This window comes from Triturus cristatus, chromosome 3_2 (assembly GCF_964204655.1).
Source record: "Triturus cristatus chromosome 3_2, aTriCri1.1, whole genome shotgun sequence".
Taxonomy (NCBI): Eukaryota; Metazoa; Chordata; class Amphibia; order Caudata; family Salamandridae; genus Triturus; species Triturus cristatus.
Window position 1 is genome coordinate 910,207,792 of NC_140584.1, and position 72,089 is coordinate 910,279,880.

The following is a 72,089-nucleotide window of genomic DNA, read 5'->3' on the forward strand; positions in this document are numbered from 1 at the left end:
TAAAAGACAATGTAACACATTGCCACAGGCAAATAAAAGGTAGTGGTTGTTGGAGAGCACCGGTGTGGTTCGTGCATCAGGCAACAACTGTCTGTGTATGGGGTCTACGTGCTAACTGATTAAAGAGAAACCACACTGCCATTATGAAATGTTAGTGACGTAGGCGTACTGTCCACTGTGTGGTTAACATTTAGGAATGTCCACGTGGTTGCTGGTAATAACAATAAATGGTACTAAATTGTCCATAAAGAAGTTGTGATCACGTTGGTGGTAAGACAGTGTAAACAATGTGGGGGTGTATGAGTATTGTTGGGACAACGTACCGTGCAGTACAGTTTTGACAGAAACATCTGACAGCCTTAAAAAGTATCAGTGCGTAGTGACACTTTCAAATCTAAATAATTATGCTGGGAGTAAACATGCTGATGGTAGTAACTTGGATTAGTATCTCTGCCAGTGTGTATGTCCACTCTCAAGCGTGCATTGAAGTTAATTGAATGCGCCATGCAACATACAGTGCAGCACTTCTTTTTTTTCTGTTTGAAAAGCTTTATTAAGAATATTTAAATACAAGAGATATCAGCAAGTACATATGGGATAAACAAGATAGGAATTAAATAACATTGAACAAGCTAATATCCTATAGAGAAGAGCAAAAGCATTTTTTTTTGTGTAGAGATTTTAAGGGAAAGGGAGAGAAAAGGGAGTAAAGGCAAACAAAGAAATAAAAGGGGGAGGAAAGTTCTAACATTGCAATATGAAAAGATAACAATATGTAATAAAATGGGTGCTGCAGACAAAACGGTGATCAATAATCAAGTTAGAAAAGAGACGATAATAATAAAGAAATCCTGTAGTCTAATATAGGAGAAAAAGGAATAATCTCCTCAAGGCGGTTTAAAATTTTCGGAAGTGGTATGTAACATTTTCTTCCTGGCCAGCCGATCTAAGTACGAGGTAAGAGGTAACCAGAATAGATCCCTATTATGTATGGGGTTACAGGAGGAAGCGAAAGCAATGTCTAACCTGTGAAAGTGACATAGAGAGTTCCACCAACAGCGTATGGAAAGCTTTGTAAGGGATTTCCAATTAGAAGTAATATGTTGAAAAGCAAGGGCAAGCATAAGATCAAAGAGACCATGAGAGTGCAAAGGAAGATCTAAAGAATCAGATAGGCTGCCAAGAAAAAGAATAGGTATAGAATACGAAGAGGAGAGTGCGAAAACACGAGAGATATATAACCAGACAGTATTCCAAAATTGAGAAACATTAGGGCAGAGAAACAAGAGATGAAGAAGGTCAGCATTAGGAGAAGAACATGTCCAACAATTAGAATCAGAAGAGGAAGAGAAACGGGCTAGAGAAAGCGGAGTAAGATATAGTCTGTGATATAAATAGAATAAAGATTGAGTAAGAGAAGCAGAACGAGAAATTTTTAAAGATCTAGACCAAAGCGTATCCCACTGAGCAATGGACCAAACACATCCTAAGTCCGCCTCCCAAGATAATTCCACTTTAGATTTAAGGTGCTCTGGATTAGGAGATGAAAAGAATTTATAAATAAGAGAGGCCTTGGGAGAAATAAAAAGGATTTTGAGGAGAGGAGTTTGGGAAACAGAAGAGGGGGAAGAGGGAAGAGAATAAAAGAGGTCAAGAATAACTGTCATCAGAGTGACAAACTTTTGTAAAAAGGAGCGAGGACAATGAAAGGAAATCTGAAATTGAGGAAAGGAGCAGGGAGACATACCATCGAAAAGCTGATTAACCCATATGATGCCCTTGGACCTCCAGGATTTCCAGAAGATGGGTCTATTATTTATAAGGATAAGCAAATTATACCAGATAGTGGAATTCAAAAAGGATTCACGAGTAATAGGCAAAGGATTGAGAAGAGGTTTCAAAAGAGAAGAAGTATATTTAAATAAAGGGAGTGACGTATGGGAAGTCTTAGCAGAGAAGCGTGTAATTTCTTCAAAGGAAAAAGGCAACAACAATGTCTGTTCGATATGAAGCCAGAGAGGAGTGAAAGGAGAACTGACAGACGTAAGCCATCTAGACGCTTGGCGGAGAGAAAAGGATTTGTGATAAAGACGAAAGTCTGGGAAATTGACACCTCCATTAGATTTGGACTTATGAAGTGCTGTGAAGGAAATTCTAGATTTCTTGTTATTCCAAAGAAATTTTGACAAACAAGAGTCAATTTGTTTAAAATACATTGCGGGGATTTGAACGGGCAACATGGAGAAGAGGTATAATAAAATAGGAGCTATCATCATCTTGATTGAATCCATTCGCCCCCACTAAGAGAGAAACAAGGGGTTCCAAGAAGAGAATAATTGTTCAATTCGAGATAATACCACATACATGTTCAGATTAATTGAAGAGGAAATAGAATTGGAAAACCAGACACCTAAGTATTTAATTTTCGAGCTGTTCCAAGCAAACCCAGTAGATGAAAAGAAATGGGGGAGGCAACATTTAGTGAGAGGGAGAATTTCAGTTTTATCTGAATTAATTTTGTATCCTGAAACCTGTGAAAATGAGTCAATTTCAGACAATAAAGAAGGGATAGAAGTTTCTGGAGCAGAGATGAATAAAAGAATATCATCTGCATAGGCAGAGAGTTTCAATTGACTATCCCCATAAGGAAAACCCAAAATGGAATCATTGTTACGGACAGAGGACAAAAAGGACTCAAGGGCTAGAACAAAAAGAAGTGGAGATAAGGGACAACCTTGACGAACACCTCGTTGGAGAGGAAAATGCGAGGAGACCTGACCATTAACCAGAACCGAGGCTTTAGGAGCAGAATACAGCAAAGAGATAAGAGAAATGAAGTGGGGGCCAAAACCGTGCCAACGCAGTGAAGCAAATAAGAAAGACCAATCAACTCTGTCAAAGGCTTTCTCTGCGTCAACAGAGATAGCAGCTAAAGGTATAGAAAGAGAAGAGACCTTATTCAAAACATTAAGGAAGAGGCGAGAATTATCAGAGGTGAGTCGACCCTTAACAAATCCACACTGCTCTTTACCAATGAGGTGGGGCATAAGGGGGTCTAAACGCAAAGCCAGTACTTTAGCAAATAACTTATAATCTACATTAATTAAAGAGATCGGGCGATAATTTTTGCAGAATTTGGGGTCGCCACCATCCTTAGGAATAAGACAAATAGTGGCTTCGTGGAATGTACCCTCTGCCTTACCCAATAAATAAAACGATTGAAAGAGAGTTAGGAGTCTGGGAAGTAAGAGATCAGAAAAATGTAAATAAAATTCGACTGAAAAACCATCGGGCCTGGTGTCTTGCCTTTAGTGAGAATGTTCAAAGCAGCAGAGAGTTCATGCAATGAAAGGTCAACTTCAAGATCTGGAAAATTAAGATGAGAAGTCAAGGGTTGAGGAAGTTTGTCAAAATAAGCTTGAATAAGAGAAGGAGTGGGAGAAGTCTCTGGTGTATAAAGAGTGCGATAAAATAACTAAAATTGGTCAAGAATGTCCTGATCTTTATGCAATAAAACATTGTCGGAGGAATAAATAGAATCAATAAGGGAGCGTTCTTTGCGCGACTTAAGATAATTAGCTAAGAGCTTCCCTAACTTATTGCGTCCGCCATAATAACGAGCACTACTACGAAGAAGTATCGATGAAGCATTATCAGTAGTAGTTTTATTAAATTCTAACTTGGCTCGAATAAGTTCCGGAGAGACATTGTTATTAGGAGAAATATAGAACTCATGCTCCAAAGATTTAATGTGAGCTAGTATGATTTTCTGCTTCTGAAGAAAACGCCTTTTCTTCTTGGAAACAAAGTCAATAATAAACCCACGTGCTGTGGCTTTATAAGAATCCCAGAGAAGATGGGGAGAGATGCTATGACCCTCATTAAGCGAAAAGAAATTGGTAGCAAAAGAACGAAAAGAAGAGAAGAAAGAGGGATCGATAAGAAGAGAATTATTAAAGCGCCAACGAGAAGGCTTGGGATGCGTAGGAAGCAAGTCAAGGTCCGTTACAATTGGGGCATGGTCCGAAATGACTATGGGTTCAATAGAAGAAGATAATAGGTTTTGAGATAAGGAGGGAGAAAGAAAGATGTAATCAAGGCGAGAAAAAGATGCATGAGGAGGAGAGAAAAGGAATAGTCAAGGGTGTCAGGGTGAGAAAGTCTCCAAGAATCAGTGAGATGCACTTGAGAAATAGTGTCTAGAAATTGTTTGTGAGGTTTGTGAGGTATGAACCGGACAGTTGACTTACGATCAAGAAAGGGATCTACAATCTGGTTACAATCACCACCGAGAATGAAAGATTCGTTTCTATGCTGAATACATTTGTTCGTAATTGAGGGCCAGAAAAGTAAATCGGGTTGTGTAGGACCATAAACATTAAACACAGTAAGGGGTATAGAATTAATTAGTAACTTAACTAGTATCCATCTACCATCAGCATCTGTTTCTTGTAACAAAACTTTACATTTTAATTTCTTGTGACATAAAATAGCAACACCATTCTTCTTATTGGTAGAAGGAGAGAATAAGACCATACCTACCCATCCTCGTTTTAACTTAAGGGATTCAGCTTCAGAGAGATGAGTCTCTTGTGAAAGAACTATATCAGGGGAATACGAAGCTAAGTGGGAGAGAATCCTCTGACGTTTAATGGGGTTAATAAAACCTTTTACATTCCAGGAGATAACTCAAACAGTGAACGAAGAAAGAAGCAAGAAAAAAGGGATGTTCCAAGAGGAAAGGAAAGGAAAAATAAAAAATAAACAATTGAAAGAAGACAAGTAAAAAGATAGGATAATAGTACAAGCAGAGGAGAGACAAAAATGAATAACAAGTGAAACGAAAGGGAAAGGAGAAAAGGGGAAGGATGAGAAGAAAAAAGTACAAGAAGAGGCAGTACATATCCAAAAAGGAGGACTGAGAATAACATACCTGAGGGGGACATAAAGAGGATAATGGGGTTATGGAAGGATACAACAAGATTGACCTCCCAGAGCCAGGAGAGCAAGCTGCACCAGGACGGAAGATGAAGAAGACGAACCATATGGGATAAAGAGGAATACACCAGTCGATCTAGGTAAGTAAGAAAGGTAATAGAGACAATTATAATGAAGGAAACAACTTAAAAACAAAAATGCGTGAAAAAGGAAATACAATCCAGCAAACAATTGAGAATAGTAACAGGAATGGACTTAGAAACCAGTCAAAAAACAAACCAACACTATAACAGACAGAGGCTAATGCGAGAACAATATCTGGAAAGCCTGCAAGAAAAAAGGGAAATTAAGTAATCAGCCATTAGCAGAAGTGGAGGTATTCATGCCAGCACTAGTCTGAATATGAATAAAGTTTTTGAGTTCGGCAGGATCTTGAAAAGTCCAAGTTTGATTTTGGTGGGTAACTTTGAAGATGCAAGGGTGGAATAAACCATATATGGCACCGAGAGAGCGTAGAGGAGCCCGAAGATTCAAAAACTCTTTCCTTCTTGCAGCAGTAGCACTAGAAACATCCTGAGAGAGAAATACCCTCTGGCCCAACCAGGAGACTTGGCGTTTAGATCTAGCTGCAGAAAGGACTAGAAGGAGATCAGTGAATTTCAGAAAAAGAATGATGACTCCTCGTGGCTTAGTTGAAGATGATGAGCGGGGACAAAGTCTGTGAGCTCTTTGGATACTTAGAGAAGTGGTAGTAGGGATATCCAAAAGCTTCAGAAGAAAAGATGAGAAAAACGAGACAGGCTCATCTCCTTCCAAAGACTCCGGCAGACCATAAATACGTAGATTATTCCTCCTATTTCTATTTTCTAAGTCCTCAGTATGTTGTTGGAGGGCAAGAACAGATTTTTCTAGTGAGGAAATACGTTGAGAGTTAATGTGGATTTCTGTAACCTGCTGCTCCATGGAGGTCACACGATTTTCCATAGTTGACCACTTCACTTCAAAAAGCTGCACTTTAGTGTTGGTCTCCTCTACGAACGGACGTAAAGCGCGTATCTCCTCCAACAGTAACTCCATGGAAATAGGAGATGACGACTTATCTGGGGGGGGGGGGGTCCTGTTTCAAGCGTATAGATGATATGGTAGAGGGAGAGGCTTTGTTTAAAGTTGGCTGTGATGAAGAGGAACGGTTGGGGGCTGCTGCCGCCATTTGATCTGTGTAGAGGAAAAGTCTGCCATTGAGGAAGCAGAAGAAGAGGCCGTAGAAGAGCTCTTCGAGGGCACAAAGACGAATTTTGGGTTACGTAATTTGCCCATAGAGATCTGAGCGTGCAAATAGTGGAATAAACGAAGACCAAAGTACAGGTGCGCGTCGTGTTCCAAGCACAGGAATTACCGAGGTGTTCGACGAAGAAGCGCAGGAACCACCATGAACAATAAAAGTCTACTACGGAGCAACAGTGCTCCAGGCTCAAGTGGTCGTCCCAATCGGCGTCAAAGTCTCTCCTCTGATGGTGGGTTGAGAGACCGCTGTTCCACTAGGTACTTCACGCACAGAACCTCAGTTGTCCGGTGTCAAAATGACATTTGAAATTTACTTTAACATTTATAATGGCCTCTCGCTTAACCCATACACAACTGCTCAAAAAGTATCATTTGCCGCTATTGTGGACAGTGCAATGACTGACGCATAAGAATATACCCCTTGGACACAGTCGCAAAAACTGCAAAACCAAATTAGCTATACTGGGTACTGACACAACTTCGCCCTTTGATGTGAACCGGCAGGTGCAAATACATTAGACTTTAGTGTGTCAGATAGTGAACAATCTGAGGTCTCTTCCAGTGAGGGAGCGCTTTGTTGCAGTGTCGGACACCTTATGTATTATATTGGTTCAATGACCCTTCGTGGCGCACTTCTGAAGAGTTCTGAGAAACATACTCCTCTAACAGGCCAATTGTGATTTTATCTGCCTCTCAGTATTGACGACTGGACTGGTGCGCGCCTGTTCTGTGAAGAATGGAGAGGAGCAAAAGGTGTGGTAACACAGGAACATACTATATATGTGAGAAAGGCCATCAGGTTTTAGTAGTTCTTCACAGTGTAGAAAGAGATAGAGGACATGTATGCAGTTCAGCCTCACACGAGCGTCGCGCAGGTCTTAAAATGGCGGACGCGCTGAGGCGCATACACATCGCGTTGAAAATGAAGCATTTCAAGCAAAGTAGTCAGTCATTTTAGTCTCACCAGTTGCGCATCATGTTCCACTCACAGGAACTGCAAACAAACTCACTGGAAAGATAAGGAAATCACCGAGAATGAAAAGAAGTCCGTCTCGGCGCAGCGGAGCTCCGGGCTCAGGCGGCCATCTTAATCGGCGTCCAAGCCACGCCCCCCCAGTGCAGCACTTCTAAGTAGCTGCAATGAAGAGTCGGCGTGCAGTACTGTTTAAACTAGCAGTAGTGGGGTCAGGTGGATTATCATTAGGAAGCATGCCTGTCATTATCCACTGCACCCTTCTTGTCAATGTAAAGTAATATGACCCCAGCCCACCGAGGCCTTTTACCAGATCACTGATGAGCTTCTCCACTAGTCCCACTCCTCGGCTGGTTCTAATCTCGGGTACGGGCTCCTTGGGAGCCTCCGTCCTGCTGATGTTCCTGCTCCCCTCCAGGAGGTTCACAGCCAGCTCCAAGTAACCCGGCCAGGGACGCTCCGGTCGCCTCCGGTGAACCGCACGGGAAGATACCGCAGGGGCCCCACGTAGGGACACAGAGGTAGGAGCAGATCCGAGTAAGGATAAGAAGCACAGTGAAAGCGGCCCGCGTAGCCAATTAATAAAATAAACAAGCGTGGTACCTAAAGTGACGCGAAAAAATAACTAAATAAAATGTATTCCATTATAAAACAGGACTACAAGTTTCTGAATGCAAAGAAGAAAAAACAAGCACCAAAATCTATGAAGATCATAAATGTATGTGAGCATATCCACCATAAACCGGCAGACCCTGTTTATAAAGTTCAATGCATCATATCTTTTAGGTAAAGTAAGACTGTCAATTCATGGATGGTGAGCACAACGTAAAATGGCCACATGCTTTATCCACGCAAATCGTAGCTGTGAGTCAGCCCTCTGCAGTGCAAGGCATCATGTAAGACCCCGCAATCCCCACCCACTTCATTAACTCGACACAGGTTTGACAGGTTTCACTTTAGACAATGGCTGGATTAAAGAGATGAACGTTTGCTCTGTGGTGGTGGGAATACAGTGATGGAACACAGAACAGACACAGGATCCGAGATTCATCTTGGTGTAGTTAAGTTCAATCTGCATCGAGAAGCAGGTGATTGGGATAATAACATGGTAAGAATTGTACCATTTTCACACATTTTGCTTGGACATAAACCATAACATAAAAGGTGAAACTCATAAACATTTCCTATTCTTTTCCGAAACTCAAACTCCATTATTCAATCTGATTGGTCCAATATTCTGATTATGTAGGCATGGCTTGAATCATGAATGTGTAATAAACCTTTTGGCTGCTCCCCGCGCATCGCCAATGTTATTCCAAATTGCACAGAAATAGCATGTGAAACCCTGTGAAAACTTACTCAATCATAACACAATCTATTCAGGAGGGAAGAAATAAAATGAAGAGCTTTAATTAAACTCCAGATGCCTTCAAGCTCATGGCGGAGAGGGCCAATGCATTGAGATGAAGTAACACGACACACTGTCACAGCCTATTATTAGGTGCCAAAGGGCGCATATCCGAGCACGGACCTCATTCACAACAAGCACTGTCACCCACTTTAGGTCTTTCAAACCCATGTGAACAGCATAATACAACGATAGGACTGATCAGACTTCTGTTCGGATTTTGATTTAAGTAAAGGTATTTTTAAAAAACATTACTCTGGGAATCTCAGTGAGCTCAAAAACAACTGCCATAAATGCCATAAAGTTTAGCAACTTTGACTCCTTTCATTTAGCTACTAAAATTTTATAAGATGAGCGTATGGTTAATATTTCTTCTGTATCAACATGGGATATGCTGAATGAGGAATTATGCTACAGCCCCCCTGAACAAGATGAAATAAGTGTTGGTAAAATGGATCTCAGTTCAGGAAGCTCATAGGACATAGCAGCAAACTCTTGGCCTGAACTGGTCTCCTCTCAGAATGTACTTATGAGAAGTGTCAACCAACTCAATCTTGAGAAGAACTCGAAAAGAAGTCCATAATACCGATTTCGAAAGTTGTGCATTTGTGTGCCAGTCATGTACAACAAAAACAGAAGTACAGAGTCCTTGAAAACTGCACGGGAAATAAAGGATCAATATATGGCTATAATATGCGTGGCAAGTGTGGAGAAAGTCTCAATAGCCTCAGAAGTGGACAACATATTAAAACGTGAAATAAATGATACAATATTTTGAAAATGTAGAGCCACCCAAATAGCCTTGGAAAGACACTCTTGCAGGCTAGTCTCTTATCTGTTTTCTTAACCTATTTTTCTTATGGCTTTCCATCCTATTGTGTATTTTGAGATCATGATTGCTAAATTTAATTTCAGTACGTTTTTTTGATAAATGCACTAAACAGCTCAACGATCTCAGTATACACAATTAATTACGATTTGTATATTTTATTATATTAGTTCTTTAAACATAAAAAATAAACAGATTTAGAATTGAAAAAAGGAAAGTGTAGCACAATGCGTGCTCTGTTTTAGGAGGTCACTGCTACATCAAGACTGAAAATTGAACTGCGCAAAAGAATAAAGTTCTGTAGTCGGCATGTATGTGTTCATCTACACAACGACGGCAACTCACAACAGGTTAGCAGCTTACAAATAGTATTTTGTGCAGGTGGCGTCAATCACTTATAGGAAACTGCAGAGGAAGAAAATGGCATTCAAAGTCAGTGCATTTTTTTCAGACTGGCACCTTCTCCCGCAAGGCTGTTGTTGTGGTTAGGATACAAAGGAACACAGTAGTAATGGAAACGCTCCATGCTGCCTGTTGGTCGTGTTTCTGACAATACGCCTAGTAAATGCTTAAAATATTAAACAAAAATGACAGCTGTAAAAAGCTACAACAGAGGAGTCGTATTTCAAAAACGACTTTCTGGCTGGCCAAACAAATGTGGTGCAGATTTCCTGCTGCTGAAAGTTAGGACATTAGGGGTGCTTGACTAGTCCTTTCATGGCCACCTGCAGGCCTGCAAAGCAGAAAATCAGACAGACCACAGAATAAAACAAGCACACGAGTGCAAGCGCCATCTGTTTCCAATTAACGCGAACGAGATATTTGGAAACAGATGGCATTCATGCTCGCTCCCGAGCACCCTAGGCTAGGGAACAAAGAAGGCAGGACAATCACCCGCCATGGACCAATTGCGTGCTGTCTTTTTAAGAAACAGTAGAAATGCCGATACTGATATCTAATTGCTACTATTTACTTATAAGAACTCACATTGAAATTAAACAACATGTTTCACAGACCTCTTTTTCCGTCTGAATAAATCCAATCTTTCTTTATTTTTATTTTTCAAATCACATTTCTTTAAATGACACCATTACTCAAAAAATCCTTAAAAAATTCAACCACTTTCTTACCCATCAAATCATTCCCATCATTCAATACACATACATTTTCCTACCATTCCACAACACTTATAACCCATTACACTCTATTTATACAAAATCCATGCATTCCCATTCATCCACATTTTTCAATCACTACTTCATCCAACACACAAAACTCCCACCAGCACTACACACAATTGCTAGAAATTTTTAAACTAATTCTACATAAGCCACAGAAAAATGTGTTTTGCCAATATTTGTATACAGTCAAGCATTGATATGTAAACAATTCTCAATTCTTGTGGCACAACTCAGGTCTACGCGTTTCGAACCCCCTCAACTCTCGGGGTTCTCGTCAGGACCTCCTCGCTCCTTCGTAATCTAGATCAGCCGATCTAGCGAATTCAAAGAAGACGTATATTTTTTCGCAACTTCAATGCTCCTCTGAATACTGTGCTACCACTTTAGGCTTCGTGAGACGACCTAGAACATTTTGAAAGGTCGAATTCGTAGCCAGGATGTTTTCCGTATCCTTTTGTGCTTTTTTTGAAAAATGAATTAGCCTTGCAGGCAAGATTAAAAAGGGGTTTAGTATCTACTAAGGAGTCATTTTGCAATTGCAGATACTGTGATTTTGCAGGGTTTGCATGGGGACAATGGCTTTGTGCATCACGCCCAAGATGAAGAACTAACGTTTAGTTGATGGACAAAATTCTGTGAGGAAAGTGATGTCCTAAATTAAGATTAGAATAAGATGGTAAAATTCTATTCCTGTGCCTAGCAGAATCCCTATTATTATTTTTACAGTCTCAAAATAGATAACAGTGTAATCGTGCTTTAAATAATGGTTGATTTTGGTGGATTGTTTGGAAGAAGATGCTCAGCTGTAAAGGTAAATCGCCCAAGGAGCATTTATGGTATATTTGTTATGATAAAGTAGAGTTTAATACAAACAAGGGCCCTTTTTCAGGTGTAAACACTGAAATTTTGGTTCACAATTAAAGAATAGGTCTCACACAATAATTCACTGTGCAATCTTAATACTATGCTAGTGGTCTTACAAAGGTTATTACTACTAACGACATAGGTGCCGATTCCGATCCTGTAAAACCCGGGTAAGAATGGTCGTACGGAGCGTATTCTCCGTCCGACTCATACCCGGGAAAACCACCTTACAAACCGCAAGTACGATTCGTACAGAAATGCCATTTCCGTACGAGTCGTACAAACCACCGACCGGCTAAAAAATACCCACAATTCCGATCCGGGACATCGCGTACGTGACGTCCGGACGGAGTCAGGCAGCGTTTTACGGACCAGCAAGTACGATTCGTGGCTACGTCACTCCGCACGTAGCATTTTTTACGGGAGCCAAAAACTGCCAGGAAATTGAGGACGACGCGAACAAGGAGCACCGGTACGCGACGGACAGCCATGGACCCCATCCTATGTGCCATCCCGGCCCTCCTAGCCTACGACCTGGTGCACCGAAACCGACACAGATGCTGCAGAAGGTCAGAACAACACCCAGGGGCAAAGGGGTGGGGGGGGCGAGGGGCAGGAAACATAACCCCCCAAGTTAAAACATATATATCCTGCACATAACTTACCCCCATGGTCTGGTCACTTCGGGGGGCGTGTCCACCAATCCCACGTACTGCCACAACGGAAGTGGACGCATACCCGTCACCACTACAATGGTGGTACGGCCCGTACCCATGCTCTGGGGGGCGTGGGTACGGGCCGTACCACCATTGTAGTGGTGATGGAGGTCTACGCGCCGTACCCACGCTGTGGAGGCATGGGTACGGGCCGTACCACCAGTGGAGTGGTGATGGAGGAGTACGCGCCGTACCCACGGCCTCACAGCTTGGGTACGGCGCGTACACCTCCATCACCACCCCAATGGTGGTACGGCCCGTACCCACGCCCCCACAGCGTGGGTACGGCACGTACCCCTCCATCACCTCTACAATGATGGTACGGGCCGTACCCACACTCTGGAGGGCGTGGGTATGGCGCGTTCCCCTCCATCACCACTCCACTGGTGGCACGGCCCGTACCCACGCCCCCACAACGTGGGTACGGTGCGTACACCTCCATCACCACCCCAATGGTGGTACGGCCCGTACCCACGCCCCCACAGCGTGGGTACGGCACGTACCCCTCCATCACCTCTACAATGGTGGTACGGGCCGTACCCACACTCTGGAGGGCGTGGGTATGGCGCGTTCCCCTCCATCACCACTCCACTGGTGGCACGGCCCGTACCCACGCCCCCACAACGTGGGTACGGTGCGTACACCTCCATCACCACCCCAATGGTGGTACGGCCCGTACCCACGCCCCCACAGCGTGGGTACGGCACGTACACCCTATGAATGCGGGGTTAGGGTCCGTCCCACCTGTACCACTACGGCACCAGTACAGAATGGATACAAGGCGTACACACGCCACGAATGTTGGCATAGGGCCTGTTGTAGCATATAAGCAGTATATTGGTGTGTGTGTATGCACAGGACAGCAGTGTACTGCACCAAGGGGGCGGGTGGGTTGGTGGGTGGGTGGCTGCAGCATATAAGCAGTATATTGGTGTGTGTGTATGCACAGGACAGCAGTGTACTGCACCAAGGGGGCGGGTGGGTTGGTGGGTGGGTGGCTGCAGAGGACTCCCAGCAGTGGACAGAGACATGGGGGAGGGTGCATATCCCTCCCAGCAGTGCCCAGACATATGAGGGGTGGGTGCAGAGGCATCCCAGCAGTGCCCAGACATATGAGGGGTGGGTGCAGAGGACTCCCAGCAGTGCCCAGACATATGAAGGGGGGCATATCACTCCCAGCAGTGCCCAGACATATGAGGGGTGGGTGAAGAGGCATCCCAGCAGTGCCCAGACATATGAGGGGTGGGTGCAGAGGCATCCCAGCAGTGCCCAGACATATGAGGGGTGGGTGCAGAGGCCTCCCAGCAGTGCCCAGACATATGAGGGGTGGGTGCAGAGGCATCCCAGCAGTGCCCAGACATATGAGAGGTGGGTGCATATCACTCCCAGCAGTGCCCAGACATATGAGGGGTGGGTGCAGAGACATCCTAGCAGTGCCCAGACATATGATGGGTGGGTGCATATCACTCCCAGCAGTGCCCAGACATATGAGGGGTGGGTGCATGTCACTCCCAGCAGTGCCCAGACATATGAGGGGTGGGTGCATATCACTCCCAGCAGTGCCCAGACATATGAGGGGTGGGTGCAGAGGATTCCCAGCAGTGCCCAGACATATGTGGGGTGGGTGCATATCACTCCCAGCAGTGCCCAGACATATGAGGGGTGGGTGCAGAGGACTCCTAGCAGTGCCCAGACATATGAGGGGTGGGTGCAGAGGACTCCCAGCAGTGCCCAGACATATGAGGGGTGGGTGAATATCACTCCCAGCAGTGCCCAGACATATGAGGGGTGGGTGCATCATCCTCAGATGACCACAACTCCATGGGTCCATGAACGCATCCCCAATGTGCGACTATGTTGAGAGTGCCATATCAACACATCACTGACAGCAGTGTCCCACTCCCATGAGGATGGATGTCATTCCCCCACTGCATGACACACCACATGTGGGTGCGATGACAAATGACACATGCATACCCACCCCTTGCGGAGGCTGCACAATACACACACTGAGATCATGTCACAAGACTGTATAGTCATGTGAAACCCACTAAACTAAGAGAGCCAAAGGGAACACACACTGTCACGCACATTCCAGGACTGATAGGAATGTACAGGTGCTGGCACAGCCACCAAGTTGTTGTCTCCCATGGAAGGAATAGGGTGGACCACCCACAGATACAATGCCCACAATTGTCAGTCAGGTGACCAAATACCCTGCAGAACAAGTACCATATGTGTGCTAGGCTGGGAGTACACACATGCATAGTGCGGAAAAGGGACCATATCCCCATGGAGGCATGGCAACATACTCTATACACAAGTACAGTGACTACCAAGGATGGCACAGACGATGCAGGCATGGACATAGTTGAAGGGATCCATCAGCCACCAAGGGAATGTAGACACAGGTCAGCACAACAATGGTGCAACTCCCTGCAGGGAAGATGTCAGGTGCCACAGAGGAAGGAACACTCCTTGGGACAATGTCTCAAAACACAAAGAGCATACACGACCAAAGAATCATTGCAGAGACCTTGTGATGCCACGCAGATACCAGGGTCCACCCCATGAGCAGCAGACTACTACATTTCCCAGATACCCAACACATGATCCCCACCCCAACTCATGGAGCATCAGCACCAACATCAATACCTGAAAAGCAATTGTGTGCAAAGTAAAACAAAATGCTTTATTCAGCATGAAAACAAAAAGTAGAAAAGGACACTATTTACAAAGGCCATAGGCCAGTCCAGACACGAAGTCCTGGGGGGGACACATGGCCATGCGTCTCCCCTAGCTTGCCTGCACATCAGATACCTCTGGTTGATCGACTGGGGTGGGGGCATCATGTGGGGAAGGACCAGGCACCGCAGGGACAGGAGGGGATAGGGCAGGTGTTGGGGGTGCAGGGACGGACGACTCCACCACACGGGGTGGGGCAGCGCCAAAGGTGGAGGTCAGTACTGCGCTGCACACGTCCGCAAGATCTTGCAGCATCTCCCCTGCACCCGAAGGAACCACAGGCCCCAAGGAGGGGGGGGGTCGGAGGGATAGTGCTACTGGGGGAGGTGGTGGACAGGGGGGGGGACTCTACTCCCCTACCCGTGGAGTGCCTTGCCCGTTTGCGCGCAGGTGAAACAGTGGGGCAGAGGCCCAGCACAGCCAAGTAGGTCTCCTTCTCAGACTGTGGGGCAGGGGCAGGGGAGCCGAGGGGAGTGACATCGGAGGGACTGGGGAGTGAGGCATGCAGACTCCTACTGTGGCTGCATGTCCGCCTGTGTGCCCTAGGCCCAGTGGGTGTGCCTTCTTCCCCCTGAGTGTGCGTGACAGGAGGTGTGCGCTTGCCCTTCCCTGTTGGTGTGCTGCCTGTGTCTGGTGTGGTGCCTGCCTGGGAAGGTGTGTGTGTGCTTGGGACAGGAATGGGAGTGGGAAGTGTGGATGGTGCAGGGGTAGGTGGAGGGACGGAGCGCTGCAGGAGACTCACTGCTGCCGTCAGTGACGAGTCCATGGACCTCAGCAACATCCGTTGGTCAGACATCGCTGATGACATGCCCTCTATGTACGACACCATCTGTGTCAGCAGTCTGGTGTGGCCATGGAGGACAGTCAGGATCAATGTCTGCCCAACCTGCAACTGCCGCTGAATGTCCACAGACTCGGCAGTGAGGGCAGCAGGAGAGACAGGGGTAGGGGGTGCGGTGCCTGGCACGAAGGAGACGCGTTGTTGCCCTACATGGACAGAAGGGACCCGAGCAAGTGGGAGGGCGGTGATGGGAATGGAGGGGGCGGTGACAGTTGCAGTGCTGCTGCCAGCTGTTGGAGCAGCCTGCGCCCCCTCAGGGAGTTCAGCCTCGGACCCGTCTGCGTCGTAGTCGGTGGTGGTACTACCCAGGTCCTCCGCCGCACTCCCCTCGCCCTCCGTGCCACTTGATGCTGCCGACTCGCCAGGTGTGGTGGCACAGGTGCTGGATCCCTCCTCCACGTCCGTGCAGGTGTCTCCCTCGGTGTCCCCCGATGATGCTGTGGGCAAGGTGAAGAGACAGGAAATAATCAGTCACCTGTGTACATCTGACACATGAGTCCAAACTAAATAGGTCACAGTGCATATCATGAAAAGCATCATGAGGAACATCTAGAATACCCAGCACATATGTAAGCCCTGCACTCCCCAGTTGGTTCACCCAACATGCCCCCTGAAATAATGAAAATCAGGACACCACAGCAAATAACTGGAAATTCAATTATATAGAGAGAAGAGAGTGTCTGTGAACAGTGGAGCACAGACAGACCATGACGGCATGCCTCCTGCTGGTCACTGTGAACAATCAATCAATCAATCAATCATGGAATTTATATCGCGCACTACTCACCCGGAAGGGTCTCAAGGCGCTAGGGGGAGGGGGTCTGCTACTGCTCGAACAGCCAGGTCTTGAGCTGTTTCCTGAAGGCGAGGTGGTCCTGGGACAGCCGCAGGCGGACGGGCAGGGAGTTCCATGTCTTAGCCGCCAGGTAGGAGAAGGATCTTCCTCCGGCGGTGGCTCTCTGGATGCGAGGGACGACGGCGAGGGCGAGGTTCGCGGATCGTAGCTGGCGGGTGGGCGTGTAGAAGGTCAGGCGGTCGTTGAGGTACTTTGGGCCTAGGTCGTGGAGGGATTTGTGTGCGTGGGTGAGGAGTCTGAACGTGATCCTCTTGTTGACAGGGAGCCAGTGCAGGTCTCTCAGGTGGCTCGAGATGTGGCTGCGACGGGGGACGTCCAGGATGAGTCGGGCGGAGGCGTTCTGGATACGCTGAAGTCTTTTCTGTAGCTTGGCTGTTGTACCGGCGTAGAGGGTGTTTCCGTAGTCTAGTCTGCTGGTGACGAGGGCCTGGGTGACAGTCTTCCTGGTCTCGGTCGGGATCCATCGGAAGATCTTGCGGAGCATGCGGAGGTTGTGGAAGCAGGATGAGGAGACGGTGTTGACTTGTCTAGTCATCGAAAGGGAGGAGTCCAGGATGACACCCAAGTTGCGTGCGTGGTACGTTGGCTTGGGTGCGGTGCCTAGGGCCGGGGGCCACCAGGAGTCGTCCCATGCGGAGGGCGACGGTCCCAGGATGAGGACTTCTGTCTTGTCCGTGTTCAACTTCAGGCGGCTGATGTTCATCCACTCGGCGACGTCTTTCATCCCTTCGTGTAGGCTGGCTTTGGCGGTGTCGGGGTCTCTGGTGAGGGAGAGAATCAGCTGGGTGTCATCGGCGTAGGAAATGATGTTGAGGTTGTGTTGTCGTGCGATGGCAGCGAGGGGTTTCATGTAGATGTTGAAGAGAGTAGGGCTGAGCGACGATCCTTGCGGGACGCCGCAGATGACTTTGGTGGCCTCAGATCGGAACGGGGGGAGGCGTACTCTCTGTGTTCTGCCGGAAAGGTATGAGATGATCCATTCCAGAGCCTTCCCCTGGATGCCGGTGTCGTTGAGGCGTTGGACTAGGGTGCGGTGGCAGACAGTGTCAAATGCTGCGGAGAGGTCAAGGAGGATGAGTGCCGCAGTTTCACCGCTGTCGAGCAGGGCTCGGATGTCGTCGGTGGCTGCGATGAGGGCGGTCTCGGTGCTGTGGTTGGCTCTGAATCCGGACTGCGATGGGTCGAGGGATCCGTTCGTCTCGAGGAAGGCGGCCAGTTGCTTGTTGACGATCTTCTCGATTACTTTGGCAGGGAAGGGAAGGAGCGAGATGGGGCGGAAGTTCTTGAGGTCGGTCGGGTCCGCTGTTGGTTTCTTCAGTAGTGCGCTGAGCTCGGCGTGCTTCCAGCTCTCCGGGAAGGTGGCTGTGTCGAAGGAGGTGTTGATGATGTCTCGGAGGTGGGGGGCAATGGTAGACGCGGCCTTGTTGAAGACATGGTAGGGGCATGGGTCGGTCGGAGATCCGGAGTGGATGGTGTTCATCATGCGTGTCGTGTCTTCGGGGGTCACTTCGGTCCATGTCTGGAGGATGGCGGCGGGGTGCGTAGGTTCGGTCGATGGGTGTGGGGGTGGAACGCTGAAGCTGTTGTGGATGTCGGCGATCTTGCGGTGGAAGTACGAGGCGAGGGAGTCGCAGAGGTCCTGCGAGGGAGTGATGTCGTTGTTGCCGGTGCTGGGGTTGGAGAACTCCTTGACGATGTTGAAGAGCTCCTAGCTGTCATGGGCGTTCTTGTCCAGTCGTTCCTTCAGAGATTTCTTCTTGGTGGTGCGGATGAGCTGGTGATGTCTGCGGGTGGCGAGTTTGAGGGCGGTCATGTTGTCGGAGGAGCCAGGCCTTCTCGAGGGTGCGGCAGGCCTTCTTGGAGTCCTTGAGTTTGTTGGTGAACCAGGGGGCCTTCTTGCTTCTGGGCCTGGTGAGTGGGTTCTTCAGTGGGGCGAGGTCGTCGGCACAGGAGGTCAGCCATTGCGTGAGGTCGAGGGCTGCTGTGTTAGGGTCCGTTGTCCTGATAGGTGGGTTCTGGCTGAGGGAGGTGGTGAGCTGATCGACGGTGATCTTGCTCCAGTTTCTGTGGGGAACCTGCTTCGGGTGGTGGTGGACCGTGTTCTTTTTGAAGCTGAAGTGGACGCAGCTGTGGTCAGTCCAGTGGAGTCCGGTGCAGTGGCTGAAGGTGACGTGCTTGCTGGATGAGAAGAGAGGGTCGAGCGTGTGGCCGGCGTAGTGGGTGGGGGAGTAGACCAGTTGCTTGAGTCCGAGGTTGGCGAGGTTGTCCAGCAGGGCGGTGGTGTTGCGATCGTTGTTGTTCTCCAGGTGGAAGTTGAGGTCCCCGAGGAGGATGTAGTCGGCGGAGGGGAGGGCGTGAGGGCTGATGAAGTCTGTGATGTCTTCGCTGAACTGTGCACGTGGTCCCGGGGGTCTGTAGATGAGGGTGCCTCTGAGGGTAGTCTTGGGGTCGGTGTGGATCTGGAAGTGCAGGTATTCGGCGGCGTTGAATGCGTCGATGCAGTCAGTTGAGATGCGAATGGTGCTTTTGTGAACGTCTGGTTGATGCGATCCTTCCTGATGATCTTGTAGCCGTCCGGGATGGCTATGGTGATGTCGGGGGCTGAGGAGGCGTTCATCCAGGTTTCCGTGAGGAAGGCGACGTCTGGAGATGCGGTGTCGAGGAGGTTCCAGAGTTCCACGGCGTGTCTGTGGACGGAGCGGGTGTTGACCAGGATGCACTTGAGGTGGTTGCTGTTGTCCGTCTTGGTGGGCGTAGTGCCTGTTCGGAGGCAGGAGAAGTTGCAGGATCGGCAGACGAAGGGTCCATGGGTGCGTCGCGGGGACGCTCGGTAGCATCCAGGTGCTCGGGCGGTGTTGAGTGCGATGAGCGTGGCGAAGTCGTAGGTCCTGCGGGGGGGCGGGCGGGCGCGGGGACCAGGGGGTCTGGCGCTGGGCGCGGTCCAGGCGCGGACGGGCGCAGACGGGCTTACCTTTGGCGCACCTTCGGCGCTCAGTCAGCGCGCCCGCTGCGCGCGTCCGCTGCGCGGTTGCTGAGGGGGCGTCATAAGTAGGAGCCGGGAGGGAGGGTCAGCCGGGAGGCGGGAGGCGGGAGGACCAATGGGAGAGGAGGGGAGGCGGAGCTACGGGTCAGCGGCGGCGGGAAAGCGGCGGGAAGCACGGAGGTGACCGGGGCAGCGGGGCCAGTGAGGAGCGGGAGCAGAGGCGGCAGGCTGCGGGCAGAAGGCGAACCTGAGGAAGATGCGGAGGGCAGCGGCGTAGAAGAGGTGAGCGGAGGTCTTCAGCAATCAGGGAGCGGCCAGGCAGCAGGTAAGTCAGCAGGCAGGCAGGCGAGCGGCAGAGCAGCGTGGAGGGAGCGACCGCCTGCGAGGGCACAGGGGGTCACCACAAAATAGTATTGGTGCACCCAATGCCAAATAACAGACGCCAATGCTGAATGGGTCCCCACACTCATAGACCTGTGAGTACTGTAGAAAAGCAAATGTAATACTATCTGATCCATTGGGAAGCACAAAACTTTACACAATTGACATATTTGGAATGTGTGAATGTCCCACCTGTGGAACAGAACACACATATGCATGAATATCAGAAGTCACACAAGGAGGTGCACACAAAACTACATTTACACAGTCATAGTATGAGCTGCCCGCATAAGGGCAAGAAGCCAATGTTAAGAAGAAATGTGGTATCAGGAAGTACACATACATGGCACCACGGTGGTCGGATGACTTGACACCGGCAAGTTGCCTTCAGCAACAACCAAGGACTAACCCAAATGCTAACACACTGTGGGACCATGGATATGTATAAATCCTAAACAACTTTTGGCCTGAAATGTGCCCATGTTCAAATTGTGCCAGCGTGTACCACAAAAGTGTAAAAGTGGTACTTGTGCACTCCCTTGGGAGACCTCTGTCATGCAGGCACATCATTGTCCTTCACAAAAATCAAAGTGAAGCATATAAACTATTCGGACATGTTGATAAGTGTAGTGAGTGCCAGGGCACATGCCGTCTTGAATAACAACTTAAAACATGCCACCTGTCACATGGCCATCCGTACCATGATGACACAGTTGGCAACACATCTGACACACTACCTGTCATGTGGAGTGGCACACATGCCCAGACACAGGACAATGCATTAGCAAATGGCCCTGAAATTGTGTTGGAATAAGGAGCACCTGCACTGAGGAGACACCCTGATGTGAACGAAGAATGTCCACACAGTCAGCACACACAGACCAAACCACATAGCATCTGGAGCACACACCCGTGCAAATAATGGATGAGCAGGAAACTTGTTTTTTAACTTGTGACACATGCTGCAAAACACACATATGACACCCTGCACAACATGCCTGGGTCACTGCACGTTGAGTGCCTGTCCAGATAATCATCACACACTGGTCAGACCTGGCAAGGAGACATAAGGTATGGACATGTAGTCCTTGCCCACAAAAACAACCCATACCTGAGACAATGTGATTGAGACAGCTCAAAAAGTGACACCTCTCAATCTGGGTTTACTAAAAAGTGCATCAGGAAATCCTAAATGTACTCCACATCACCTCGTGAGGCTGCCGACAGATATTTGTGACACAAAACCTCAACAGATTGTTGGACATAGACACACTGGCACTGGCCAGTGTGAGGATGCAGAAGCAAAATGGGGTCAGCCTGTACAATGGGCACATGTAGTACACTTTAGATACATACAAATGAGGCCAGGGAACAATGCCACAGAGGCAAAACTATACTGAACACATTGAGAATGGGCACAGTGTTGGATGACACACATGATACCGAGGCAAGGGTGTCTTAGGGTACTGAAGTGGGCACACTGCTCCATGGGCCTGGAATTATCTGACTGTAACATGAGCTACCGTCCCGGCACTATGCATATCTCCCACTCATGCACATCATGTCTGAGGCAACAACATCGGTCATGCATGCTGCAAGTCTGTTCATTTGAACACTCACACTCCTATGTTGAGACTCAGCATCAGTGCCAACTGATATGGACCCCCACATGACTGAACAGGACAGGGCACAGGCAAGGTAACAACACATGTCTCCAACCCCACCTCCATATGATGCAGACAGCAATGTGCACTTGGATCAACCTCCAGCCTAGATGAGCATGTGCAATAGTGATTACACACAGACCAGGGAACACATGTCAAGGAGGGGAAAGGAGGAAGAACAGCAGCGGATGACTTTGGGGAATAGGAAATGCAATGCACATATTAACCCTGCCAGTGTATCGATGCGACTGGGCACTTCCCAAAGCTGGTGACAAAACAACAAACACACATGTACCTACCCCCTTGCTGCTGCTGCATCGCCTGTAACCGCCTATCCATGTCAGGGAAGACCACCGCCAGGACACGCTTCATTTGGTGGGTCAGGTGCCGGCGCCCGCGGTTCTTGCCTTCTGGTGAGTCCCCCAGCAGGAACCGGGCGATCCTCCTGGTCCAGCACCGGATGTCCTGCCAGCGTTTCCTCACCTGTGCCAGGCGCCGACTGCGACCCTCCACAGATTTCATGGCCATGACGGCCATATCTCCTCCTTCTCGTAGGCGGTTACCTGTGAGGATGACAAAGTGAGACAACATCACTACACCGGCTCCATGTCACAGAGACACACATTTGAACATCTTTGATATGTTGAACAGGGCATAGTATGCTGCCAACGAATAGCACCTTTGTCATAGGGACATTAGGCTCAGTGGAAGCCCCAATGCATTACATGGCATTGAAAGTACACAGGTGGCATGAGGGGTGCGACACACATTTCCTGATCACGGCACACACTGGACATCACAAGCAACACAAAGCTGATGGCCAGCACCTCCAAGCAGTCACATGCCCCAGGCCACTGACCCAACAACAGCAGACTACACAGACACACACAGGCACAGATCATTCACCTGCCAGTGGCAACAGCTGATACAAACCTCAATCTGCACATGTGCCACCTGCCTGGGGGGTGTCACAGGCGTGGGGCTAGCCAAGCAAGTCAGACACACAGCACGGATTACTTCTCACATCAGATGGGTCGAGCTGTTGCTTCCTCCATGCAGCTGCGGTGCAACACTCCACATAGACACTCACCCACATGACAAGGAACATTCACACACATCAATGTCCAGATCATTTGGACACTCTCACCACAGCTCCACTCAACTCACACACATCTGTGGGTACAGTCACCTGTCACACGGGGGGGAACACTGAATCACCTCAGGACTAAAGAACAAGAATGGCCAAGAGGATTAGCTATGCTGAATGTGCCATGCAGCATGCAGTGAATGTCACAGTAAGCACAATGCAAGTGAGGAGTGCACACATGAACCACATCATGCTCTGCATGACAGACATGAGCCATTCCCCCCCCCTGGGACCCACTCTAAACAACATTTCATGTCTGTCACACCTGGACACAATGCCAGAAGTGCCAGTCACAAAAAGAAGGGGCACAGTCAAAGGTAGCGGAGTCAGCACTCACCTGCACCCCTGGTTTACCATACAGGCTGGGGAACTGTGGGAGGCTGACATCCAGCAACGCCTCATTCTCCTCCTGGGTGAATGGCTGGGCCCTCTCCACAGACCGCGACAGGGTGCCAGAGGAATCACAAGCAGCAGCAGTGGTGTCGAATCAAAGGTTGTGCAGGCAAGTGCCCTCTCATGGGTTCTGCCTGACTTATATCTGCCTGGCTGGCCTATTTCAGTAACTGGAGTGCAGATTGATTGGTCAGACTCCTTTGCATCCTACGTTTCCTCCAATCCCTTTAAAAATACACCAGTGACAGCATTAGCATTTTTTCGAATTTGCAGCATCATGTCAAGTCAACAACCACTTTGCAACAATGTATATTGTGGCCAACTGCTTTTTCCAGGCCACATGATGGAAAAATTTGAACTTCAAACTGGGTATCCATGAGAAACAGCATGCATGTAGGCCCTAATACTTGTCCCTTATGTGTCCCCATTGTAAATTTCAAATCCCCACACAGGTACGGTGCGTTTCACACGTACCCCTAGGGCACCACTACTCTAGTGCTACGGGCCGTACACGCGTGTGTAGGGCCCGTAGCACTATGGTGGTGTTGCCGTACGCGTACGCCATAGTGCTACGGGCCGTACCCGCGTTTGTAGGGCCCGTAGCACTATGGTAGTGTTGCCGTAGGCATACGCCATAGTGCTACAGGCTGTACCCGCGTGTGTATGGCCCGTAGCACTATGGCGTACGCCTACACCAACACTACCATAGTGCTACGGGCCGTACCCGCGTGTTTAGGGCCTGTAGCACTATGGTGGTGTTGCCGTACGCGTACGCCATAGTGCTACGGGCCGTACCCACGTGTGTAGGGCCTGTAGCACTATGGTGGTATTGCCGTATGCGTACGCCATAGTGCTACGGGCCGTACCCGCGTGTGTAGGCCCCGTAGCACTATGGTGGTGTTGCCGTACGCGTACGCCATAGTGCTACGGGCCGTACCCGCGTGTGTAGGGCCCGTAGCACTATGGTGGTGTTGCCATAGACGTACGCCATAGTGCTATGGGCCATACCCACGTGTGTAGGGCCCGTAGCACTATGGCGTACGCCTACGGCAACACTGCCATAGTGCTATAGGCCCTACACACGCGTGTGTAGAGCCCGTAGCACTATGGTGGTGTTGCCGTACGTGTACGCCATAGTGCTACGGGCCGCACCCATGTGCGTACGGCCCGTAGCACTATGGCGTCCGCCTACGGCGACACTACCATAGTGCTATGGGCCCTACACACGCGTGTACGAGCCGTATCTCTATGGCGTACGCCTACGGCGACACTCCCATAGGGATAGGACCAGTGTGTACACGTACGTGTGTACGGTCCGTACACACACGCGTACTCCTACCCAAACCCCATATAGTGATACGACCGTACACACGCTCTCAGAGCGTGTGTACGGTGCGTTTCACAGCTCACACTGGTGATAGGAGGCGCACAGGAAAGGAATGGAGGTGTCAGACTCGCACAAGGATGGACATCAAGTCATTGTCAGTGCAGTGCTTCATGTGTAGGGCCTAGGTGTGTCAGGCAGTGAGCTGGCACATGTCTCCTCATGTTTTAACCCAATAGTTGTGTGATGACCTGTGTACACATGTCATGTGTGATGGGGCACTATGTGGCGCACTTCCCCTTCACACCTTTTACATGTGTGCATGTAGTTCAAACTTGTCAAGCACTGCATCACTGGCATGGCACTGTGCTAGTTTGTTTTAGACCTCGGGATGCTTAATGGCTAAATTTAACAGGGGTTTGTGCGGGCACGCTGACAGAAGGGGGGGTGGGGGTAGAGAGGGAGGAAGGGGGGGGGAGTTAGGGTAGTAAAAGTTGAAGAACTGGCTTCTCCTGATATGTGCATTGCTGATTGGGCCTCATATAAGATGCTACTGTATGTAACTGTGAGTGATTGATAAGACGGTTGGAAAACTCATAAAATACTTAAACAAAAAAAAACAAAAAAATCACTGGCATGGCACAGTCAACCAACACCCGCAACTGTCCCCTGATGCCAGGTACATGGATGATGACACCTGACATCTCACTACCAGCGTGCCCCGATGTGACTATGTCATGTGTGTGTCATGTGTTTCCATGATCTTGCTGTTGGTGTTCCGTCAACGGCATCTGCTGTAGCTGCATCCAACATGTGTCTGTGTGTAGATGCCCATGTCACACTATTACGCACACCAGGACACACGTGGAATAACACGTAACGTGTGTCTGTATGCATCGAACAGGGACTTGCGAGCTTAGGACATATCAGCGTAGTCTCAATGTCTGTGTGATCATTTTTGACATGTACCCCTTCATGGCAAGGTGTGTGGTCTGTCCTTTTTCCATGACATGTGACCTGTGCGTCTAGCTTGCCGGCAGTTCTCTGTATGAGATAACATCCTTCAAATGCACATATGTGGATGTATGTCACTCCTGTAATGTGTCTGGCTGTTCACTCACACTGACCCACAGCTACTTTCATGGCATGTCATGTAGACCTTGTGTCAGGTTGCAGAACTCCTCGGGATCCGGGTGATGATAAATAGGTCCACCTCCCGATCTCCCCGGACTCCAACCAAAGGTTACAGAGCCCAGAGGTGATCAGGTGAGGGATAGGGTGTGGGGAAGGGTCAGCAGGGACGGGATTCTGAAACGACAAAACATACATATAACCAATAATAACAGTCTACACTCATTAGGTCTCACTAGCCAATGGGGTTGCTGCTAGTACTGCGGGCACAGACCTCTCTTCCTGAGAGTCCTCCCACCTGGTTCACAACACCAGACACTCCCACAGTTATTTAGAGAGCCTCCATCAAGCGCGCTCTTAGACCCTTAGTGTAAGTTCCTCCCTGTGCGACAACAGTGTTGGTCTTACGTCAGACCTTATCTATGAATGAACTTCTCCCCTTCCCTAGGGTAATGGTGCAACATAAAGGACAACCTAAACAAAGAGGCTGCCACGGTGGAGACACCGCCGCCTGGGATCCCTACGATGTAGCGCTCCTTCACCTATGTGAATCTCAACACGCTAGGTCTCTGCTCAATCCTCCATAGCGTAGCGCCCCCCGTTGTCCAGCTCCAATATCTCGCTTTCCTCAACCTGTGGGCGCTTTTCCGAGGCAGTTGTGAAGGCTAGCTACACCGGTCATGGCTCCCCAAGACACGCTCCCCCAGCGCAGCTTAGAACCTGTCAGCTCCTTCGAGCTCGATAATATTCACGCGTTCCTGCACACGCTGTCTGTTCGGTAAGCTCCTCCGAGCTTGAATTACTAACGCCCTCCGTACATTAAAGTCCCCCCTGAGTTCAGAACGCTCATGCGCTACTTCCCGCGCTCTTCGATAAGGCTCATCCGAGCCTCGATCGGGGTCTGGCGGAAGGTGGGTAAGGACTGCCACAAATAGACAGAAAGGGGAAAGGAGGGTCAGCTCAGCCGAGCTCCGATGCTCTCACTCACCGGCGTCTTCACGGGTACCGCGTTGACTCCAACTAAGCTTCCCCGCCTGGTCGCCAAGCTCCGAGGGACGGGGAAAGTCGAGTCCTCCAATACTGCTCCCCTGCCTAGTCACCAAGCTCCAAGGGACGGGGAACGTCGAGTCCTTGATGCGCCTTCCGGAGTTCCTCCGCTCCGGCCGTAATATCCGTTCCTTCCTGGAACTCCTCACTCTAGCGTTGACAAACGAATCCGAAGGTTTCAAAATAACGCACGCCTTCTGCCGTGCGCGACGTCTTCTTATAGACGCCCCCTTCCTGGTTCTAGGGCTGCTGGGACATGTAGTTGTTTGACGCTAGGTAGGCGCCTAAGGTCTCGATTCCTCACACCTTGACAATCCACGTTTGTAGCTGGCTCTTGGTAGGAGTATCACCTGGCTGGCATACGTGTGCAGGATGTATTGCACAGACCAGACTCTGTATGTAGCATATGTGTATTAGCTGTTGAACATGTGCTCAGTTCTTTGACATTGGTGTAGTAATGTACTCAATCATCGTTATTCCTACCAAATTTCTGCAGGGCACCACCTCTCCCCCGACCAGTGCCAGACTTGGCTGCCATGAGGGAACGTGACTGCATACGCCGCTACAGATTCCCCCAACAGTTAATTGTGGACCTTACAAACAGGCTGGCCCCACACCTCCAACCGCAACACAGTTATCCGACTGCGCTGACCCCCAAGACGAAGGTGATGTCAGCCCTAAATTTTTTACCACCGGTACGTTTCAATTGACCATAGCTGATGTGGGTGGCATGTCCCAGACCATGTTCAGCCGTGTCCTGCATGATGTTTTAGAAGCCATGTTGGAGCACCTGGATGAATTCATCCATTTTCCAACTCCTGAGCAGTTGACAGGTATCAAGGGTGAGTTTTATGCCCTGGGAGAGATGCCCCATGTAATTGGGTCCATTGATGGGACACATGTGGCTTTGGTACCACCACAGGCACAGGAGGTAGCCTTTCGTAACCGTAAACATTACCACTCCATTAATGCCCTTGTGGTGTGTCTTGCTAACATGGTGATTTCCCATGTCTGTGCACGTTTTCCAGGGTCAGCACACGATGCCTACATCATGAGGCGTAGCAGGGTGCCAGAAATGATGCTGCAGCTGCACAACAAACGAGCATGTCTTGTTGGTGGGTAGACTCTGTTTGTTCAGTATTCAGCGGTATCTTAGTATGTGACGGCATCTCCTGACCCACTTCTTTACATGATGCTTCCATGTAGGGGACTCTGGCTATCCCAACATGCCATGGCTGGTGACGCCTCTCCGCAACCCGAGAACAGCTGCAGATCACCGTTACAACAACGCCCATGGGCAGACCAGGCGAGTGATTGAGAGGACGTTTGGCCTCCTGAAGAGCCGATTCCGTTGCCTCCACAAGACCGGCGGGTCCCTCCCATATGCATCGGTGGAGGTCTGATTAATCTTCCTCGTGTGCTGCATGCTGCACAACATGGCAGTGGAGAAAGCTGTGCCACTCATCCTGGATCCCGATGAGCAGGAACATCCACCCGTGGAGGATGACGGCCTTGGTCATGAGGCAAGTGAGGAGGAGGAGGAGGAGGACATCCGGAGTCAGCTCATACGCAACTTCTTCTCATAATGGTGAGTCCCTGGGTCTGAGTGTGTACGCTTGGAGCCTTGTGTGGCATGTGTTACAATGTGTGTGTCCAGCTGACTGTATGCGAAGTGACTTTGAGGTGTGTGCTGATGTGTCACTCGAGTGCTGATGTCATTCCACACATTTTAGCTGACACACTCAATTGACAACTAGCATGGTGTCAACCTTATTCATGTAGAGTACATGACCATGCATGCGGATAACTATGTGTTTCCTGACTTCTTGTGTGTCTCTCATCCCCAGGTATTTGCGCATGCTGTCTGCTCGTGGCATCGTTGTGCTCCTGCTATTCCTCATGAGTAATGCAACGTGTGCTGAATCAGCGTTACATGCACGGACATGGTGAGAAGTCTCCTTTGGGTAAGGATTGCAGTAAGGCTTTTTGGGTGTGGTAGTTGTTTGTAATGTGTGGGCACTGCTCCTGTGCAGGTATTGTTACTATGCATACATGTCGACTCACCATGGGGCACATAACATGTAGCATGACTCACATGAATTGATAGTCACACTTCGTGACAGTCATCTGTTATGGGATTGTGGAATTTGATGAAGGCATCTATGTGTGTACAACTTCCCTCGGAAACATACGGGAGGCTACGGCTGGACATATTGCGGGACATCCCCATGAGAGGCTCAATGGGGAATTGCAGCCTCTCCGTGTGCAGCAGGGCATGTTTGGCTCACCCCCTTCACTTGTGTGCCACTCCCATGGATTGACAGCATCTGTGGTGCAAAGGGGGTGTCCAGTGTAGGTCCCACATGTTAATCCAAAAGACCATGCGAGTCTGTTAATATTGATGCATTTCCATAGGTGTGAGCCTGAGTAATAAAGGTGTTCCTCAGCCTCCAAGGTGCCTCATCTCTGTCAATGCAGGTCTCTTGCCACTGTGCATGCGCCATCTCTGGCATGGTTGTCAAGGATTGTGCATATGAGTCTATATGTAGATTAGCAACCTGCATGCTGTTCTACATGTATTTGATTCTCTATTGGACATGACGTCCATGGCTGTGTATGTGTTTTGGTATGTTGGTCCCCACAACGGGTCGTCAACACCTTCTGGGGTGTGTTTCCTGTGCGCAGCTTGGCCTTTAGTTTCATGATCCAGTGTCGGTTATCTTTGGGGATTGTGCATCCTTTGTCTCTGGGTGTGCCATTGAAAACCTGTCACTCCTTCCTTGACATACACCTGTTGCAGTAGTCCTTTCTGACATCCTAGTCTTTGTGTGGAAATTGTGGCATAGTTCCCAGGACATGCCGCCTGCTGTTGCAGCCACTGCAGCAAGGGCAAACGAAGTTTCTTGATTTGGCAACACACACACATCAAAGATGCTCCTCCCTTCCCCCATCAACCCATTCATTTGGCTGTCATCAGCTTGTCTGTGCCACAGTTGCGGCCACGCCGTCCCAAAGGCTGGACCGTCTGCACATGCAACGTACAGTCTGATGTTGCAGCCACCCTCCAAGCAATGTCCATCCACACATCTGCCGCCAGCTCTCAGGCATAAACTAAGCGCACACACAACACCTTTGCATGATGAGTGTTCAACTCCGACTGCCTACACAGTGCTGCCACGCCTTCCAGGCCCTGTCACACCAACCAAGTCATGTCCTTCCTACTCCCCACCGGCTCTGTACCCCGGCAACGACATGGGAGTGGGACTCAAGGCTTCTGCATGTAGTATGCTGTCGTTGTGAGGCACATGGCACAGGTATCATCTGTCAGCGTGTCAAACTACAATGTGTCCAGGACCCCCCTCTCCACCATCACATGTGCACACAACCTCATCATCAACTCGTATGCCATTGACAGCCAGGTGCTCCTCACCCTCACCAAGGGCGCAGACATTGCCAGTTCCAATATTCTAGATTGCATGAGATCCATTGATGAATGGCAGAACAGCAGCCACCTGAGGCTGGACTTGTACAGGACTGAGGTCAACATCTGAGGATTGTCCCCTTACAGCTGGGTCAACTGCGTGTGTCCCACCCGCAGAAGCCCCGCACAAGCACCCAGTGTCCATGCACACAAGATGGTGTGCATCATGGATTGCTTGCTCACATTTGCCATGGTAATCACCAGCATCTGTGCCTCAGACTGCAACACCCTCTGCATTATGCACATGATCTCCAGATAGATCCCCTCCAAGGAAAGATGGACCATCCCCCAGGTCCACGACAACATCCGTGTCAAATACTGCCCTGCCCTCTACGGGGCAGCCACATCCAAACTCCCAGGACACTTGTCCACATCCAGGCTGCATCTGCACACCTCAGCTGCAACATCCCGCGCCCCAGCCACATCACCGTCCAGCAGAGATAGCTGCAATGGATCACTGTGTGCTGCAGGATGACCTTCAGACTCCCCACCCACACTCAGGAGCCAGGCCACAACCCCGAACCAACACCAACCTTGTACCACTGTCATCCGAGACCCCGTAGTGCCATCTCCGTGCATCCAACCTTGACCTGGCCACCATTCTTCAGATCCACCGTACTCCAGCATGCAGGACATAGTTCTCCCACCTGGGAACACATACCTGGGACTCCCTCCCCGGGAACCTCCGAATGAGGCATGACCTCTACGCCTTAATGGTACTCTTCCAAATAGGTCTGTCGGCACAGTATTGCATGCACCCCCTCAGCAGCTTGAGGCCATCACAGGTGAGTATTGTGCTCCATGTCTGCATTGAATGATACATTGTGACCCATGTGTGTCCTGTACCAGACTCCGATCCCAGGGTATAGATGTGTGGAGTTAGTTCAACACTCAGGCATAGTTTGACATTTACACACACATATGTTGGGGAATAATGCCAAATGACAGCAACATCTCATGACAAAATAAAGTATTTCTTTTTGGTGGGGTAAGTCTTTTGGTGGATGAAGTAAGATGCTCTACCGGGTGCATAGAATCCAAAGTTCACAGGGGGAGATGGCATCCTTGTCAGTTGGAGTCATCAGAGTCCAGACCACAGTGTTGGTCATCATTGGTCAGACTGTGACCAGCAAGTCCATGTGGCAGAGAATGTCATTGGGTGAGGTGGTGCTGTTGCGCCAGAGGGCCAGGTGCCAGGCCAGGTGACCTGGGAGATGTGGATGGTCCGCTGACTCTCACGGTCTTTTCCGTGGACGACCCACCTTCCTCCGGGGACCCTCAGATGCAGGCCTTGACGATGTCTGTGATGCTCCGTCGGATGAATCCTCCTCCTCCTCCTCCCTCCCTGTGGCTGGTGCTGGTCTTCGCCTGGTGTCACAGGGAGGGTTGCCCATGTTGTCGGCAATCCGACGGAGTGAACAGCTCATGTCCGTTTGCACCGCCAGGAGCTCAGCCAGTCTTGCCTCCATCCGTCCTTGGTGTTGTTGTTGACTGGCATGTTGCTCGGCCTGCAGGTTCTTCATCTCGTCGAGGGTCCCCTTCATCTCTGTGAGGCTCGACACTACCTGGCTGATGCCCCTGGTGTCACGCCGGTATGTGTCCAGGATGTGGCGTATGTGTGACATACCGGTTCCCTCAGCTGGCTGGTCAGGTTCGCGCCTCCGCCTGCCTCCACTCCCACCACCCCTGCCCACACGAGCCTGGCCTGCCGTTGTGGGCACATCGGATCTACAGGACCCCTGAGGGATGGCATTATCGGGGTTGTCTGCCTCCTCCTGGGTGCCCGGAAAACCTTGTCCCTCCTGGTCAGACTGGCTGTGTTGTTCAGTGCGAGCAGGGCTCCTGGGTGTCTCCTGGGATGTGGCAGGAATGCGGGTGGTGGTTGGCACAGATGTACCTGACGCAGGTGCTGCAGGGGCTTGGGCACCAGAGGGGGGTCATCCACGGAGTGGTGAGAGTCGTCGCTGCCGGTGGGATCATCTTCACGCTGAGCCTGGGACTGTTATTGTTCCCCCCCATTGTTGGGGGGAGGTCGATGACGTTGCCCTGTGTGTGAGAGAGAGACAATGTTAATGCTGTTTCATGCCACATCCATGTTTCATACATATTCAAGTTGTCACAGATCCTCCAGGTAGTTGGATGTTCCTAGCATTCCTCTCAATATCCACTTGGGGATGGGTATGTTGCAGGGGACAGTTTGGTATGTTCTCCTGAGTGTTTGACCAGTAGAATTTTGGCTTGGATGCTTATTTGGCGATGGATTGGTCTTGTTGTGTCACATGTCCATTGTGAGAGTGGGTAAATCCGTTGCCTGCCCCGGGGGTGTGTGCTTGTGTGAGGGGGGTGTGTGACCGGGCCTGCTGTTGGGTGTAGTGTGATTTGTCATTGTGTCTCCCAGGTGATGTGTCTGTCCCCTCATGGTGCATGCTGGCATGACAGTGAGTTTGAGTGCCTGTGCTAGATATCTGAGCTTGTGTAGTTAGGGTTTGAGTGTACAGTGGTCACAGAAGGGCCTTGTGCTGCATACAGCAGGGCCAAGTGTCAGCTACCTTGTCAGTACTTTGCCAGTCCCTGTGCATTGGGCATGGTGCATGGGTATGTACCTAGGCCATATGGGCTGAGGGCATTGGTGTCTGCTTCGGAGTTGCACAATGTGTTGTGTGAGCCCCACCCTCCCAGCATCTCGGACATCCAGTCTTGGGTTTATGGCTGGTGTGGCCTGGGACATGGCATTGCCTTTGTTTGTGAATGGGGCATGGAGACGTTAGTGGCATGAGCGTGGTTTTAGAGTGTGGTTGTGTGCGGTGAGGGCTTGGGGGAAGTTGCGTGCATTTGGTGTATTTGTGGTGTGGATGGCATTCCTCCCATGTTACGTGAGTTGTTTGTGTACTCACCAGGCTCTGCGACTCCTTCGACTCCGTGTACTCCCACCGGCGGAAGCATGGCCATCACCTTCTCCTCCCAGGGATGGTAATGTACGGGTCTGCAGGGCAGCCCGCCTCCAGTGATGTTACTCTGGGCGTATTCCTCGTTCATCTTCCTCTTGACTGCCCTGCGCAGATCGTACCACCTGGCTTGGCATTCATGCCTGGTCCTTCGGATGGGCGCAACAGCATTTACCTTATCGACGATCCTCTGCCGCAGGCTTGTTTTTTGGGCTATGCTGGTCTGTCTGACCAATGTTCCAAACAGCTGTGGCTCGACTCTGATGACTTTGTTGACGAGGAGGTCCAGCTCCGCCCTTGTGAACTTTGGATTCTTGTCTGTGGGCATGGTGTGGGGTGTGGATGGTTGTGGGTATGTGGGTGTGAAGGTGTAGGTGGGTGTGTGAATGAGACGAAAGGGGGTGTTTGTGTGAAGGTGTGTAAGTGAAGGTGTAGTTAAGGTGTAAGTAAGGTGCAGTTGTTTGTCTGTGGGGTCTGGCAGCAGTGAGTCTGTTGCAAAGGCTCATGGGTTGTGTGTGTGGGCCCTTTTTATTGGTCCATTTGTGGGTGTGGCTGGGTTTGAATTTGTGGTGGGTGTGTTATAAGAGGTGGTTGTGATTTAGGGCCTCTGTTTGCCTGTTTGGATGTGCCAGGTCAGTCATAGAGATGTATTTTGTCATGTTGACGTGTTTTGTGGTGTTGTGCGAGTCAAATTGACCCTCCTTGTGCTGTTTTACAGTGTCCTGGTTCTGTACGAGTCTTTTTCGCATAGGTAAGGTCCGTACATACGCGATGCTGAGTGAGGGTGCTGGGGTACGGTGTTGGGGTACGGTGCGTACAGGTACGGGGCTGGGGTACGAGCCTGGGGTGCGTCGCGTACAGGTAGGGGGCTGTGCTAAGGTGTTGGGGTACAGTGCATACAGGTGCGGGGCTGTGCTACGGTGTTGGGGTACGGTGCGTACAGGTACGGGGCTGGGCTACGGTGTTGGAGTACGGTGCGTACAGGTACGGGGCTGGGCTACGGTGTTGGGGTACGGTGCGTACAGGTGCGGGGCTGTGCTACGGTGTTGGGGTATGGTGCGTACAGGTGCGGGATGTGCTAGGGTGTTGGGGTACGGTGTGTACTGGTGCGGGGATGTGCTACGGTGTTGGGGTACGGTGCGTACAGGTGCGGGACTGTGCTACGGTGTTGGGGTACGGTGTGTACAGGTGCGGGGATGTGCTACGGTGTTGGGGTATGGTGCGTACAGGTGCGGGGCTGTGCTACAGTGTTGGGGTATGGTGCGTACAGGTGCGGGGATGTGCTAGGGTGTTGGGGTACGGTGCATACAGGTGCGGGGCTGGGCTACGGTGTTGGGGTACGGTGCGTACAGGTACGGGGCTGGGCTACAGTGTTGGGGTACGGTGCGTACAGGTACGGGGCTGGGAGACGGGCCTGGGGTGCGGCGCGTACAGGTGGGGGGCTGGGGTATGGTCCTGGGGTACGGGGCGTACAGGTGCGGGGCTGGGAGACGGGCCTGGGGTGCGGCACTTACAGGTGCGGGGCTGTGCTATGGTGTTGGTGTACGGTGCGGAGGGGGGGTACGGTGCTGACATACGGGGGTACGGTGCTGACATGTGCGGGGTGAGGGGGGCTGTACGACTCGTATCCGGGCACAAGTTTACCCGTGTACATGTAGGCTACAGCGTTCGCTCCATACGGGGCATTTTACATGCGGTTGTGTATTCGGACGGGCGGTACGGATCGTAATTGCGCGCTCGGACTTCTGTTTTACGATTTGCACGCAAAAATGTCCGGCTCCCTGTCGGACACTTTTCCCCGACGCTATTCGGACGTAAAAATTTACGGCTCCCTCTCGGACCATTTTCCCGACGCAATTCGTATGTATTTTTCACGTACGAATCGTACTTCGCAGTTTGTATGGTACTTGTACGATTCGTACGTAAAAAAATACGGATACGAGTCGGACGATAAATTTTTTTAACGGATCGGAATCGGCACCATAGTGTCTTTTTTCATGGACTGACACTGCAGCAAGCAATGTTTTTAAGCCAGCCGGATGCGAAACAAAATATTAAAAAAATACATAGATGCACACAAAAATACATACATACATACACAAGGGGGTATTCCTCTTAATCCATTGGGCTCTTCACCTGCCAGACACAATTTGCTTCCTGCACACCATAGCAGGTGGCAGCAGGTTACCCAATTTTAACCATTGTCTCGTTTGCACTGCGAGTAATGGCATTTTGCCTCATCAGATGTAAGCGTATGCCTGCAAAGAAGTACAATTAATTGTACGTGCTTGGCAGCCAACGCTTAATTTTGCCAAAGTTTTTTATTTACGTTCTTTTTCATGTTTTATTTTCTTTGTTCATCAGTGTGTGTTTAAGTGTTTAAACTATGTCTTAATGTTACAGAAATGCTAAGCCAATAGTACCTTTCTTCACGAATCAATTTTCCTGTGAAGACGCTGAAACAAAAAGAGGTTTCTGTACCTGCTCGAAGTCTACCTGCCTGCTAGGAAGCACCCATACTGCTCCATTGAAATTATATGCAATGCCTATTTTTTCTAATTTCCTTTTTAGAATTATATGCTTTCTATGCTAAAGCGGTGGCATGTTTTCTTTTCTTATTCGTTTTATTTCTATTTCATAGTATAAAAAATAAAAAAAATACCCATTGCATCATCTTCCCAGGGTCAGACCTACTGGCTGTGCAAATGCTTGTTGCTTAAAGTAGCGAACGATGAGAACGTTATCCTCCGTGTTATAGGTGGTCTAATTAAGAAAGGAACAACATGGACATAAACCCACTGGGGGCATTCATTCCCATCAGCATAAATCAAACACAATGAGCTTCTAATGAGCCTGCGTTGTGTTCGACCATTGAGTCCTCCTGTCTCCTCTGCAGGGATGTGAGAGACAGCACCGCCCACCTGAGCACACAGAATAGGCTTCTATCAGAAGCCAGTATTACTGCTGACAAGCCGAGCCTTGAAAAGAGCAGACCTGCATTCAAAGGGCGGATCGAGCCTTGATCCCACCCATCAAGAAAAGGTTTCCAGCGCTGTGTAATAATGTGTGGGCACTTCTCGCCTTCAGGATTGCAGATAACTCGGTGACATTTACCAACAATTGTTGCCCCATCTTCTTCCCATCATCTGCACGCCTTTCTTGCTTGACATGATATGAATATTAAAATTCTTTGTGCGGCTTCACAGATGTAAATAATTTGAAGCTGCTGCCTTATCTCTGACAGTGTCTTTTTTACTTTTGTCTGAATGTTTTTGTGGGCAGAGATAAATTCTGTGTAGCTGATGGAAATGGCGCTGCAGTTTTTGTTCGCTATGAATGTGGACTGATGTGTTCTTTTATCAAAGCCCATTTGCCTCAGTTACAAACATCAGAATGACTTGTGCTGTTTTGCATCCAGGGCGGCTGCAGAGTAGTTGTTGAATGGATTCTTTTAAACCTGTAGAGCTCTGCTGTAGGCATCACTGAGGTTCAAACTCCATCTGCTATGGAGGATAAAATAGCTAATCCTGGAGGAGGTTTGAGTGTAGTGATTGAGCCATTAGTCATTAGTGGGGCAGACCTACAGACCTGTTGCTCGAATATGAATTTACCTTGAAAAAAGATGACAGACAAGAGGTGTTTGGCAAAACAGGAACAGTTGGTTTAATTAGAGGCAGCAGTCAGGAGAGCAGGCAACAAGGTCTGAAGACTGTCTCAAAGTACATTGGTTTTGGCGGTCTTTTTATACATTTCACAAAGTGTAATAAAGCGATTTGTGCATTCTTTTTAGAACAGGAATCTGGGCCTAGTCATGGAGTCATAAATCTGGTCACTTGATAAGAAACGCAGGTGGGTCTCGACCCTGCGTGGACACAATGCGGAGCTAGTGGTTACGTTTCCAGATATCCGACATGGGGAGAGCTTGATCACTGCATGTAGTGTGCGTGCTGTGTTCTGATTGGCTAACTGCTCCTAACTTAGCGTGGCATCTGACTTTATGGTGTTTTGGGAACGCACGCCTCTCCGGCCAAATGTGTTTTATTGGGGGCCAATCTCCTGAGACCATTGTGGTGTTGCTGCCTATCTGTATGATCGATCTGGGTTTTACTGTTTGCGCATTTGTCTAAGGCAGTGGTTCCCAATCTATGCGCCGTAAAAATAGCCAGGGGCGCCGCAAACAGATGCACATCAATTTGGGGACCACTGCACTAAACCCTTCCTTTTACATCGCTTCCACTTTGCTCTACGACCTAACTTGAACCTCGTGCTGTCTGCAGTTCAGTTCCAACTGATCTTTTCCTTCCGGTGTACTGACCTCTTTAGTAGGTCACAGCGGCGCAGCAAGACAGTGAAGGGTGTGGAGGTAGGCAGTGCTGACGCTGCGATGTAGAAGTTGCACCATCAGGAGAGCCACTACCAGCATCAGCCAGAGGTAGCCCACAAAGGTCAGCTTAATGGCGTGCCCAGCGTGGATAGCAATACAGAGTCAGCTGACTTGCAAAGGTAAGAGTGCATATGCTCAAAGGTGCCTCACTGTTTTATTAGAAAGGAGCAACGTGGAAGCCCTTTACTTGCCGCGTGTTTGCTGTTACCAAGTGTGCGGAGCCTGCAGGGGGTGATTTTGTAAACACAGTGGCATCATCCCATCCTGTGTTGCTAGCATTTAAATTGAATTAGATTATTAGTGACTTTCTGAAGAGTTGTGTACACTTGCTCTGCAGTCCTAAAGCGAGGATATACCAAGTACAAGATCTGAGAGTTAGAATACAAAAAAAAACATTTTCCCCAAGAGCAAGAATTAGAGTTTCTTGCATCAGTGGACGGCTTCAACTCCGCATATAACCCGTTTGTAAACTGGCTGTAATATGTAGCCACACCTTGAAACCAACTACTTGTAGCAATCTAAATTTTGAATTCTTGTATTTGAAATGATTTTTTTCCCCAGTGGCTGTTAGGTGTAGAATGTTCGCGTTGCACAAGTGCACGTGCAGTTGTGGTCTTTCAGATTATCCTAGAGTAACACTGTGCTCCGAGATGTTAGACTTGCTCCCAGTTAGTGTCACTTGACGTATCTTCATATGCTGTTCCCTTTAGGCTTTCTTTTTTATTGGACACAATCGCATTGCCCTGCTCAGACGAAAGAGCATGCTTTGGATCTGCAATTAAGAACGAACATATTCTAAGAAGCAAATAGGTCTGACTTTTTTTGTAATGCATGTTATGTAACACAGGTGAACATGGATGATTGTGGTTTGGGATTTCTTTTTGTATGTCTGTTTGTATGCATTTTTGAGTGCATAACAGGTACATTGCTCCATGTAATATATACATAGTTGAAATTTGGACTGATAGTTATACAGTTAAGATAGGTCAGTTAAATTAAAACATGATCACTTTAGCAACAAAAAACAAGCTACAATCATAACATCTGTTAACAGAAAGTTTTGATGGAATAATAGTAGAGGGTAGAGTGACAGCGGGCCCAAGGTCAGTCCCCTCCTGCTGCGGCATTGAATAAGTGCTACTGGCACTTGAGGGGGATAGAGGTTACAAGGGCCAGCAATTCCAAGATGGCCAACTCCTTCCCTGGACAAACTGATGAGGCCTGAGGGAAGACGGGGCAGCAGGTACAAGGTCAATCCTTTTACGCCGGTGTGTAGAATGAGACTGCTGGCATACTGAGTGAGCTTCAGTGGAGAAGCGAGAGCAGGCCCAGGATGACCACTACTCCACGTGTGCACGGTGTGCGCTCTGCTGGCATACAGAGAGGAGGCCAAAAGTAAATACCTCATCTCTGAGACGCTGTAGGAGCACCACTGGCACACAATGTCCAGCAAGGGCTGGATGGAAGGGCCTTTTGCACCTGCATCTATGAATGTGCACGCTGCTGCCACTGTGTGGGCTGCAGGCAAGAGGGAAGCTGTATGATATTTTACCTTCATCAGCTTCATCCCAATTATTTTCAGGGAGAAAAGTGGAAGTCTTCCCAAGGCCAGGCTTACATCCCTCCACCCGCAAAAAAAGAGTAACATAATGGGGAGCCGCGGCCAACAGCCAATAGGTCAAAAGAGCCGTAATTTGAAAAAGTTTGGAAACCACTGGTCTAAGGGTTACGTGTCTCCCCCACTTGTGATCTGTCAATCAATTGCTTTGGGCCTATGTCACTGGGCCTGCCCGACCACGTATTTGTGACTCAGGGTTGAGGGGGAGGTCATATCAGGTGCATTCAACAACGGCAATGCAAATTCGTTATTATAAGTACATATACCATGGTGTTAATCAACATCGTATTTATCAATATTAACATTCTCTCCTCTAGTTCAATATTCAACTACATACTTTACCCCATACTTCATGACAGTCACATTACACCAGGTTTGCTGTGTTTCTGTTGTGTCTATTACTAATTCCCTAGTTACTTGCTTTCTACCTAACTTGAGGACTGTAGTTTTGCAGATGGAAACCCCCACTTGTAAGAAACCACGCAAACATAGCACAAAAAGAATAATGGGAAGCAATGACAGGCACAATCTGGCCACCCATTGGGGTTCCAGGAAAATAAGTCTATAAACCAGTCTTGTAGACGATACAGTTGGTGGATGGCAAGAGTCAGTGTTCCGTTTTCTTGGTTGTTTACAGGGCTGAAAGAACAACAGGAAACATCAATTTTAGCACACAACCGATCCTTCATTGCGGTCATCACGTCAACACGTACCGATGTTGCATCACCATGAGGCGGATGGCTCTTAGTTCTTTCTTGATAGCATTTTGCCAAGCTCAGTATTATTGATCATTATAAGTAGCTCCCACTTGGTTATGTGCAACCAGTGGGCGTTCGCCTTCATTTGGAAGGTGAAGAAGTGTATTGACCCTCCTGTGTTTACTTGTGTGTCAGTAATGTCCTTGTACTGAGCCCAGCCTAAGTAATCAGCAGTTCTTGTTTCTCGAGCCGGATGCAATAGAGTTGTTTTTTTCTGTAGAGGATGTTGGTACAATTCGGACAGATCTTCTCCCAGGATGACCAGGGTCGGGGTGTATATGGTGACGAGGATGCAGATGCCCTGTCATCCAAGGATGAACTGGGTGTGGGCGAACTCCCCACATTGGCAGTAGGAGTCCATCAACACGGAGGTGCCCTATTGCATATCTGGTACATGCAGTATTGCTTCACAATGTTCGTTGGTGCCAAGCGGTATCTTACCTAGGCGTCTGAAACACAGGGAATACAGTGTACGGTTCTGTACAATTAGGGGTTGCCCCTTTCCTTCTATCCACGTGTACCTATCTATCTCAGTGTCCCAATATTTCTGACATGAGGTATCTATGCTAGCATTCAACCCTTTCCTTCTAGACTCATTTCCCCTGGTATCATCGAGGTGAATTGCCTTGCACTGGAACTCCATGTCGGGGGTCCATTTGTTATTAAAGAATGCTGACCCAGATTTGCTACGGGTCACCCTGGGACCACAGATAGAGAAGAGAGCCGATATGTTTGTCCAGTGGTGCTGTGGTCATGCTACCTCCAAGAACCTCTTTTCTGGGAAATCTCCAAGCCAAACAGTGTCACCCCAATGGTGCCCTGCTTGCGGATCCTGTCTAGCTCAGTGTGAATGTCACTAGGCTCCGTGAAAAGGTGTAACTCTTTGTGGTTGGTTTCATACCAGGTGATGTTTACCATTACTCTTTGGGGTTCTACTCTTGACCCTAATCCTACATAGATACAGGTGGATGATACATTTTGCTTTCTCTGGGGCTATTTCTTGGGATAAGTAAAGTCTGTCTGCTCCCACGGCGAGGGGTATCAGCGAGCAGACATAACATGACTTAGCTGACGTCTGGGCACCCTCGGAGCTTATGTGTTGGTACAACGTGTTGTGTAGGAGTGTGCTGTGTAGTGCATATGGAGTACTAGCATTTGGTTCAGTATAAGTGTAAGTGAGGTGAGAGAGGTCCCTACGCAAGACCTATAGAAATGCCGAGGTAGGCTCCATGTGACTAGGCAGATCTCTTACTACGGATGGATGCGGCCACTACAACCATGCTAAGCAGATGATGTACAAAGATGCAATAATATGTAACTTTTGGAATATTGCTGGTCTTGGGACAGTTTCTGTAGGGGTCGTCGGCAGCTTTCTGACAACTGGGGGTGTCTTTGCTTGGCACAGTCCAAAGAGTCTATTTGTAAAAAAAAATGTCCGTAAAAAATAGTCCATGGTCTTTGTTGGCTTGAACCCCTGGGCATCGTTGGGACTTCTGAGGTTGCTGCTGAATAGGTTGCAGGCCCCAGTAAAGTTGGTGCACTTGCGGCTTGATTGCAGACCTGTTGGATAACAGCTGTGGATTATAGGTTAGCTTATTAGAGAGAGACAGGCATCGTTACTCAGGTTAGGAAATTCCTGTGCCTGCCCTTTTTGGGGCTTTTCTGTGCATCCATTTTGTGCAATCTATGGCGGGGTACTGAATGAGGGAACCCAGTTTAGGCAGTGTCATTTTTAGAAATCAGTGAGTTCTGTACATGGGTAGCCTGAATTTTACTTGGTGTGTCGTTTGGCCTTCCCCACCTCGCCATGATGGAGGTGAGTGTTTTAGTGGGGCGGTCTTCGTAGTTGTGGATGCCTCTTTTTACCTAACTATCGTTTTATGGGCGTTGTCAGCCCTCTAATACTCTACTTTCCCTGACGTGTGGGTGTGTGTAGCTTTATCAATGCAGATGGTACCTTTTCACCTGAACATGTGCGATGTGCCGTGAAAGGAAGGGGGGATGTGTCGCAATTTTGTGTGTTGTGTGTAATTGCAACTTGTCCTGAGGACACGCATATGCCCCTCTGGTCCCTGCACATGGCTTGTAACTTGGTTTTCCCTAACGGATTTAGGTGACTTGACCTTGCCCTGTTTCTGGAAGCTTCGGTTTTGGGCTGTTTTCGGGCTGCTTCCTGGAGGTCATTGGGCGCCTTGCTAAGATCTCATGTGATGTTGGTCGTACTGAGGCATACAAGTGGGAGTTAAGAAGCTGCTCTGCGGTTCCCGTGTGATTAGGCTTTGGCAATGACTGGGATCAGGCCCATTGCTCACTTGGATGATGTTTGAGAGGCCCTGTGTTATTTGCTTTGACAGGCTGGGTGCAGTGATGTGCGTATCCATGCTTCTGGTGTAGGGGATACGATGATCTACAGGACCCCCTTTCCCTCCCGGCGCCCCTCTCTCCCTCAGATCCTGGGACTTCTTACCCAGTGACACGCTACTCTCGCTGTTTTGGATCCCATGAGCAGACTTTGGATGTTGGAAGCCTTAGGGGAGAGGAGGAGGCAAAGTATCTTCCTTAGGACGGAAGCCAGGTGTGTGGCTGGGACTTGTCATGCTGCGAGTAACGAACTGAGATGGCTGATTACCCTAATGAATCTCCCTACTGACTTGGTGCAGGGACTACAGGGTTCTATAGTGGACACCATCATCCCATGTGCACGGAAAACCTGGAGTGTCGTGTTGTTTTGGAACTGAAAGGGGGCCTACACTAGCTGGAGGCCTAAAAATTGTTGGAGAATGGGGTCCTTTCGATCTAGGACTCGCCCTAGTGACTTGGGTGAATGGACCTGGGTGCCTGCTTTTTTGTGCTGGTCGGGGGCCATTCCACCCTGTTCACTCATCAGACTGCCCTCCCCCTGGAGTGCTGCAAACCAACCTCACCATGGGGGATTAGCAGCAGGCTGGGGCCTGGGCCCCTGGGGGGCACCCAAATCGCTGATTTTAGCACAGATTCCCTATCAGCCGAACATATGGCAGCCCTGAGCTTTTCAGTGAAGTTTAGACAAGAAAGAACCACACCAGTATTCCAAAAATGTTTCAGTATTTATTACACACGACCCTAGAACTACTTTAGTATATCTCTTACCCGGAGATATCAGTACACAACAAGGTATACTTCATAATAGGTAAGTAAAGCACATAAAACCCAAGGTCCCTATGGTGGCGCCAAAAAAATGTATTGCAAGGTGCATGCCCAAACGACACAACCACCCAAGGATCTGTGGACCAGGGGAAGCAAGAAACCACCAAAGGTATGTAGCTAGGATTCCCAAGGCGCCCAGGTGCAGATGTGTTACACTGGGTCAATGTTGATAGCATAACGAAGGGAAGTCGCACTTGAAGTTTTACGGATTCAGGACTCTTCCCAGAGAACCTCGAAGAAACCCGTTAGATCAAGGAAGGTTGGAGGACACCCCCATCCGTGGATACCCAGGGAACCAGGATACCTACACCACGGAGCCTGTGAGCTTAGGTGCAAATTGGTGTCGGAACCGCACGTTGAAGTCAATGGAGGACCTCGGCTCTCCTGCGGCTACAGAGTCTGGCAGATCATGTCGGTGGAACTCAAACGTGGATTCTGGATGAGAAGTACCTGAAAAGAGAGGGGACATTGTCTAAACCACCTGGGCTATCCTCTAGAAGGAGCATAACATTACATATGTATTTGTAAAGGGCAAACGTTTACCCCAGACAGGGTACCTTGGCGCTGAATAACAGATGTTTATTGTTACCCAACTCAATGGTACTCATTTTATCGACCTCAGATGGATGAAAGTCTGAGTGGACCCGCCGGGATTTGAACCTGTGACCATGAGGTCAAATACAGGCCCCTGCAGTGAATGCATTAGTCCACTGAGCCACCAGACCTGGTTAGCAGGTGCACAATGCCATCCCTTGTCAGAGGTACTTTGCTGTAGCATGGAGGTCGTGAAGATTCAGCTTGGGCGCCCAGGAGCACAGGAGCTGTCCACAAGCTGTGCCATGCCGGTAGAAGAATACAGGAGGGTCAGTGTCCAGTAGGACCACCAACAAGGCTCAATTGCAGACCAGCAAGTTCTGTGGACTCACCCAGCAAGGGTAAGTCAGGGCCGGCCCTCAGCAAGCAGGAGAGCCAGCAGGAATCGATGGAGACCTCAGGAGTACCCTCTGGCAGCAGGCTCAGGGATTTGCAGGGAGGCCTTGGCAGCACACAGAAGATGGAGGCCCACGTCGCAGGAGATTAAGAGAGGACGTCGCTTTTGGAGCTGTGTGATGCTTGAGGCTGGGGCTTCTTGGAGTTTGAAGTTCTTTGGGCCTATAGCGTCAACATGCCTTGGCAACAGTAGACAGATGCGGTTCACAGGGATGCAGGTCCGGTAGGCTGGAGAGGGAATACAGTCTTCTAGGTTGCAGTGAAGACTGGTCAGGCCTCCACACCACCACTTGTGTTGAAGAGCCTTGGGGTGTCTGGGGGACAACAGGATCCACAAGCCGGTCATCGTCGTCGAGAAGCTACCACACCACCACCTGTGTTGCAGAACCTTGGGGTGTCAGTGGCACAGCAGGATCCACAAGCCAGTCGAGGTGCCACCGAATGCAGGGGAGTGACTCCTTCACTCCAAGGGAGATTCCTACTTGCTCACTTGATGCATGCAGAGTCATGGGGGACACAGGAGGATGCACAGCCACGGAGGTTGCAGAACTTGGACGAGCACAAGACGAAGTTGCAGTAGAAGCCTTCCTACCAGAAGCAGTCTTTTCTTGGTTCCCAGCTTGGTCCAGCAGCAGAGTCTATTGTCCAGCAGCAGAAGAGTCTTAAAACAAATCTTCAGGCGAAGCCAGTCGGTTCTTGAAGACGAAGACCAGACTAATCTAAGGACCCACCCACCAGGGGAGCCGTTAAGTAACCCAGGAAGGGGGAGGGACGTCTTCTGCGTTGGCCCACCTTTCGAGCGAGGGGAGGCAGGGATGCTACTCTGAAGGACTGACTAGTCAGATGCTCTTAGGGACCTATGCTGATCTTGTAATCAAGATGGCTGAATCAAGTGGCCACCTGGAGAAGCTCTGGGCACCTCCCGGAGGTGGAGCTGGGCGGGGGGGCGTCACTCCCCTGTCCTTAGTGTAGTTTCATGCCAGAGCAGGTGCCAAGGGCTCCTGCACTGGTGTAAACCGGTTTATGCAAGGAGGGCACCAAATGTTCCCTTCAAAGCAGTCTGGAGGTGCTCACAAGCAACCCCACCCTACCAGATTCTAAAGGAGAGGTGGTCACACATCTCCTCGACAGGAAATCCTTTGTTCTGCCTCCCCTGCCCGAGTTAGGCTTGCCAGCAGGAGGGCAGATCAGTGTCTGGGGTCAGCAGCAGCACAGGCTTGCTCGCAGACCCTGCAAGGCTACACCAGTAGAGATGGGGGCTCCTCTAATGAACCCTCCCAGTACATTGTATCCTGCAACTAACACAGTAATAGGTGTAGTTTGATGATTCCAACATGTTTGATACCAAACATGACCAGATTCTGTGAAGCCTTGATGTAGATGGCCATCTTGAGTATGCCAATATCCACTACATACTCAGAATGGCTTCCTCGCACTTACAAAGTCCAGAGAATGGAGTCTGTGGTTTGTAGGGGTGCCTCTGCTCATGCAAGGGCACCCTCACTCATTGAACCATACACCCTGCCTGTGGCCTGAAAGACCTAACTTAGGGGTGCTTATTGGGCTTAAGTGCAGTGACTGTGATATAAGGAAAACCTTATATCTGAGGTGAAAGGTGCATGCACCATTTCACATAGGCTGCAATGGACGGCCTATAGACACAGTTTGCACGGGCTCCCATGTGTGGTATAATACATGCTGCAACCCATGGGAGACCCCTGGTGTACCAATGCCCTGGGTACTGTTGTACCATATGCTAGGGACTTACAGGGGTACACCAGTATGCCAAATGTGGGGTGTACAAAGTACTTACCAGTAAATTTAGGGGAGAGAGCACTGGCCCTGGGGACGAGTGTACAATCAAAACACACTTACACCAGGCAAAAAGTGGGGGTAACTATAGTAGACAGATCCTACTTTCCTACAACTATCATTTTGTAGAGGGCAGCCCTGCCCATTAAAAATAGAGGGGGGGATCGCCAGTAATCTGCATCTCCCCTGTATCTGTCCAGAACCCATCCTAAGTTGGATCTCTGTAACTATGTTAGTTGTTATGTTATATGTTATGTTATATCTGATTTATATAGTTCCACTGTCACCTGGACCCTCAGGTAGAAGAAACCCCCAGGATAAATGCAGAGGGCTCACCTAATCTGCGGGGTGAGCCCAGTCCACCAAGAAGGCCATGGACTTGTGCCAATTTATGCGAATCTCCAAGTATTTGCCAAAGAAATCAAGAATTTCTAGGGCCCTTAGGGATGGTACACAAGGGGTCAGCAAAAAATAGCAATATGTCATCCGCGTACAGTGAGATAATATCTTCCCACTCTTGGCCCCACTTGCGCTCAACATGCCAAGGGTTCCAAGGCCAAGGCGAACAATAGGGGAGAGTGCAGGCACCTCTGTCTCGTCCCCCGTCCCAGGGAGAATTCTTTTGAGAGGCAGCCGTTGACCCGTACACAAGCCAGTGCCTTTGTGTATAGGAGATGGATCCAGAATATAAACTCCTTGCCGGACCCCATTTTGGCTTATTCTGCAAATTGGAATTGCCATTCGACTGAGGTCTTTTTCGCGTCCAGTGACAACTGGACCATAGATTCCCTTAGGATCCATTGCCTAGTAAGGCATCTGAAAAGGTGCCACAAATTGTGGTGGCTGGAACGCATGGACATAAATCCAGATTGGGCGGGTCTGATCAATTTATCGTTCACTTGCTTAAGTTGGTTAGCCAATATTTTAGCCAGTATTTTGACTTCTGTATTTAAGAGCGTAATTGACCTGCAGGAGACGCAGTGGTCTGGTGGTTTGCCGTCTTTGTGGATACGGACTATAGTTGCCAGTCTGAGATCGTAAAGTAGACATCCCCTCCCCTTTGCTACATACATCATTTTACTATTAGATCGAGCCACATGCCAGTCTCTCGGTGCATCAGAAAAATTCTGGGGGGAATCCATTAGGCCCAGCTGCCCTCCCTCCCTTAAGCTGGTGTATTGCCTGTGTGATCTCTTCAGCACTGACTTCTCCTTCGAGCGCCATTTGGCTGTCTTGGTCACGAGCTGGGGCAGGCAATTCACACACAAAGTCCTATTAGTCGATTTCCCCCACCCCTTCAGCTACGGGGTGATATTTAAATTCGCCAAGTTTGTGGCAGAGGCCCCCGCATTATCCTCCGTGGTCTGTTCCACCGCCCCTCCCTCATCTACTAACTGACAAATCCAGCTTCTTCCTTCCTCCCGTTTCACTAACCACGCTAACAGTTTACCCACCTTATTGCCTACTGAATATAACTTGTGGTGTTTGTCCCTAAAGAGGGCCTTCGCCTTGTCTTTTACTATATTTCTATATTCATCCCTAATGAGGGATATGCGATGTAGCAGCTCAGGTTGTGGCTGTGGCGCATACTCCCCTTCCAAGTCTACTTGCTTGGTCTCCTAATCGCTTTTTTAGCTTCCCTTTCTTTTTCCCTGCGGTGTGGAATACTAAACTTCCCCTTATGACTGGATTGTACGCCTCCCAGGTCACCAGTTGCGAGGATACTGAACCCACATCCTCCTCAAAGTAGTGTTCAGTGGCAGCCGTTAATATCTGTCTGGTGGGCCAATCTCTCAACTCCCAGGAGTCTAACTTCCATCCCTCCCGACCCATGGAATGCCACCGCCCCAGTTAGGTACAGACCAATGAATGGTCTATTTCCCTGGGCAAATACCTGGTGCCACTGTACCAACTTCCTTGCACCCAGGTAACCAGTTGGTAGTCCAGTCTCAACATGGATCCCCCTGATCCCTCTGTGTAGGAGTACTGTCGCTCTCCAGGGTGGGAGCTTCTCCATAAGTCAAGCAGTCCCACAGCTGCCGAGGAGGTGTGTGAATGTGTGTCACCCCCACTGGGTGCCTGCCACAAGTGAGTCTAAGTGCCCCCTCCACGGTGAGAAATCATACCTTTTCTTTGCACCAATAAGGATAGCATTTTCCCCTAAATCTAAAAAAGGTTTCTATACCTGTTCTAAATCTAAAAAAGGTTTCTATATCTGTTTTAAGTACACCTGGCTTCTAAGAAGCACACTTAAAGTTCTACCACAATTATCATGAATGGCGAATTATTTTTGTGTTTTAAATTTAAAATATGAATGTCAAGCATATAGCTGTCATGCTTAGGAGGGGAAATTGCACGTTTGCTTTTTTTGTATTTTTTTTTGTTACATATACTTGCAATAACATTTTTTTAAAACATTGCACCGGCTTGCCATTGCCAAACATATTAGATTTTTCAATGCTTATTTCTTGTTTTTACAGAAATAATTCATAGAAGGTTTTTTTTAATTTACAAAATGTTTGTGTAATCTGACAAGGAGGCCAACAAAAGGAATATTAAAAGACATGTCATGAGAAGCACCAATCGAGTGAACGTCCCTCACACGTCTTTCTTTTAATGTTTTTTGTTGTGTCTCCAATCAGTTCTTTAAAACATTGATTTTTAAATGATTACCAACTCCACATCTTTTAATCATTCTCTAACCTTTATACTTACTTTTTTTCTTTTATTTTTTAACCTACTCTCTCTGTGGATCTTTCGTGCTGGTGTGGCAAGGAATAGCAGGCTCAAACCCCACTCATAAGGATTTAGTATAGAATTTATTGAAAGCTTCCAGAAACGTTCTTTTTGTTTGTGCAGTACACTGGAAAATAGCTTTGCAATGCCGCATTTGGCTCTGACAGTTCCCTTTTGTCACTGAAATTAGCAGCGCAGCCTTCATTTCAAGAGGCACTTCCTTAAAGAGCAGCCATTGTGCCTCGCTAGGGTGTTGCAACTAGTACGCAAGGGTTTGTGGGGCTGTGTCACGAAGCACTGGATGATTCTGTCTTTGAGTCAATGCGCACTTTTACCGAGACTATGACGTATGTGCTCCTATGACAACAGAGGTAAGAGGCAACAGAGCTTTCTAGCGGTAAGGGGACCCTGCGGCACTGCTTACGTTTCAGGAGCATCAAACGATGCTCTTCAGATAAAAGTGCTTTAATTACCTGCAGTTGGTGTTTTGCATCAATCTTCCACTTACTCGGAACCGAAATGCAAGTTTAGATCTCAGGGTGGTGACTCTGAAAGCCCTACATATTTGGGACGAAGTTGTTTGCACTTTGATTTCTGCCTTGATTTAGGCCTTCCAGACGCACGCGACCGCTGACTGGTTTTCCTCTAAACCAATTGTTCGTAAACTTGTGACGTCTGCGGACTCCCGCTTGTTCATTACTGGAATCCGGGGTCGCACCTGAATCATTATTGGGATCGGGGGCCACTCAATCATTACTGGAAGCAGGAGACCCCTGTGTAATCATTTTTGATGATTTGAACCGCAAACCAATATACAAAAATACAGAAAAAGCATTCATCAGACAAATATACAAATGATAAAATATTTTATTTAATTCACAAAGAAATATAAAAAAACACATTTTTGTTCTAATTGGAAGGTTTTCTATATTCAATTGAGGCCTCCTATCATCAGTACTATATTCTGTTTGAGGCACTTGCACTTCTCTCACAAATGAATTCAGAGGTCCCCAGACCAGAGGTAAAGAACCGCTTCTCTAAACTGTTCTACCGCTGCACCATGGGTGTCCACGTTGGTCTGTGACTCCCAAAGCACAAGCCACGTCTGAATTTCAGGAACACCCCCAAGCTAAATTTATATACATAACCATAGATCTAAACCATTTACATGTCATACAGTGTAGTACAGTAGCTTAGAGTGGATGGGCATACAGTGGAGTAGAGTGTCGGTCAGTAGAGCGGCATAAAGCGGAGAATAGTAGTTTGGCGTAGAGTGGGACATGGTTAGCTGGAAAAACTAGTGTGGCTCCAGCCTTTAAATACAATTGTAATACTACATAGTTAACCATATCTAATAGGAGTAGTAAGATAGACGAAGGTTAGATCGCCTTTACATATAGCCAGAAGGCATTCAATTCACTCTTGTTGTAGTTTACCCATGTGGCACCAAGGCTGATAACATTTACTTTTTGACTAATCCAAGGCCATTTTTAGTTGGTAACTGGTTGGTAGAAATTGTGGAAAGTGTTAGTTGTCTCAGTTTACTTTGATTTATTTTTTTGTGTTCAGCCTTCTGTCTTTTGTGTATCAAACATAGACATTTTACAACACATTTGAAATTGTTTATGTAGTAAAAACATGAAATTGATAGAAAGGAACTTGCAAGGAGAAAGGAACAAGGAAGGTGGATGAGAAGAGAAAGTAAAGAGATGTGTGTAGATGAGAAAGAGGTATTGTTTTTTCTGCTTTTGTTGTTTCTCTCAGGGGACAATAGCTGCCTCAGGTTTATCAAGTGGGCAGGTGTTCAATTCAGTAAATATTATAACCAAAAAAATTTAACAAGTGTGTCATCTAAACTTCTGTTCGACCCTTACATTACGGCAACAAAGAGAAATTTGGGGTCAATTTGGCAGTGGTTTCCTCTCTCTGTGGAGTGGTTTCATTTTCAGGTGCCGGTATGGCACCTTTAATATGTATTCATAGTTCAAAATTAAAATTAAGTTAGGTATTGTATGTTTTGCATAAATGTGAACATTGTGAAGTTGCCTCAAATATTTTTGATGGTATTTGGACAAAATATTGAAGTAAACAAATTGTGTGGACAAAATATAGTTTCAAGAATATCAAGGACAAAAACATCCATGAAGGTAAGTTTCTATGGGAAAGCAACGTTTTAGTTTGCGTAACTCTACGTATATGTACCTTGAGGTTATATATGTGTGTATATATATATTCACTTAAAAAACCATAGGTTTCACACAGGTTATAGTTAGGTGGACATTTCACTTGTAAAAAACCAATGAAATTCCCCCGTTATAGTTAGTTCAGATAACTATAACTCGCGCGCCCGCAATCCACTGCTCATGACGTCACATATTGCATCACTCATGACATGGTCAGTGGCATCACTCATGACATCACTGATGACATCATCCTTGTGATAGAGTGGCGGTCGCGCGAGTTATAGTTATCTGAACTAACTATAACGGGGGAATTTCATTGGTTTTTTACGAGTGAAATGTCCACCTAACTATAACCTGTGAGAAACCTATGGTTTTTTAAGTGAATTTGCAAGGTTTTTTAAATGCTAATTCCTAACTATAACGTGTGTGAAACCTATGGTTTTTTAAGTGAATTTGTATGGTTTTTTAAATGTTATGTATTTATTAATATTTTTTTTTTTAAGGTTTTTCACCGTGCGCGCACCGTGCGCGCTCAGTGCGCTTCGCGCACCGTTTGCGCGCTTTGGGCGCACGGTGCTCGCGTATAGATATTTATATGCTTTTAAATGCTATTTTCTCAGAAAATACTGAACAGATTGACACCAGACCTGCAAAAGGCACTTCCCTGACCTGAGGACTACCTCTCTGCCAAATTTCAAGTAATTCTGTTCAGCCGTTCGGGCTGTATCTTCGACTAAAGGTCCTATGGAAAAATGCATGGGGAAAACGCGTTTTGGGACCCCCCTTTTTTCTCGGCCCCCGCTTGACGAATCACCCCGAGACTTTCAGGGTAGGAGCTGAGCGGAGCGCCCCATTAGTTTTAAAAATTTCGTGAAGATTCGTCATCATGCGCCAAAGTTATTCAAAATAGAATTTTGAGATTTACTATGGAAACACGGTCCTAACTATAACTATCTACTGGCGACCGCCAGTAGATAGTATAGATATATATATATATATATATATATTACCTACTGGCGGTACCTTGAGGCTATATGTGTGGCAGTCGCCAGTAGGTAGTTATAGTTAGGACCTTGTTTCTATTCTAAAAGCGTTTTTTTCTTTTGCCAATATCTTTGGCCCCGTTTGACGAATCTTCATGAAAGTTTCAAAACTAATGGGCCCCTCTGGTCAGCTCCTGTCTCGAAAGTTTCGGGGTGATTCGTCAAGCGGGGGCCGTGAAAAAAGGGGGTCCCAAAACGCATTTTCTCCATGTTAATTTCCATAGGAAACTTCAGACAAGGCTACAGCCCGAACTGCTAAACGGAATTACACCAAATTTGGCGAAAAGGTAGGTTTTGGTTCAGAAAGCGATCTTTTTTCAAATGGTTTAAATCCATTCAGTAGTTCCTGAGAAATTCATATATAAAAAAATATTATTATCTGGTGACTGCAATAGATCTGCGAACCCTCCCGATCACGAGCTTGATTCTGATTGGCTGCCAACACTTCAAACCAGGTGTTGGCAGGCATCTTGTGACTCGGTTGAACCGAGTCACAAGAGAAAAGGTTAACAAACAAGAAAAGAGGGCAGGGTAGAAACACCCTCACCCCCTAGGCCTGCTCAAGCGGACCCACAGGGACCCCAAAGGTCAAAAAATGAATTTTTTTAAAATCTATTTCGGCAGGATTCGCGAATCCCACTGAAACTTTTTTTAAAATACGAAGCGCAGTCTCCCGCACTTTATTTCTTTTAAGCCCCCGGGTGGGCCAGCTCCCAGGGGCAATGCTTAATTGTTAAGCGGAATCCTGAGGGGGGCTCCTGCAATCCCGGGGACCGCCACCTCCCCGGGGCTTTGTTAATAATATGTGGGGGCACGCGGCCCCCCGCAACCCCGGGGACCGCCACCTTCCCGGGGCTTTCTTCTAAATAAAAATGTGGGGCTCTGCATTAAAAGAAATTGTGAGAGGGGGCTCGAGCATCCCACACTGCCCTGGGGACCAATCACCTCCCTGGGGCATAGATACATATTTAAGTGTGGGGACCACCACCTCCCCGGGGCTTTTAACATGAAGGGAGGGAGGGCGCGTGACTCCCCTCCAGGAGCCCTTCATGGCCCTGGGGGCCACCACGCACATGACCGGCTCCAGCAGTGTCCCGGGGTGTCCACCCCCTGCACATTGCAGTTTGCTATGGGATGGTGGGAGCAGTGCTCCCGCCATCCCATAGCAAACATGGCACTCACTATGAACAAGCGAGAGCACTTTGCTCTCGCTTGTTCAAAGCGAGTACACTTTGCTTTTTACCACCAGAGAGCTGCATGTTACCAGCTCCCTAGGGGTAAAAAGCAATGCCAGACCCAAAGGAGAAAGGAGCCGGCCGGGACTGCGGGGGCCTTCAGGCTCCCCCTGCGGTCACTTTGAAGATGGCCATGCCCTGGGGGATGAGCTCGGCCCGGGAGTGTGCCCCCCTCCTTTTAAAGAAAAAATAATTAAGAAAGGACTGACCAAGCTCTGGGGGATGGGGTGTCATGTCCGTACGTATTGGGGAGTGCGTGCTGTTCGTTGTCTGTCTAGTCTATCTAGCTCTCCAACGGGAGTGCAGTACCGCGGGTCACCACCAGAGCACTTCCGGGTGACACCACGTAAAACCCCGCTATGCTCGGCCCCTGGTGCTTCTGATTCAGACGCTAGGTGCTTCGAGCGAGAACCTGTGAATCCGTTTCCCTTTCAGGTGCCCTTAGTACGAACCCTTCCTTGCCTCGCTTTCTACGTAGGCATCTTCATTGTTTGCCAGCTGCACGCGTATGAACGCGTCGCGGTGCTTCACTCAGCCTCCTGACCCTGTCAGCGCAGGAGCGCTGCTACTGACACGGGAGAGCCCGAGGCGGGAGTACTCTCTCTCTCTTCTTGTTGCCAGCTTACCGGTGAGGGCAGGAGCGCGTTACCGCCTCTTCTATTGCCCTCTTCCCGGTGAGCGCAGGAGCGCGTCACAGCCCTTGCCATTGGCGGCACCCGGTGAGCGCAGGAGTGCTTCACCACCCCTTCCACTGCCAGCCTTCTGGTGAGCGCAGGAGTACGTCACCACCGTTTTTCTTTCTTCCTCCACACGGCGAGCGCAGGAGCGCATCGCCACTTGTTCCATTTTTCATCGCATCACGGTGAGCGCAGGTGCGTGTCACCACACTCCTTCCACATCGCGTTGAGCGCTGGAGCGCGCCACCACGCCCTTCCTTTTCTCCTTAACATGGCGAGCGCAGAAGCGCATTGTTGTTGATCCTTTTCCCCATTACGGTGAGCGCAGGAGCGCATTGCCGCTATTGCCCTGTAGTTGCAGCGCAGGAGCGCTTCGTACAGTGACTACTGTTCTTGGGAATCCTCTACCCTCCTGATACCGCGGTGTTCAGCGCAGGCACGCACTCTGTCCGTTCCAAGACCTTGGGTTGCAGGTGCATCTACCGGAGATTAGTTGCAAAGACACTTCATTTCAGGTGACTATTATGACTCTCCCTACCATCCCCCAGATGAGTGTGTGTGTGTGTGTGTGTGAATGCTGGTTAAAGCAGTAGTAAATGCTTGTTGGTTGTTTTCCCAGGCTGACGGTCAAGAAAGGCAACAACTCCACTGGGTGTCAGTCATCACCTCAGCACACCATAAGGCACACCACTCCTTGAGGATTCCTTCCCCCGGTCTTCACCAAGCCCTGATCTGGTACTATGTAAGGTAGGACAGGGAAGCAGGTGGGAGACGGTGGAGGTTATTCATATCATCCCTGCGAGACTACGCTACAGGCAGAAGGTAAGGCTTGTGGGGTCCGTGACAGAATCAGAAGCCCAAGCCGATTGTCTCGCCCGGGTGACATGAGCAACCAGGACATTACCCTGCAGGACATAGCTGCTATGTTGCCCTGCATATAAGCCGAAAACCAGAGTTTACGGCAGGATGTCACTGCCTTACACGGTCCGTTGGCCTCCAGTCAGACACCCACGGTTAGGCCCAAGCAGAAAGGTGTGTTACAACCAAACACGTTCAATCCCTGGGGGTCCTTGTCCCTGGCACAGGGCCCTATCCCTCCAATACAGGTGGTAGTTTCTCATCCAGTCCAGCTAGCAGCCCCGGAACGCTTTTATGGGGATAGTTCTAAATACAGCATATTCCTCAACCAGTGCCATCTACACTTCATGGCTTGTGCTCCAGCCTTCCCAGATGATGCATCGAAGGTCGCGTTCATCCTTTCGTATCTGGGTGGAGACGTAACGCAATGGTCAATAGCGTTGGTGGAAACGATGAATATAGGTCATCCATTGCATTTTATATAACAGCACTAAAAGTACCCTAGGCTGCCTATTACGAGGAAAAAATCCGATCCTCCTCTAACTCCTCCAGAGAAATATTTCAGATTGCAAAAAAACTCCTGAAAGTCCCTGACCCTCCTGCAGCCCCTGACCCTTCCGGACGCCGATGCAATGAATTAGCAGGATTCTTTTCTACCAAAATTCAAAGCATCCTCAGTCATCTCCCACACACTGACAATGAGCACACACCCAAGCTCTACGACTCAGAACTTCAGAATAACTTTCATCTCTTAGAATCATACACTCCACTCACCGAGGAATTACTCTCTCCCATCTTAGACTCGATCAAAAGCGGGTCTCCGCTTGACTCTGCCCCTCCTAACTTCTTGAAGTTGGTAGCACCCACGGTCGCCTCTCCCATCACCAATTTAATTAATGCCTCTTTAGCATTGGGTACAGTCCCCCACGGCTGGAAAAATGCAATGGTGAAGGCGTTATTAAAAAAACCTCATTTGGACCCCGCCGAGCTGGGCAATTACCGCCCCATTTCATTACTACCCGGAATTAGCAAGATTGCAGAAAAATATGTCAGTCACATACTTTCTGAGCACCTGGAAACTTTTAAACTGCTCCACTCTTCACACACTGGCTTTCCCCCTGGTCAGGGCACAGAGACTGCACTGATAGCAGTAGTGGAGGAGTCAGTGAAAGATTCTTGACTCCGGAGGATCTTCGGCCATTTTCCTCCTGGACCTAAGTGCAGCCTTTGACACGGTGAACCACTGCACTTTGGTCCACCGTCTCAAGTGACAGGTACGGCCTTATCATGGTTGTAATCGTTCCTGGAAGAAAGATACTTCTAGGTATTCAAAGGAAATACCCGCTCCCATCCAGTCCCGCTGCAATGTGGAGTTCCTCAGGGCTCGTCTTTTAGCCCCACACTATTTAATGTATACATGGCCCCCCTAGCAGAGATCGTAGCCCCTTTTGGAATCCACATAGTTACATACGCTGATGATACCTAGCTAATCGTGGCACTGAACCAGGCGGAACAGTCACCCACAGATCTGTGTTCCTGCCTCAAGTAAGTCACTAGTTGGATGAGCTCATCTCACCTGAAGCTCAATGGTGACAAAACGGAGCTCATGCAGCTGGGTAACCAAGCAAACTTTAACTCAAACACTATGTGGCCGATTTGCATGGGCCCAGCTCCAACGCCAAAAAAGGAGATAAAAAGTTTGGGCATCTGGCTCGACCATAATCTCACTTTTAGAGCCCAAGCAAGGGAAACTGCCGCCGCTTGCTACGGTCTGCTCAGAACTACCCGAAAAATACTCCCTCTTTTACCCTGCCACTCAAGAAAGCTTCTAATCCAGGTGCTTATCCTCTCCAGGCTGGATTACGGCAATGCGTTTTACTTGGGTGCTATCAACTCAGTCATTGCCAAACTACAAGTGGTACAAAATTCGGCAGCAAGACTTCTTACGGGCACAAAAAACCGTTGCTCAGCAAAGCCTGCCCTACGTTCTCTTCACTGGCTACCGGTACAGGAGAGAATACATTTTAAGGCCCTCTGCATTGCGCATAAGGGCTTGCAAGGCAAAGGTCCATCTATCACCAAAAACTTGGTTAAACCATACAAGGCTACTCGAAGTCTTCGCTCGGACGAGCTTCACTTGGCTGAGGTTCCTAGAATTAAGAAGGCTAGAACAGGCGGCCGCCTTTTCTCCTACAATGCTTCTAAGCTCTGGAATCCCTACCTCTCCCTATCCGCAAGGAAGCTAACCATCTGACATTTCGCAAACATCTGAAAACTTGACTATTCCCATAAACCCATCCCTCCCCCTAGCTACTGCGCTGGGATGTCTCCGGGTAGCCATGCGCTATATAAAAACCTCTTTCATTTCATTTCATCCCATGCTATATAATCTACCTGTGTTCAAAGAAACCCTGCGTAGAATGTTTGCCCGACACACGCTAGTGCAGGCAGCCGATAACGCACTCCTCAACTTCAAACAAGGCAACACAGACCTCGTACATTACATCACCACGTTCAACAGGTTGGTCATTGAAGCCAAATGGCCTGAGACCAAGATGGTGTCTGTGTTCTACTGAGGGCTACGTGAGGAACTGAAGGACCTTATATCACAAATATCGGATCTCGCAGAGGATATCGGTCCCTTCGTAGACCTGACTGTTAAAATGAACTTCAGAATACAGGAACATAGAACAGAAAAAACCAAAGGGATCGATACCAGATATCCAGTATTCCGGGAGAAACCCAGATCCGAAGGTATTGGGATACCGGACATTCCGAAGCCCATGCAAATAGGCGGCATATGTGGACCCCTGTCTAAGGCCGAAAAAGAAAAACGACGTCGCCAAAACCAGTGTCTGTGTGAGAGGAGAAGCTCTATGGGATCGACGTCAGAAAGGAGGTCTACCCCGCGTCTGGTCAAACAAGGCTTTATTGTAAGGGATACAAGGGGTTTAGGCGATGCCAATGTGAAAGGAACGATAACACTGGGGATAATATCATTTTATCCTGGGTCTTCTTATGTAGAACTACAGGATCCTCATGCTGCTGACTAATCTTCGGGTCAGGGCAGGGGTTCTTGTCCTCAGGGAGGTCAGCAAACCGCAGTCCAGAAAGGGAAAGGAACATCCAACAAAAAGAAGAAAGAAACAAAAGAAACCTTGCGTCAGGTTGGCCGTTCTCCTAAATAGTATTCCAAAGGGGAAGGTATAGTGCAGGGACACCGGTGCAGGGGGGAGTAACTCTCAGGGATTTGGCAGTGCTCGTGAACAGGCGGAGGGCAGGTAACCAGGACCGGGCAGGAACACCAAACAACTACCCTTGCCCTTTCTCTTTCCGTCCAACCCACCCCGTGACTCGGTCCCGAACCTGAAGGAGCCACGCTCCTCTGGGAACGTGGCTGGGCGGTCCATGGTAACGTTGGCCTCCTGGCTTCTGTTCCGACGTCTGCTCTGGGACTTCGGCCGGTATTCCCGTTCTTCCGCGTACGTCTTCGTCGTCTGCTTCAGCTCCGCGTCTTCAGGGTTTGCCTCCTTCCGTGTTCCTCTGGTCTCCTGATATGAGAGGTTTCTGCTGGATGACATCACAGCTGTGGGCGGGGTATTCTCCAGCCGCGGACGGCTTAAAGGACCATTGCTGTATTTCGAAGGGGTTCTCAGTCCAGAGGGTGTCAGTTTCCTCTCTCCAGTCTCCGGGTTGTAAAGTAAGGTGAGATTGCATCACCGTGGGACAGAACCACCACTCTTCAGGCATTTCCTTCTCTGTGGAAGGCTCCCAGATAGCGTGGTGCATGGGGAACTCGTGACAGCCTGTATTGCGGCAAAAGCGGCCATTTTGTCAAGAAGTGCCCTGTGAAGCCGAGTAAACTGACACCAAAGAAAACCAGCGCCCTTCCCGTATCTCGTGGTGAGTGGTCGGAAAACGACATAACCCAATAGAAGGAAATGTCGGTCTACTGGGTTGTTCACCTAATAAGACCTCTGCCTTGGCCCCACACGAACGCAACCAACATGTGGGTATCACAGTAACACTACAGTCACAAAAAGGCCAATCATGGTACGTGAAGGCTCTCATCGATTCGGGAGCTACAGGGAATTTCATCGATACCCAATACATGGAAGACCTCGGGATTCCTGCGATAACCAAGGACAGGCCAGAAATGGTGAAAGCAGTGGATGGCACAGACTTGACCTCTGGACTGATCTGGTACCAGACGGACATCATGACAATGACATGTGGGATTGAACATAAGGAGTCCATCGACTTCGATGTCATAGACGCACCCCAGTTCAAACTGATTCTGGGTCTTCCCTGGCTTGTGACCCATAATCTCCACATCAATTGGGTGACCAGACTAATGACTCTTGATTCGCCATACTGTAATCATGCCTGCTACCCAAGGCATGGGGACACAAATGCACGAGTCGTGCAAACCCACACCCTTCCTCTCACGGGAATTGGTGTTATCACACAAGGAATAGTACCAGAAGCGTACGCTGATTTGACATCAGTGTTCGATGAACAAAAAGCCAACACGCTTCCTCCCCATCGCAGTTTCGACTGCAGGATAGACCTATTGCCGGTTTCTAAGTTGCCTTGTTGTCGTGTGTATTCTCTCACTGAAAAGGAGAGCACCCATCTGCGCAACTCTCTGGACGAATACTTGAAAAACTGATTCATACGCCATTCCAAGTCACCCGTTTCTTCAGCGCTCTTCTTTGTGGCAAAGAAGGGAGGGGATCTGCGAACCTGCATCGATTATAGAGCCATAAATAACATCACTATCAAGAATCGATACCCCTTGCCTTTGATCTCTAACCTACTGGATCAAGTGAAGAACGCTACGATCTATACCGAAGTGGATCTACGTGGGGGCCTATTATCTGGTAAGAGTCCAAAAGGGGGATGAATGGAAGACAGCATTCCGGACCCAATACGGCCTCTTCGAGTACCAGGTCATGCCCTTTGGGCTCTGTAACGCTCCTGCTGCCTTCCAATACTTCACCGACTAGGTGCTGCGAGAATATATCGATCAGTATTGCGTGGTACATATCGATGAAATCTTGATCTATTCCCCGAGTGTTCCAGACCACATCCAACACATCCGTAGCATTCTCAAGAAGTTACTACAACACGGCCTGTACGTCAAGCTGAAAAAAAGCGTATTTCACACTACTGAGTTGGAATTCCTGGGACACATCTTGACCCCCGCAGGAATCCAAATGGATGCAAGAAAGGTTGAGTCTGTGTTGCAATGGCCTTCCCCGGGTTCTCTGAAACAGGTCCAACAATTCCTAGGTTTCGCCAACTATTATCGTCGCTTCATCTTGGGGTTCTCTGACATCATCACTCCCATCACACGACTGTTGCACAAGATAATCAAGTTCGCATGGAACCCTGAAGCTGAGAAGGCTTTCCTCGATAAACCAAATTCACGAGTGCACCCATCCTGATACAACCCAATCCGGAACAACCATTCGTTGTCGAAGCTGATGCCTCACAAGACGCTCTGTCATGAGCCACCTCGAGAGTAGGAGAGCTGGTCTCACGCTCCGTACGTGCCTCAGATGATGCTCCACTAGCTTTTCAGATGCTAATAAAAAAAACCACCCCTTTCCCGTGCTCCTGCACCTCGTTACTGTGTTAATAGAGTGAGGTGTTTAGATTAGTGTTTATGTTTTTGAAAGTACTTTTGCTGCCTATAAGTTACTGCATATTTGATTTGATTTCGGGAATGCTGGCGGGTGGTAGGACTTTGAATATATTGTATCGCGTTTCATGTGTTGTGCATTGTTTCGTCCTTTGTGCTGCAATTTAGGAAAAACTTGCTCTGATGCAGAATCAATGGTTAATGTGCGCTCGCTCCGTCCGTCCAAGACGTAACGGAACGGGCGAGCGCTGAGCTTGTTTACGTTCTGAACGCTTGGGTGCGGTTGACTATTTAAACCGGACCCAGCGTCCCGGAAGGCGCTTTGCCTTCTGCTTGTCTCCTGCGAAGGATCGCGTCGGAGAGCTCCCAGACTGAAGAGGCATTTCACGCTTACCTGATCTTCTGTTCATGCCGCTACAGTCTTCTTTCTTCACAGCTGGAATCCACAGTCTTCGTTCTTCAAAGCAGGATCCTAGAGAAAGACACAAGGAAGGAGATAAGTGAAACCTTAGATTATTTTACAAGGCGCCCAACGCAAGAAAGGCCACTTGAAATAATTTGACTATCTAAGACAATTTTTGGAACCTTTTTCTCTCTTGAGAAAACTCGCAACTTGGACATTGTTATAATAAGTGTTGTGGAATACAGAAAAGTCACGCTTTCATTTTAAGTTGTTAACTGTTAATTAGTAACATTTCTAAGGGCATTGTTATATGTATTAGCTATTTGGAGAATACTGATTGTTAAAGCAGACGTGAACTGGGATACTGGAAAACTATACAGCTAGCAGTGCAGTAAAATAGTGAGTACATAAAGAGAACGAATAACCAATTCACCATCTATGCATGTTACAATGAAAGGTAATTAAGGTGTTGTATTTCTTTTTGGTGCCAACAGAAAATACTATCAGGATTCTAAAGCTGGAACATCACCTAAGAAAAAGCCCCAGTCCCAACCCTGTCTGCAACTCCACAAGAAAATACTAGGACGTAGGCCTGACAAGAGTTGATCGCAGGTAGGCTAAGTAGTTGTAAGGAGTGGTATGATTTATTCTGGTGAAACTCATAGGATAATTATGCTATCGATAAGAATAGAAGTTTAACCAATAGACTTAGAAGTTCTTTACTTGTGTATTACAGGTCGTCAACCGAACACGACATCACGTCCAGTATCCGGCCCTCCTCCCCAAAAGCTATTTTATAGCTTGTAGAGTATTAGACACTTACAAGTTCTAAATTAGTATTTAGGGAAGTGGGTCCCTTGCGTCCCTGCAAAATCGTGCTGCGTCTCTGAAAACACCTCAAGGTAAGGGACTACGTAGTGCTTTGACAGAAGGCAAAGCCCACAAAGAAAATTTTGCCCGGACGCAATGGACCCAAACTCTCAAGTGTCCTTACAGGACATAGCAGCCATGTTAAATGATTTAAAGACAGAAAATGCTGCTTTACGCAGAGACATTTCAGTTTTACAAAGTGCTGTGCAGCAAAAACCTCTGCTTAAACCTGCAACATTTCAGAAAGCCTATTCTGATTCAGCCTCTCCTTCTTCTAGCACTCCAACTCAAATTCAAGTGGTCACTCCGGTTCCAATACCTCTTGCGCAACCCGAGAGATTTTATGGAGATAGTGGTAAATTTTCTATCTTCATGAATCAGTGTCATTTGCATTTCATAGCCAAATCAACGGCCTTTCCTGATGATTCCTCAAAAGTTGCCTTTGTTTTGTCCTATTTAGGAGGAGATGCTGCTCTCTGGTCTGTTCCTCTGGTTGAAAGTAATGACCCAGTGTTATATAATTTCAAACATTTTGAGCGTGCGATGAAAAAGATTTTTGCAAAACATGTTTTCGTACAATCTGCAGATAATGAACTCTTACGTTTAAAACAAGGGTCTTCAGATCTCCTTCATTATATTTCAGTCTTCAATAGATTAGTACTGGAAGCTAAGTGGCCAGAAGATAAAAGAGTCTCCCTCTTTTATAGAGGTTTAAAAGATGACTTAAAAGATATGGTTACACAAATTTTGGAACCTCCTGAAGATATTAACAAATTTATAGATCTAGTGATAAAATTAAACCATAGATTGTCTGAACGGAGAGGAGAAAGAGGGAAATCAGATCACAAGTTGATCCTTTTGAAAGACAGACCAGTGATTTCCAAGGAAATCTCTAGTAAGACAGAGGCAGCAGAACCTATGCAAATAGGCACCATCCGAGGCCCTCTTTCTAGAGAAGAAAAAGAAAATAGGAGAAGGCTGAATCAATGCCTTTGTTGTGGCAAGACTGGACATTTCGTTAAAGAATGTCCTAATCGTCCTACTGAACCTAAAACAAAGGCTTCCGAAGTAGCTCTAGCTCAGGTACAGTCGGAAAACTAGAACACTCGATAAAAGACGAGGTCACTTTGTCGAGTGATTACTCTAGTTTGGCCTCTACAGTTCCGCCTACTGGATGTCGTCATCTGTGCTTGAAAGTTAAATTAACAGCTTTATCCAATTCAGATTGTTCTTGGGTCATTGACGCGCTAATAGATTCCGGAGCCACAGGAAATTTTATAGATACTCATTTTTTGTCTAAATTAGGCTTTAAAACAGAATTCAAGAGTCATCCGGAAATAGTAAGAGCTGTAGATGGTAAAGAGCTCACGTCAGGTCCCTTTTTAAAACAGACTGAATTACTAGACATGATTTGTTCCCCCTTACACAGAGAAAGAATCACCTTTGACATAATAGACGCACCACAGTTCCAGTTAATTTTTGGAATTCCATGGTTGATTCTACACAATCCAGTAATTGATTGGGTATTGAAGACTATAACCTTTAAATCAGTTCAGTGTCATGATCGGTGTTTCTCAGAGAACTGTTCAGAAGATGTTGTACAAGGATTTGATTTTATTAATAAATCACCTAGTATTTTACTCCTAGAAGGAGTCCCATCAGACTATTCCGACCTCATTGAGGTCTTTGATAAAAGGAAGGCGAACACTCTCCCCCCTCATAGGGATTTCGATTGTAGGATAGATCTTACGCCAGGAGCTACATTACCTTGCAGTAGGATATATGCTCTTACAGAGAAGGAGAACGAACACTTAAGGCAATATTTAGATGAATATTTAGCCAATGGCTTTATTCGACATTCCAAATCCCCTGTATCTTCAGCTCTGTTTTTCATTCCGAAAAAAGGGGGAGAGTTACGCTCGTGTATCGACTATCGAGCACTGAATAACATCACAATTAAAAACAGGTATCCTTTACCTCTGATACCCACACTATTGGATCAAGTCAAACAAGCAACCATTTATACTAAATTGGACTTGCGCGGAGCTTACCATCTTGTAAGATTTCGAAAGGGCGATGAATGGAAAACTGCGTTTCGCACCAAATTTGGCCTATTTGAATATCAAGTAATGCCCTTCGGTCTCTGTAATGCTCCAGCAGCTTTCCAGTTTTTTATAAATGAAGTTTTACATGAGTTTATAGATGTATGTTGGGTCGTTTATATTGATGACATTCTCATTTATTCTAACTCAACTGAAGAACATGTAAAACAAGTTCGTGCCATTCTCCAAAAATTGCTTGCAAATTCATTGTATGTAAAATTGGAAAAAAGTCTGTTTCATGTTTCTAAGGTGGACTTTTTAGGTTATATCATTAGTCCCTCTGGTATTAAAATGGATCCAAAAAAGATTGATGCAATACATTCTTGGCCCAGTCCAACTACGGTTAAACAAGTACAAAGTTTTTTAGGCTTTGCAAATTTTTACCGTGGATTTATTCAGAATTTTTCACAAATAATCACTCCCATAACTAAACTGTTGCGGAAGGGTGTGACTTTGATTGGTCAGCTTCTGCAGAAGAAGCATTTCAAGTCTTAAAGAGTAAGTTTACCTCAGCCCCAATACTACGTCACCCAGACTCTACACAGCCTTTCATAGTTGAAGCCGATGCTTCTCAGTTCGCTCTAGGAGGTGTGTTGTCTCAGCGGGATCAAGAATCCGGACAGATGCATCCAATTGCCTACTACTCCAGAAAACTTTCGTCAGCCGAACAAAATTATGCCATAGCTGACAAGGAATTATTGGCGATAAAAGCAGTTTTTGAGGAATGGCGCCATTACTTGTTAGGTGCTCGTCATCCAATCACGATATACACAGATCACAGGAATTTACAAGCCTTAAGATCAGTGAAAGCTTTGTCCACTAGGCAATTACGATGGTCTCTCTTTTTCAATGATTATAATTTTGTAATCACATACCGACCTGGGAAAGAAAATCAAAAAGCCGATGCTTTATCTCGCATTGGTGAAAAGGAAGTAGAACACAAGATAGTTGTTCATCCTGCACTACATACAACTTGTTTTCAGGGTAGTGTTTTGGCATGTGACCTAGTTACTGATGTAAGAAAAGTATTAGAATCTAAAGATTTGAAAGAATGGAAGAAGGACTATCCCTTAGCTCAAGAACGAGATAACCTTCTGTATGTTCACGACCAGCTTTTGGTGCCTTCTTCTGATGTTCAACAATCTGTAATGCGGTTACATCACAAAACCATTTTATCAGCTCACCCAGGAGTTACTAAGACGTATGAGTTAATCAAGAGAAAATTTTGGTGGCCTTCCGGGTTCAAGGATATACAAACTTTTGTTGAAACATGTAGTGTGTGCTGTCAAAATAAGATATCTCATCAAGCCCCAAGTGGTCTATTAAGACCGTTACCCATACCACCTCAACCCTGGCATACTATTTCTTTAGATTTTGTGGTTGAACTTCCTCCAACTAAAAAGGGATATTCCACAATTTTAACTGTAGTAGACCAGTTTTCTCGTATGGCTCATTTCATCCCATTAAAGAAATTACCAACTGCTATAGAATTAGCACAAGTACTTATGTCCAATGGTATCCGACTGCATGGAATTCCTTCGGTGGTTATTTCTGATAGGGCTTCCCAATTCATCTCTCACGTTTGGCAGGAGTTGAGCGCATTCTTGAACATGGAAGTGCGATTATCCTCCAGTTATCACCCGCAAACTGATGGATTAACAGAACGCACAAATCAAACTATTCAACAACTCCTTCGCTGTACTTTAAGTTCTTTTGATGAAGACTGGTCGAATTTGTTGTGTGCTCTAGAATTCGCTTACAATAATGCGGAACACTCATCACTTAAAATGTCTCAATTTTTTTGTAATTATGGATTTCATCCCAAAAATATTCCTGATGATGTAAAGATTTCTGACACTGTACCATCTATTCATGACTATATTTCCAACTTGACCTTCATTCATTCAGAAGCTCAATTTCATTTAGCAAAAGCTAAAGAAAGTCAAAAAGAAGCAGCAGATAGACATCGAACAGTTCAACCCTTGTATTCCAAAGGAGATAAAGTATGGTTGAATACCAGAAACTTGGAAATGAAGGGAAGCAGGAAATTCAACCCAAGGTTTGTCGGTCCCTTTAGTGTGGAAAAGGTACTTAATCCAGTCTGTGTTCGTTTAACACTTCCATCCACATACCATTGTCATCCAGTTTTTCATGTATCTTTATTAAAACCATATCATCCTGATACTCAGTTCGTTCAACCTCCTCCTCCAATTTTTGTTGAAGGACATCCTGAATTTGAAGTCAAGACAATCCTAGACTTAAAGAGGGTTCGAGGAAAGCTATTTTATTTGATTGACTGGAAAGGTTACGGCCCGGAAGAACGAACTTGGGAACCATTCACTCATGTTAAAAATGCACCGAAAAAAATCAAAGCATTTCACAGAAGGTGTCCCAACAAACCTAAACCAATTGCAAAGATTTTAGGGGGACTCTTGAGAGGGGAGTACTGTCATGAGCCACCTCGAGAGTAGGAGAGCTGGTCTCACGCTCCGTGCGTGCCTCAGATGATGCTCCTCTAACTTTTCAGATGCTAATAAAAAAAAACACCCCTTTCCAGTGCTCCTGCACCTCGTTACTGTGTTAATAGAGTGAGGTGTTTAGATTAGTGTTTATGTTTTTGAAAGTACTTTTGCTGCCTATAAGATACTGCATATTTGATTTGATTTCGGGAATGCTGGCGGGTGGTAGGACTTTGAATATATTAGTATTGCGTTTCATGTGTTGTGCATTGTTTCGTCCTTTGTGCTGCAATTTAGGAAAAACTTGCTCTGATGCAGAATCAATGGTTAATGTGCGCTCGCTCCGTCCATCCAAAACGTAACAGAACGGGCGAGCGCTGAGCTTGTTTACGTTCTGAACGCTTGGGTGCGGTTTTACTATTTAAACCGCACCCAGCGTTCTGGAAGGCGCTTTGCCTTCCGCTTGTCTCCCGCGAAGGATCGCGTCGGAGAGCTCCCAGACTGAAGAGGCATTTCATGCTTACCTGATCTTCTGTTCATGCCGCTACAGTCTTCTTTCTTCACAGCTGGAATCCACAGTCTTCGTTCTTCAAAGCAGGATCCTAGAGAAAGACACAAGGAAGGAGATAAGTGAAACCTTAGATTATTTTACAAGGTGCCCAACGCAAGAAAGGCCACTTGAAATAATTTGACTATCTAAGACAATTTTTGGAACCTTTTTCTCTCTTGAGAAAACTCGCAACTTGGACATTGTTATAATAAGTGTTGTAGAATACAGAAAAGTCACGCTTTCATTTTAAGTTTTCAACTGTTAATTAGTAACATTTCTAAGGGCATTGTTATATGTATTAGCTATTTGGAGAATACTGATTGTTAAAGCAGACGTGAACTGGGATACTGGAAAACTATACAGCTAGCAGTGCAGTAAACTAGTGAGTACATAAAGAGAACGAATAACCAATTCACCATCTATGCATGTTACAATGAAAGGTAATTAAGGTGTATTTCTTTTTGGTGCCAACAGAAAATACTATCAGGATTCTAAAGCTGGAACATCACCTAAGAAAAAGCCCCAGTCCCAACCCTGTCTGCAACTCCACAAGAAAATACTAGGACGTAGGCCTGACAAGAGTTGATCGCAGGTAGGCTAAGTAGTTGTAAGGAGTGGTATGATTTATTCTGGTGAAACTCATAGGATAATTATGCTATCGATAAGAATAGAAGTTTAACCAATAGACTTAGAAGTTCTTTACTTGTGTATTACAGGTCGTCAACCGAACACAACATCACGTCCAGTATCTGGCCCTCCTCCCCAAAAGCTATTTTATAGCTTGTAGAATATTAGACACTTACAAGTTCTAAATTAGTATTTAGGGAAGTGGGTCCCTTGCGTCCCTGCAAAATCGTGCTACGTCTCTAAAAACACCTCAAGGTAAGGGACTACGTAGTGCTTTGACACGCTCTGGGAGGAGTGCTATCCCAAAGGGATACCACATCGGGTCTCCTACTTCCCGTAGCCTACTATTCCCGAAAGCTACAACCCACGGAACGTAACTACACGGCTTCCAATTGTGAACTTCTAGCCATTAAGGCAGCCTTCGAAGAAAGGCGTCATTACCTGAAGGATGCCAGACACCCCGTCACAATCTACAAGGACCATCGAAACCTTCAATTCCTCCGCTCTGCCAGGGCTCTTAGTGCCCATCAACTGCGATGGACGCTGTTCTTCAATGAATATGACTTTATGATCACATACCAACCTGGTAAAGAAAACGCCAGAAGCAGATGCCCTGTCAAGACTCGGGGAGACCTGTGAAGGAGTTGACAAACCAACACCATCTTCCATCATACCGGAACAGTGTTTTCAGGGAGTGATTCTTTCCTCCTCCTTCTTGTCCCAGTTGCAAGATGACCTCAAATCAAAGAAACCAGAAGAATGGATCAGAGATCTGACGGGAATCACTACATGTGGTGGGTTCCTCTATAAAGGCGACTACTACTTCCTACCGTTGCCGCACCATCAACAACAAGCGCTGTACATGTGTCACAACCATGTGCTGTCCTTGCGCCCTGGATACCATAAAACCCTAAACCTATTACATAGACACTTCTGGTGGCCAACCATGCAGGATGACGTTCGCACCTTTATAGCCCACTGTTCCACCTGCGCGCAAGGAAAAACCCAACCCTGACCCACTGTGGGTTTGCTACACCCTATCCCTGTACCCCCATACCCGTGGCATACGGTGTCTATGGCTTTCGTCATGGAATTGCCCCGAACCAGGACCGGATGTACCACCATACTCACCATTGTGGACCACCTGACCAAAATGGTGCATTTCGTACTGTTGCAGAAAGTGCCTTCTGCTGTGGAACTAGCAGTGATCTTCATGACCAATGTAGTCCGTCTGCACAGACTCCATTCCATACTGATCACCGACAGAGGCTCTCAGTACATATCCCGCTTCTGGGGAGCGATGTGCGACACTATAGGGACGGAAGTCCGTCTTTCCTCCGCCTACCACCCCCAAACCGACGGCCAGGCGGAGAGAACCAACCGACCCATGGAGTAATACCTTCGTTGCTTATTCATAGCGGTCGAAAAGGAGTGGTCAGACGTCCTGTGGATGGAGGAATACACCTACAATAACAATAAACACGCTTCCATAGGAATGTCGCCTTTTTACTGTCTTCGGGGTCGACATCCACGCACCACGCCCTGGGAAGAACCTCAATCCAGTCCTCTACCCACCATCCAATCCTATCCCACCCTGCTATGTGACCTGTGGCAACAGGCTTGATTAGAGCTGGCCAAAGCCAAAGAAGTCTACAAATACCATGCAGACACACACAGACAGGCCGAACCAGAGTGCAAAACGGGAGACAGGGTTTGGGTCTCCATTAAGAACCTCAACGTGCACGGCCCCAAGAAACTGTTACCACATTTCGTAGTTCTCTACAGCATAGCCAAGGTCATCAACAAGGTGTCCATGAAACTCATCTTGCCCCCTCACATGAAAATGCACCCTGTCTTCCACGAGTCTCTGCTGAAGCAGACTCATTCCGATGGCCTGGCCTCCGTGCCTCCGCCACCTGTACTCAGGGATAACCACGAGGAATACGAGGTGCGTGCTGTGCTGGATTCCCATAGGACCAGGGGGAAGCTCTACCATCTGATTGACTGGAAAGGGTATGGTCCTGAGGAGAGGTCCTGGGAGCCCCTAACCCATGTCCGTCATGCCCCTCAGCTGGTACGTGCTTTCTACGCTCGCCACCCCCTGAAACTGCGTCCTACCACCCCTGTGTAGGGAAGGGGGGTCTGTTTTTGTGGGGGGTGCTGTCATGTCCATACGTATTGGGGAATGCGTGCTGTTGGTTGTCTGTCTATTCTATCTAGCTCTCCCACAGGAGTGCAGTACCGCGGGTCACCACCAGAGCACTTCCGGGTGACACCACGTAAAACCCCGCTATGCTTTGCCCCTGGTGCTTCTGATTCAGACGCTACGTGCTTGGAGCCAGAACCTGTGGATCCATTTCCCTTTCAGGCGCCCTTGGTATGAACCCTTCCTTGCCTCGCTTTCTACGTAGGCATCTTCATTGTTTGCCAGCTGCATGCGTACGAACGCGTCGCGGCGCTTCACTCAGCCTCCTGACCCTGTCAGCGCAGGAGCGCTGCTACTGACACGGGAGAGCCCAAGGCTGGAGTACTCTCTCTCTCTTCTTGTTGCCAGCTTCCAGGTGAGCGCCTCAATGCCTCTTCTATTTCCAGCTTCCCGTGAGCGCAGGAGCGCGTCACCGCCCTTGCCATTGCCGGCGCCCCGGTGAGTCCAGTAGCGCGTCACCACCCCTTCCACTGCCAGCCTCCCGGTGAGCGCAGGAGCGCATCACCGCCCTTTTTCTTTCATCCTCCACACGGCAAGCACAGGAGAGCATCGCCACTTGTTCCATATTTCATCGCATCACGTTAAGCACAGGTGCGCGTCGCCACACTCCTTCCACATCGCGGTGAGCGCTGGAGCGCTGGAGCACGCCACCGCCCTTCCTTTTCTCCTTCACACGGCGAGCACAGGAGCGCATCGTTGTTTATCCTTTTCCCCATTACGGTGAGCGCACGAGCGCATTGCCGCTACTGCCCTGTAGTTGCAGTGCAGGAGCGCTCCGTATCGGGACTACTGTTCCTGGGAATTCTCTATCCTCCTGATACCGTGGTGTTCAGTGCAAGCGCACTCTCTGTCCGTTCCAAGACCTTGGGTTGCAGGTGCACCTACTGGAGATTCATTGCAAAGACACTTCATTTCAGGTGAGTATTATGACTCTCCCTACCATCCCCCAGTTGAGTGTGTGTGTGTGTGTGTGTGTGTGTGAATGCTGGTTAAAGCAGTAGTAACTGCTTGTTTGTTGTTTTCCCAGGCTGACAGTCAAGAAAGACAACAACTCCACTGGGTGTCAGTCATCACCTCAGCACACCATAAGGCACACCACTCCTTGAAGATTCCTTCCCCCGGTCTTCACCAAGCCCCGGTCTGGTACTATTTAAGGTAGGACAGGGAAGCAGGTGGGAGACGGTGGAGGTTATTCATATCATCCCTGCGAGACTACTCGACAGGCAGAAGGTAAGGCTTGTGGGGTCCGTGACATGGGGTCCCCAGGGCCAAAAATAGCCGGGGAGGGGGGCCAAAGGGGCCCAGGAAAATGTTTTTGCCGGGCCCTGGGGGATGGGGTACCCGGGGCCGAAATCGTCCTTGGGAAGGGCTGCGCACCCCCTCCTTTTACAATATATATATATATATATTTTTTTTTTAAAGGGCTCAGGCCCCGGGGATGGGGTCCCCGGGGCCCAAAATGTTCAAGGGAAGGGGGGCCACACAGCCCCCCTTCCTAGAAAAAAAAGTAAAAGAAAACTGCAACTTGCCAGAGGCCCCTCCCTGCACGACTCTGCAAACGCGCCTCCTTTTGCGATCGTGGTTGGGGAATAAAGTTCCCTTCACCACTGAGTGGTGTAAAAAGGGGGCATGGCCTCTGACTGCTTCTCCGCAATCAAGCTGTGTGGGGCTTACTGGCGTTAACAGATAGGCTAGTTGTCCCCAAGGGACCCTCAAGTGGTAAAGGGACTTCATCCCCAACCCAGAGGTGCATTTGCAGAGTGGTGGAGAAAGGAGGCGTGGCCTGCAACCACCTCTCAGCAATCCCACTGTGTGGGGCTTATTGGCAGTAACAAGTAGGCTAGTTGGCCCCTAAGGATCCCCATCAGCGAAGAGGACTTCAATCCCCATCCAAGAGCGCGCCAGTGAGCGTGTTTGCAGAGTAGTGGTCAAAGGAGGTGTGGCCTGCTATGAGAATCTGGCAATCCTGTTGTGTGGGACTTACTGGAGGTAATAGGAAGGGTAGTTGGCCCCCAAGGATGTCCTTGGGGGCCAACTACCCCTCCTGTTACCTCGAATAAGTCCCACACTGTCGGATTGCGAAGAGGTCTTTGGTGGCCATGCTCCCCTTTCGCCACCACTCTGCAAATTCGCTTCATGACACACTACTGGTTGGGGGATAAAGTCCACTTCACTTGTGAGAGACTTTGGGTGCCAAGAAACCCTCCTGGTTCTTAAGCGCTGTTCAGAGGCACAGCCCCCTTTCTCCAGAACTCTGTAAACGCGACTACTAGTTAATGAAGCATTTGCAATGCAATAGGTCTCGCATTTGCGAAAGTTAGAGGTATTGGCGTTGTAAATGTAAAACTTTTTTTACTAATGTTTTTTGGAGTGGAGTGGACGTACGTTGTGTGTAGTTAAATTATGTGGATAGAAAGTATGTGGTATTTAGTGCATAGGAACTATGTAGAGTGGGATTATGTGTTATGGAGAGTAATTATGTGGTATGGTAGTCTGTGTTGTGATGTGGTCTTCCTCATTTCCATAGAAGCTAAACTATAAACTCAATGAGACAAAAAAAAGGAACCATTGAGGAGCACTTTTGGACCTAGTCAAAGGTATGAGCAGGGCCACT